This window comes from Rhodnius prolixus, unplaced genomic scaffold (assembly GCF_049639745.1).
Source record: "Rhodnius prolixus isolate KJV_2025 unplaced genomic scaffold, Rpr scaffold_3, whole genome shotgun sequence".
NCBI lineage: Eukaryota > Metazoa > Arthropoda > Insecta > Hemiptera > Reduviidae > Rhodnius > Rhodnius prolixus.
In genome coordinates, this window is record NW_027411603.1 from 33,486,391 (window position 1) to 33,541,939 (window position 55,549).

The window sequence follows — 55,549 nt, forward strand, 5'->3', positions numbered from 1 at the left end:
AATATTGCAAATATTATTTTAAACCATTAAAAGTGAGCCATTTTGAATGGTGGAGTAGGTACAAAATTAATTTTGCATCCAATGAGCCAAAATTTTGTAAGCGTCTAGTTTTTTACGCGATCTCTCTTTAGCCCAAAATTCATTTTCCTTTACAATTCGTGGTAAATAATAATAATAATAATTATTATTATTATTACTATTATTATAATAAGTGATACAAACTGCGAACTTATGCATAACTAACTCCTCTTATGATTAAATTTAAATAATTAAAGACATTTCAATGAAAAATTTTCGAATCAACAGAAAAAATGGCCCCCTCACTTGAGATAACATAAATAACAATAATTTTAATTTTCTAAAAAAATCTGACCAATTTAGAAATCAAACAATTCTGATTCAAATAATAAATAATCTAATAAATCAAATAAATCTAAACTTTTCGAATAAAATGCCTCTTAACGAAATAAATTGTGACCAAATTGATGCATTCGTCTAAATCAAAAAATAAAATTCTAAATTTATGCAATTTGAAACTTTATTTAATACACAAACTATCACAAGCAGTAATGCCAACATTGTTTAACTAATAAACAATTATATCACGGAAAAATCAACTTATAACTTCAAGTAATTGGATTGATTTTCCCATAGTTTAGCTCCATTTTATTACTGATTTAAAAAATATGTAATTATCAGATTAAGATAACCAACAGAAAGGTAGCCAGCCCTTAATCAAGAAACATGATGGAATTTATTCCATGCTTTTAGGATGTGATCTAAAATTTAATTTTTCTCTTTTTCATTACAATTGTATTTGCCCATTTTAAATTTTGTTTTGTTTTTCAAAACTCTTTAAATTCAATAAATTTCTACATTTTCATATTGATTAATCTTTGGACGTCACGAGTCCACTTAGACTCCCTAACATCAAGGGTGAGAGGTGTGGTAACGAAAGTGAAAATCTGAAACTGGGTTAAATTCCTGTAAGCTATGTTTTTAAATTCTTCTAAATTTGTACAGGCAAGATAGGTACCTTTTGAAGTTTAAATTATTGTCACAAATTATTATTTCTTTCATTTCAAAAATAAGTTTCCATTTTTAAAAGGCAGTGGTATAAAAAAAAAAAAAACCTTAAAATTCTTGGGCGACTCGTCAGGGTAGGAATGTGGTTGAAATGGACGCCATTGCGCGTGGCTCTCGCTGTTCAAGCTTCGCTAGAAGTTTCTTCATTTTTTAAAGAATACAGTTAGAATTTCAGTGTTAAAAATCTTAAGAAAACTTAGTGTCCAATTTAATGTGTTCAAGCTGAAATTGCAGTGAATATTCACCAATTCAGACAGTTTTAGTTTTTTAAAAAGATTTTTTTAAAAAAAACATAAGATTCTCTTGCGCAACCTCCATTTTGTACAATTGTCAGACTAGGTTACTAGTTATTGGAGTCACAGAGAAAGTGTTCAAACTGATCGCTACATATGTCACCAAAATCAGTAAGTATTTATCTTGTTTTTTTCTGGAAAAAAATCCAAAAGGCACTTTTCAAAATTATTCTAAAATTTCCCAGCCAAATAGCCTAGCATACACTCTTTAGAATAGTTTTCATAGAGACTCTAAACAGAAGACCTTGAAGCTAAAGTAAATTCGCAGTTTTTCAAGAAAATAGTAAAATTATGTTTAAACTTAACTTTAATTAGTTAAAATTATACCAAAATTAATCATTTTATTATAAATTTATTCTCCCATCTAAACATAAAACTATTATATAAAATTCTCACAATTTAAATTGAAGAATAATAATAATATTCAAATATTAAAAAATTATGAAAAATATTGCAGATTTTATTCAAAACATCCTAACCCCAAAAATATTATTATTTCAACCTTGATAAAATTATCTATAATTTTTGTAATTTAGTTAAAACCTAAAGGCTCACATTTCTAAAATAATGAATTTAAAATCAACAAATTCTCTTTAACAAAATTATTCAAAAAGTGTTGAAAGGTTATCCCCTGAAACAAATTTAAATACATACAAACATTCAAGTGAGAAGTTCGAAATGTAAATCTATACCTGCAAAATTATCAATTTATTAAGAAGACATTTCGTAAGAAAATAAATAGATAAATGGACCTGATAATTCTAATAATAATGATAAAAACAGTGTAACCCAGATTTGATAAATTGGAATGGCATATTAGAAGTGTTTGGCAGAAAATGTTTTATCTAAGAGCATTGCGAAAAACACTGTTTTCCCTGTGATAAGAACAATTTTATTTGAAAATAATTTACCAAAATGCCCACACAACTTTTGTGTTAAAATGTTTAGATTTCTAAATCAAGATGAACTGGTGCAACAATAGACAAAAGTGCATCAATTTATTTAACTATTTATTAAAACTGACATCGAATTAACAAATTAAATGTTTTTGTAATGAAATTGATTTGTTTTTGTGATTTTGTTTCATACAAAAAGATTAATCAATGAAATATATTATGCAGCTTTATTTTCACAATTAAAGGTATTAGATTTGGTTTTAATACTTAATTTGGCTTTCTTAAACAACAGAAAACCCTAAATATTTCTTGAACTAATCTTATAACAAGTAGCAAATTTTGAACCAGTTCCAAGTGGGTCCGTAAATAGTGCATCAAGGGCATACTGATTGCAACAAAATGCACTTTCCTATTATAACGCCTACACTTAAAGTAAGCATATTTTAAAAGTATCAGTTTTTTACTATTATCAAATTATTTTATTTACACAAAATCATAAATAGTGCATCTTAACCAAAAACATTTCACTTCCACCTGTCCAAAATAATGTGCATCTCTGCAATTACATTAATGTAGTTTTTGGCCCACCTGTTTTGCAAGCAATATACATTATAGAATTATGCATTTTAGAATTCTAGCATCATTTTGGCTTACAATTAACCTGTAAATAGATAGATGTGTGGCCTCTGTTTAAGCAAATAATCTATTCAGCAAAAAATACGTATATAAATTGAAGAGGAAAAACAAGTATTTGGAACAAACTTAAAAAAATAGAACGATTGGATTCAATAACATGAAATTGTTTTATATATTGTGACCACATATTTCATACTTAATAAAAATATATTCCAATAAATATATTATCAAAATATAATAGAAAATTCTGCTTGACATTTACCTGCGCGTCATGTGGAATACTCGAAGAAAAGAGAGGGTTCTAATCAAATAATAATTCGTTACTGAAATAAATTTTTTTTAAAAAATATCTGAGTTATCATTTAATTCAACAATAGAAGCAAATGAGTTCAAGAAGAATTTATGTATTTTATAGACATCACAATTTGGCTAAAAATAATAGTAAAAATTGTGTAAAATGTTAACATGGTTGCCCGGTTTAAAAAAAAAAATGCACATTTCTAGAATCTAAAATATAATATATTGCAAAATTATTAATATTTGAATCTAATATGTCAGAAATGGAGTTTAAGGTTTGATTTAATTGGAAGAAAATATAAAACCAATTTCACTCATGATTTTTTCTTCTTATTGAATTAATTAATCAGTCATAAAAACAATGAACGATAGTTTGATTTGGAACACTGGAATTTAAAGTACATCAGAAATAAATCTAGCATGTTCTTACAGTTAAACAGTTTGAAAGATTACAACGTAGACAATCCTCCAGCTGCCAAAAAAAAGGTCCTTATGAAAGGCAACAATGGTGTCCGCAGCGAAGAGAAATAACAATGAGATCTTTAAAAGATTTGTTTGGTTTTAAGGTGGATATGAACTGGTAGATAGTCAGACAAATACACACAAAGACTTACAAAAAATTTTTTTTTTCTAATTCAAATAACCTTAAATCAATTATTTCTGATGTAAAGACAAATTAAAAATTATGCACGATAGTAGGCAAGTGTTGGTACAGCGAGAAAAGTTTACTTTATGAGGAGTGTTGATTCTGAACAAAACATTCTTCCGAGTCTCGTAGTTCTATCTAGATTAGAATTAATTCCAAACGGGCTAGCCAGAAAGCTGATTTGGACTTCACCTTCTACAGGAACACTGTTTTGTAGGATCTCTCTGATTGGTGCAATTCCTCTAAACCTGACTGATTATTGGCTAAGAGTCTAGTGATTAGTCGCAGATACCTGAACAAAGCATCAATTATGTTCTTCTTAGGATTTTTGGTTTGAAATAGAAAAAAAACCATAAAGATACATCAATGTACCAAAAATTTGGCCATAGAGTGTGATACTTTATTCCGCAAAATTAAGAAAAAGAAAAACTATTTGAATAAAAAAATTATTTCATTTTTCTAGTAACAATTTCTTAAGAACGTAGTTCATAAATAATCCATATTATATACGTTCAAAAAACATGCAACACCCCATTTAATTAAAATAAGACAAATTAAGACTAAGAAAAATCATTTCTATTTTTTGAAACTTTAGTGAAAGTAAATTTTTTTTATTTATTTTCATTTTTTTATTTTTATAATTATTGTTATGTTTATTTTTGTGGGCACGTGTGCTCACTTTCCTTGGTGCCCATCCAAATAACTTCATTGCAATATTAGCGCTTGCATGTGGACAAATTTAGCCATCACAACAAGGCCAATGTCTGCCCAGTATACCAAACATCCATTTGGCTCACAATTTAACTTCCGCTATTATTATTTTTATATTTAATATTTAGTTCAATTGTTTTTTTGTTTTGTTTTTTAATCTGGCACATTTGAGCTTAGAAAATTTACATTCATTTAAAGCTTTTTAAAGTATTTTGGTACTTACTTCAATTAAGCCACTGTTTACTTGATATCAAACATGATATCAACAGTTCTGGTTCCAACAGGTTCATTGTACATTTTGTATTTTATTTGAATATTTAAATACCACTAAGTTTTCAGGCTAACAAATCTATTAAAAATTCTATATCTAATGCTGGAATACATTCAAAAGATAGCAGCGGGTTAGTTTGCTTTTGTGGGAATCAAAAGATCTCCATAAGTATACATTTATACATAAATAGGTACATTAGTAGGTTGAGACTAATAAATAATTAAATAATTCATTCTTTTTTTAAACACATTATATACTATCTTTTGTTATAATTGTAAATGGTGCTTCTAATTATATTTCTACGACGAATGCAATTATTCGTGCATCTGAAATTAAGTTAAGTTGGACTAATCCATATTATTAAATAAACAGTAGTTTTTGTAACAAATTTATTTAAGTAAATAATTAAATAATTTATTTATTTATTTTTTTTTTTTTTGCGCATCAACAGCTGAGGTCATTAGCGCCCGGAGCTTTTTCCAGTGCACTGCCGGCCTCCGGACAGTGTTCTCTCGTTACAGACAACACTGTCCATCACCGGACAGTGAGCTGTAAGAAGCTCCTAGGAAGAGAAAATCTAAGGGTCAGCTGCTGGATTCGAACCCGGGACCTCCGCGTGGGAGTCCAGTATGCTAACCTCATAGCTAATCCCTTCCCTAATAATTTATTATTATTACTTAAATTGTTATATATATATTTATATATGTAGAAATTACATGGAACTGAATATTGATCACTTTTCTAAACAAATAATATTTAGAGTGCGAACGGAAGGCCTAAATTTAAATTATAAACCCTGGATCACTCGCAATTATTTGTGTTCAATGTGCAACCTCAGGTCTATTGAATCTACTTTTCATTTCTTGGCTGAATGCCCCATTATGAGAGAGTTCAGGATCCGATATTTTAATAAGCGTGTGCTTAATAAAGAAGAAGTTCTATGCTTACTAAATGGTAGTAATTGGAGAGCTCTGATTAATTTTGTAAAATGTGCGATGCGTTATAGGAGGTATTTAGTTAATGAATTTAACTATTAATTTATATATTGTATATAGTTCTCCTACTCTAATTATTATTACCAAATACTAAAGTAACACTTAAAACTAGTATTCTTATGTAAATATAGTTTTCTTTTCCTCACTTTTCTTTTCATTAAATATGTATTTATCATTAAGTTAATAATTTTTGTTTCAAATGAGACTCTGACAGACGGTAATGTACCACGTCATTGATGTTTATAGAAAGAATATGTATATTTTGTTTTCCCTATTCAAATAAAACATCATTATTATTATATTTATATATGTAGATGGGTTGCAATAGCTAGCGGTTAGCGCAAAGATAAAATGAATTATGGCACATACTAGGTAATATATATCGCCTTGCCTTAGATTTTATTCTATGCATTTTTTAAGAAAAAGTTATGGTAAAATAGGCCTCCATTTAAAACATCTGATGAAGGTTACGCTGCCAAAAAAAAATAAAATTGTACTTACGGTTTCTTTTCTGGACTCAGAAAGTACAGAAAATGTGTGTAAGGCCTTGAAATTGCCAATTTCGAACCAATTTTACCTTGAAATAGCCTGTAATAAAGTTCCTCCCCAAAAACATTGAAGAAACCATTCACAATAGAAACTATGCCTCAGACATGTTCTGAATATTGTAAAAACAACAATCAGAAAGAAATTGTTAAAAATAAAATTAGATCAGTATGCGCAAACATTGCAACGTATTTAACATTGTGCAGTATCAATGTCTTAACCAAAATAAATACAGTAAACTGATCTTATTCGGTTACTAACTCTTAAAATGCATATATTTATAGTACTCAACTATGGTCTTTCAAGAATATAAGACCTTGGACGGCTGACTTGATAGGCAAACCAGCAAGACTTGTCAGTAATGTTGGCATTGCCTACTGCTTGATTTTAACTAGTCCATTCGTCATCTTTTAGGATTGGCTTTTAGTTTCATTTCTTATTTAGACTGTTTTGATGAGTAAAAAATAATCTTTTTCTTTTGTCCTCTAGGTGATCGGCCTGGATAGGCATGGATTTGTGACCGCTGAACCAATCAAAGACTACCTGCTAGCAAAATTTCAATGCATTCAAGGAAATGAAGTATCCCGACAAGATAAGACAAGTTAGTTAACACAGTTATATTTTTTAAAAAAAATAAAAACTAACTTAGATAAACTTAGATTAGGCTTTAAATTTTAAACAGAATCTAATTTATGATAAATAGGATACTTGTTTTAATTAATTGAAGAATTTGATTATGGTTTAAGATATTTGTCCTTCAAAGTAAACTAGAGGACAAAAAATATGTTATAAAGATGAATTATTTGTAAAAAATCTGTTCTGCATATTACATTAAAAAGACAGCTCCTCTAAATGTCTGATTTTACGAGCAATAGATCTACAAAGTAGATTCTAGCAAAAAAATTGAATCAAGCTCAAATATAAGTTAACTATTGATATGAGATAGAATATAAGGTAACATTAGGGTATAACAGCCTTACTTCTGCAGGGTTTTAGAGGTTGTAGCTCACAAAAGTACGAGTATATGCAGCAATGAAAGTTTTTTAATGGTATGCAATTAAAAAATTTAATTGCTAAGTAGACTATGCTCATTATTTATCAAATTGCAGCTCTAAAACAAGATTAAGTGGATTAACTCGTCTACATCCACACATTGTCTACAATATAGCAACATTTTGCCATGCCATCAAGGGGTACAGAAGTCTTTTAGGATATCGTGGAAACGCTCCTAGGACTGGCCTGCTTTCGTTTCCATAACTTTTTTGCGCTAAAAGCTTGGATGCACCTGAATCTCATCTCCTGAATGCACATTCAAACTGTCTTGATTTAATTTTTGTTGGACTTAATAGACCAGTTTCTCAGTAATCTGCTTGCGTGTCTCAGAAAATTAGGACTCTAATACCACTGTTTGAAAGATCCTGCCAGTTTCTCTAGACATACTAAGGCTTGCCTCGAATAAGCACTGTACAGCCTAGCTTCTCCTACTAGGTTTAGGTGACTTCGGAGAACCCCACAGAGGCCTAAGCATCACAAAATAATAACTTTAAAAGATGATACTTATAGTATGCCTTTGTAACTTTCAAAAGATGCCTGAATAACGACTCACACAAGGCCAAAGACTCCTTGGCAGGGGTAAACGGTTGGTGCAAAAAGTTAGGGAAGAACCTTGAAGATCTATACCAGTTTTGTGTTCCTATGAGGCAATAGGATCCCAAAGTGGGATCCTATGGGGCAATAGATTGGAAGCATACTAACTTGAGGCTATGATGCTTTAAGTTACAACTCAGCAGGCGGCATTTAAATCTTACAAGCTTAAGCTTCACAAAAGCCATGATGTCATAATTCTCTTACGCAGTGGAAGTTCTTTGTATTTACCTCCACATAACAGATCAAGAGGTAATTATTGCAATAGTGGTTATCTGCACAGAAACCAAAACTATCAAATCCTACAAACTCATTTTAATACTTGTATTGAATTGCTCTTAATAATAAAATAAATGGTTTGGATGTTTGGAATCTCTCATTAGAACATTAGAGTCGAATCCTATGAAATTATCTATTATACTGAATCCTTGTTTGACAAACTAAAAATTGTCATCAAAGCTAGCAAACTTGGAGATTAATTAGTGCAAATCAAGCGTAGTCTTGGCATTGTTGGCTATATTTCTCAAATCTCTAAATATCAGAGACCATACTAAGAATTATTTAGATTCTCAGAGTGGCAGAGAACAGTTCTTGTTGTTCTCAGAAAAGCTCTAAAGATAATCACTGGCTAGCCCAAATAATTGATCAACCTCATTAATATCACTTCACTAGAATGTGACTTTAATTTCAGAACTTTCCAGTTCTTTCAGTTCTTTTGAGAAGTGGCCGCAACGATTTTCCTAATACTTGGTCGGCTCTCTACCAATCTAAGGATTAAAACTTTTCCAGCAGCATTTCAGAAGCTGATTAGTTTGATGCAAATAAGTTGAATGACGAAAGGGCTACTTTACAGAATATTTTTTTAAAGTTTCTTGGATAGATTTTAACGATTTCTTTTAACTTCATATACCAATTACCCACTTAAATGTCTACGTATATTTAATGAAAAATATTTTTTTACAAAATTTAATTTTAAATCAAACTTTACCATTACTGGTTACAAGCATTATGCAGGAGGTGTTTTATGATGTGAAGTCCATAATTTAAAAGATTATTTTCAGTTTACATTTACAACTTTTACTTAACCTCTTTTTTGGATCCAATCATTTTTCTATTGTCAAGAGTTCTCCATGTCAATAATTTGTCTTCTAAAATTCAAGAAAAATCCTACGTTACCTTAGCTATATTACAATCTATGATTTCTCCATTGGGAATCTCCCTTATTTTTTAATAAACGTTTTAACGATTTCCTTACAATTAACCTCAAATTAATCAAAGTATTCATACAGAAACCTAATACATTTTTAAAAAAATTAAATTAACCCTTTCAGCAGTTTAGCTTGTTTTCTTTTTGAATTATTTTGCATTAGAGTAGCTACCCTTTATAAAATACTACCCTAATTATCTAGCCTAATGCAAAATAATTCAAAGAGAAAATTTGGACAAACGTAGCAAAACGTGTATTTAGTCTTGCAACAAACATTTAGTTAATCAAACTAATGAAAACATATCAGATTTTCAAATTGAGGATTTGAACTACTTCTTGTTAATTAGATTAACTTCTAGTTCCAATATTGGAGTACCTTTTATTAAACCACTTTGAACCAAAAATTGTAGTTTTTTTTTTTTTTATCTCAAAATGAAATCAAGGAGAATACAATGATCATGATCTCAGAAATTCTTATATCTGACTTTACTTATATTCTTTAGAGTTCAGCAAATTTAGAACAGTTCCTTTTTGAGATTAAAAAAACTACAATTTTTGGTTCAAATTGGTTTAATACAAGGTTCTCTAATATTGGAACTAGAAGTTAATCTAATTATGAAGAATTAGTTCAACTCCTCAATTTGAAAATCTGATATGTTTTCATTAGTTAGATTAACTTAATTTTAATTAAATGTTTGTTAAATGTTCTATTTAGTATTCTAAATAGACGTTTAGCTAAAAATATAAATGCTGACAGTTTTATGTCTTCCCAAAATTGATGTTGCAAAAATTTAGTGATAATAATTTTTTAAAACTGTTAAATATCTTTCTCTTACTGCAGTTATTAAAGATCAAATTTTTGTTTAAGTTCTGTAACTGTCATTAGCGCCACCTCAGCAAGAGTGGTAAATTAGCTCAATTAAGATGGTGCTCAACAGAAAAATTTGTGTTGTTCCAATCTAGACATCTTCGTTTTAATCTCTCACTACCTCCCTTGTGGTTTGAACTTATTTCTGATAGAGCGCTCTGCAGTTACTAGATCCTCCATGTTGAGTTCAAATTAAAATTTGCTATTTTTTTAAAATAAACTTATCTCATTCAAAAGTATTTTTCTTCTCAGTTCTCACTCGATTTAAATATAAAATCATTACATTAAAATTATTTAAATAATTCTGGAACTCAATTAAAATAACTTTTAATTTCTTGAGTCAAAAATAAATAGATAAGACTAATGAGCCGACCAAAATCATTGCTCGTTTCAATAAAATCGTGAGCTCTATAATAGCAGAGTAGCGCAATATTTTTGATGTTAACTATGGTTAAGGTACTAACTCATTGATAGGTTTTGTATGACGTAGTAAAGTGAAATTTATTTAGTAAAATTAAATGTTAAGGGAGGTCTAGACTGATCGATATTAAGAGAGGGCGGGCTTAGGACAGACAGCAGTACGTTCCCGCCGTCTTTAAACCGCCCTATTTAGTCACCAGGGGCATCTGTATACTATACCACGACCTACCCTTCTTTATATCATGTTAACCATATTATAAACAAAATAACTGGCCATTCTGCTATTTGTTTGTTTTTAAAATACATGTTTAGAAGTTTTAATTTAAATTACTTCTACTAAATTATCTTTAATCTATTCCTATATAATTGAAATAAAATTTGGAACAAAAAGCTATTTAATTCAGTTCAATTCTCCTGATTTGTTATTCCATCGTTATTTATTAAATTCTGCAAAATTTTGTTTCCTTATTATTTTTAATTTAAATTATGAAAATTTAAATTTCCGCTGTACTTAAAAACGAGCAATTTTGAATTCAATTATTGGAACAATTTCTTGTTTATTTGGCTAAATTGACAAACTCATTGGTATATGTATGCCATATTAATTATTTTGTTAAAATATAACAAAATCCAGAAATAAAAACTTATGTTTACACACACACTAACGCAAATGTCTTTTAAAATAAATTCTAGCGGATAAAATTGAAACCGACTCAAGTTCAGTTTAGTTACAACACCGTGCCAATAGATGTCGCAAGCTGTATTAAAAGTAGGTCAGTAGTATTCTTGGCCAGTGTATTGACAATGTTAAGGTCTTTGCTGCTTTAGCTTGGCTAAAAAGTCTGGCCAAACGTTTGAAGCAATGTTAGTAGAATATGTAGGGGGTCGATATTTGATGTCTACAAAACTTGTACTAACCGTAGACAACTTCGTAGGCGTTGACATATACGGCCTGTTGGGTCACTTCCGTAAAGGGTTATTGCCCTTTAAAATTTTTTAAAATAACAGATATTTTTTATGATATAAAGATAACAAAAAATCTGAATAAGTCTGAAATTATTGTTAATAGGTTCAATTAAATAAGACTTATTAAGAGAATGTCTAACATAATAATTAGAAGAGAAAAAAAAAACAGAATATTTCAAAAAATATTATCACAGCTTTCATTTTAAAGCTGTGCAAATCAAATATGATTTGCTTCCATCAATTTTTGAAAAAGCCGTTTTTGCCCATTTTTGGCAACTTTTTATCTCGAAATCTGTCAGATCTGCGTTGTTACAAAAAATTACAGTTATAAAGGAGGGTTTGCCCTATAATTTAAAGAAAATTTGGGAATTTTATCTTTTATAGAAAAATATTAAAAAATTGTCAAAGTTGAGTGTTTTTCAACGTTACGCTTTTTCGTGCACTTTTTGACGATTAACCCTTATACAACTGTCCTACCGGACAGTTTTAGTTATCAAGAAGCTTGTTGGACTATTACGCCTTTTCTGTACAAACTTCACTAAACTTAAAAGTCAAGTTTTAAGAGGAGTTCAGTAAATTACTCAAAGGAACCTTAAGAGATTCTGATTGATTTGTTTTTCCTCTTTGATTACTTATTGTTTCTTATTAACATAGAATGTGATGTGAACTGTTGCAGGAGCAGGTAGTGATGGTTGAGGAAGGCGGTGGTGGTGTTGAAGGGAGTGCCTGGGACCCAACTACAACTAAAGAAGAAGAATTCGAGAAACACGCTGTCTACATAGTGCCTGACCAAGCTGCACCTCAGGGTTCGAACAATAGAGCAGAAGCGTCCTTACCTAGGAATCTGGTACTTCGACCGTCCCAAGCACTCTCAGATGTAATTATCTCTTAAGTAGTATATTTATATTAGGGTGGGTGTTTGTCTAGTGGTTATCGGCGTGGCTTTGTAAGTGGGAGATACCCAGTTCGTATCCCACTTTTGGCTAGATTTTATTTGTTAGAAAAAATTGTTTATAGTAAAGTATGTGCTTCTGGCCTCATCCACGACACCTAATTGGTAGTTGGACGTTAAGCTCCGCCTGAAAAAATAGGCAATTACTTTACTTTATATTAGTACCTAATATATGTAGTACATGTATCCGTAAAGAAGACGTAGCAAAGTCAAAATATCCTTCAGTAATTTTGTTTTATTTCAGTTTTTTAAACGCATAAACATACGGACAGTGCAAACATTTCAATCAAAACTCTTCCGACAGATAGTTGACGCTGCTTTCCACGGTGACTAACCTCACTCTTCACAACGACCTCAACATCCAGTTCGTACTCGCCAAGACTAAGTACCAAAAGTTCCATACTCTCTAATTGCTCTAATCCATTTATACAGTCTCTCGCTTTCTTTGTCATTTCTAACAATCCTCCTCGAGACATCCTTGAGAACAGAAGATCTTTGTCAACATCAATATCCTGCAGAGAGTGCTGCTACCGCTGAGTAGTTTCTCTTCTACAGCCCTATCACTATTTTCTTATTGTTTATATTTATATAAAGATTGAAACTTCATTATCAAATTCATAAAATAAAACATAACAGCAACTAAAACAAAAATAACAATAGTACTCATAACACATCCCATTAAATAATACATTAGTACATCCCTGGCTAATCTGCACAGACAGGAAGCCAACAAACAAACAAAAAAAAAAAAAAAAAAAAAAATTCATCCTGTGGGTCTATTGTAGTGCCCGTTAATTAGAACACCCCTTCCAGCCCTGTTTGTTTAACTAGACTCAGAATCATGGTGAGAGGGTCCTGGTCAAAGTAAAAAAGCGACGGAGTTTACTTCTCCAAGAAGCCGAACTCTAAGCCAAACCAGGCCCTGAGCAGTGCTATAGTCTGAAAATGGATCGACGGTGATTCAATCGGCTATACATATATTACGGTAAAATTGATTCTAAGAGGCTGCATTTTAGCTTGATTTAATATTTAAAGAATAATACTGGGTATAATCAGCCTTAATCAACAATTACAACTAATTGTATTTTGTAAACGTAATTATATACTCATCTTCGACTATGTGAAGCTGTTACACGGCAACCTTTTGCCACTACTAAAGAATAATCACAAGCAAGTCTAATCTGAAATATAGTCGAAATAGAGAATTTGAAAAAATCTCCTGAACTCTTTATTTTCGTAGACAACCTCAGCCCTGCTTCCTGCACTGATCTGTTCCCTCCAGGAACATATCTCCATGATCTTCTGGATACCACTTTACCAGATTTGATCTATCTTCATTTCTAAGTAAGAGCTGTTTGATGTACGATTGAATAACGCCGTTTTTCTTAACATCCTAGAGTTCTACCCTCTTTCTGACTTTCATGATTGCTTTAGAGCACCACTTCTCCCGTGCTTTCAAATTACCATCCACTTACAGCGCTCGCAAAGCACACGCTCATCATAACATTCTATTTTAAAATAGAATAGATTTTAAACTTATTCGTTCTTGACCAGACGTGCCATTTTATCTTTATCTAAGAAGCAAATAGTTCCTAAATAGATGCGTTCCTTAATTATGGTCCTACCTAAAAAGCGAAGGACAACCTCATTACCTGTTCTTATTGCCGCAATATACGCCATTTTCTTGGAGTTACCGTCGTGCTTTTTCATTATAAGCTAATTTAATGTGTAACTAAAACTAAACTAACATTGTATTACTGATTTAATTTTTTGTTTTTAAATGTACTGATATTGCTTCCAAGAGAGTTAATAATAATTCCTAAAGTAATTTGATGCGATTTCCCCCATTTACAAACATTCCTCTCACTTCTTTGGCCGGCTAATTGATTTTCACAAAGTTCAATTTAAAGTTCCAGATTAAGTATTTGATTCAGACATTGAATTACTGTTAAGTATCAAACTGTATAAAAATGTGCTATTACTTACTAATGGCCAACAGCAAAACTGATTCTAAAAAAAAACACTATGTAAATCTGTGAATATATATGGTAACTATAAAAGGATGAAGGATAACAATGCACTTTTGAAATCTTTTCCCATTGGCCAAGACTGTAAATACCTGGATTAGGAATATTAGTAATAAATAAATAACCTTTTGTTTTTTTTTGCTTTTGTTCATCTTTTCCTTTTTTATAAAGTGTTTACGGATTGATTGTTTCAGGTGATGGGAGTTTGGAGTACCAGTTACATTCCTAGAGGTACCAGGTTTGGACCATTGGTAGGAGAGGTGTACGCCAAAAATGATGTGCCTACCACTGCCAACCGCAAATATTTTTGGCGGGTGAGAAAAAAAAGAAAATATATCGCTTATTCTATTGGATCTATTAGAACATATTTTGATTGTTTTTGTTGTTTTTAATTCTAGGTTTATAAAGAAAATCAACTATTCTATTATATAGACGGTTATGACGTGTCTAAATCAAATTGGATGAGATACGTTAACCCAGCATACTCATCAGAATCTCAAAATCTAATCGCATGCCAGTATAAGGTAAAAATACTTGGAAACGTAAATTGCTTTAATAATTCATATGCCTCTCTCTCCCTATCAAAAAATAAAAAGAAGCACAATTTGCTTTCATCTTTTCAATGAATTTGCGCTCATTTATTACCAAGTTGTCAAGTAATTCTTCTAATGCTTCATAAATTCCATAAATACTAATTTAAAATTTAATACAATAAAACAAGCCTAAAAGTGACTGTTTCTTGTTATAGATGAGTATTTATTTCTACACAATTAGGCCTATATTACCGAACCAGGAATTATTGGTGTGGTACTGCAGAGAATTTGCAGAGAGACTGAATTATCCTTTAACAGGAGAGCTCATGCTGCAAAGGATCAGTAAGTTAAATTTCTAGAATAAAAAAAAAAAATCAATATTTTACGAATATTTCAAATGATGCAACAAACTTGATCGGACAAAGTATTAAGATAGCCAATTTTTGGCTAAATAAAAGTAATATCTAATTTTATATCATACTTTTTTCGAGTAAATTTTGTGTCACCAAGTACTTTGTTTATTCTTTTTTATAAACAATCAGAACAGCATTCGGACCTCAAGGACCAATACAAATTTTGTAATCCTGCGAACCACTGCTAATAATTACAATTAATGTGTTTTTTTTGTTTTTGTTCTTCCTGCATTTTAAGTTATGTGCAACAATAAGTCAAAAGTAGATTAAATCTTAAATGACTAGGAAAACAGCAGAGTAGAACACTTCCTTGCCAATCACTTACATTCTGAATAATACGAGGGTAGTTTGAAAAGTCCGTGCAAAAATAAAAACTACTTAATTTTTTGGGGTAAACCTTTTTTATTTTTCAACATAGTCTCCTTTGAGGCTTATACACTTCGTCCAACGCTGCTCTAGTTTGTTGATCCCTTCCGAATAATAGGATTTGTCCAAGTCTGAAAAATAGCCATTCGTTTCTGCAATCACCTCCTCGTTTGAATAAAATCTTTTTCCCGCCAGCCATTTCTTCATATTGGGGAACAAATAGTAGTCCGAGGGAGCCAAGTCTGGAGAATAGGGGGGATGTGAAACGAGTTGGAACCCTATTTCCATTAATTTTGCGACCACAACCGCTGAGGTGTGAGCTGGTGCGTTGTCGTGATGGAAAAGGACTTTTTTGTGGGCCAATCGTGGGCGTTTTTCTTGCAGCTCGGTTTTCAAATGGTCCAATAACGATGAATAATATGCACCTGTAATAGTTTTACCCTTTTCCAGATAGTCGATGAGGATTATTCCTTGCGAATCCCAAAAGACAGTCGCCATAATCTTTCCGGCCGAAGGAACGGTCTTCGCCTTTTTTGGCGCAGATTCCCCCTTGGTAACCATTTGTTTAGTTTGTTCTTTGGTCTCAGGAGTGTAGTGATGTATCCATGTTTCATCCACAGTGACGAAACGACGCTTAATGTCCTGCGGATTCTTCTGGAACAGCTGCAAACCGTCCTTGCAACACTTCACACGATTTCGTTTTTGGTCAAGCGTGTGCAATCGCGGCACCCATCTTGCGGATAGCTTTGTCATGTCCAAATGTTGATGCAAAATATTATGTACCCGTTCATTCGAGATGCCCACAGCACTAGCAATCTCACGCACCTTCACTCTTCTGTCATCCATCACCATATCATGGATTTTATCAATGATTTCTGGAGTAGTAACCGTCCAGAACGTTCAGCGTCACTTGTGCCCATATGGCCACTCCGAAAATTTTGAAACCACTTATAAACTGTTCTAATCGAAGGTGCAGAGTCACCATAATGTTTATCAAGCTTCTCTTTAGTCTCCTGAGGCGTTTTGCCTTTCATAAAGTAGTGTTTTATCAACACACGAAATTCTTTTTCGTCCATTTTTTGAAAATCACTCGACTTCCTCGATTCAAACGAATGCCAAACACAAAGAAATAGACCGATCTGGCTGAAACTTGGTGTGTGTTCTTCCAAGAGATGCTACTAACTAAACATAACCTCGATACGCGCCAGTAGTGCTATCTCTCTGACTTTACACGGACTTTTCAAACGACCTCGTATTATCTTTTTATTATTATAATTAAAAAGTAGCGCAGTATGATGATATTTTATCTGGATAGGCTGTGGCCGGTTGAAAAGAATAACAGAGATTAGTGTTATTACACTTGATGCGCACATCGACTATCTCACAACGTCCGGAGATAGACTAGTAGATAGCTTCCAGACTCTGTAGCGTCAAGTAATAACTACAAACTGGAGTTAGTGAACAGCGCAAGAGCAGGGGCCGAGAAAAGCAATACCTTTAGTATATAAATTTTTAACGCTTTCGTTTTTATTCAAAATGATTGACTAGACAGAACTGCATTCATAGCTGAAATATAGGTAGTTAACAAAAAAATTAAAAGCAATGTTTTGTTCTTTTCTTAAATATTTTGGATAGAACCAAATTCAACCTTGAAGCCTGATAGCTACGCCATTGTCATTAAAGATCAGTCATACAATTAAACAAATTCCAATTTAAAAACAAAAAATTATAAATTTGTATTTAAAAAATATTTCGAAGCAGAAAGTTACGAAAGTCACTGATTTCAGAACTTACCTTTCCTCTTCGAGTGACTCAGCCTTCTTTCACGGCTAAAGTGACTCTTACATTCTAAACATAATAAACTAAACTTAATTCTAAACCCAAAAAAACTAAAATAATAAACCATACCTAATGTGCTAATAAGCAAAAATTCGTGGAACTGTTGTAAAGGACGCTTTTCTGGCTGTGCACAAATTTTATACAAAGCTGTGGAAGATTTAAGTTAAAGCTTTGACTTTTTTTTGTTCTGTTGTGGTGTCATTGCTTATTATGTCCTAGTTAAGCAATCGTTAAGAAAGCAAAAGGCCCAAAGAAAGATTCGCAATTAGGTATTATCTCTTACCAACTAAAGTTAGGTTTTAAATAAGGTTTATCTTTAGAGATAATGTCTTTGAAGAAATTTTCTTAAGAATCAAAAATTTCGTAAAAGATTGATTGCATTTTTGCCTGAGAAAAATAATGTACAATAAGTTACAACCTATTGACTGGAAGTATTGAGTAAGACAACGGATTTTTGCATAGTCATTGACTTCAAAATGTCAAAGCGTTAATTCTAATACCGAGTGATTGATATAAAGCATCCAGAGTAAGATATTGGGGTTAGTGGATAATACAAAAATAATCTTAAAAAATTCGGTGTTAAATGACTTAAAAGTTGACATTGTAATACCAACAAGAGTCATGTTGCATACGATTTATCAATAAAATAAGTAAATTAAAATAAGAAAAATAAAAACAGATATTATAGAAGTTCAGTAATAAATAGGTTTGCTAATTACTTATTTTAAACAAGGTATGTGAAGTTTAGTGGTTCCCATTACTCCTCAGATACCAGTTAACGATTCCCTGTGATGGCATTCGCATTTTTTAACTATTAAATAAAAATGAACAAAATTTATTCCTATTGCAGGACAACAAGTACAACAGGCAGGGACTGGCGGATTAAAAGTGGAGACTGCAGCACAAGATGTTACATCTTCAACTGTTGTAGTGGTGAATAATGAAAGCAGACAACAACAGCCAGAAAAATCTGAACTACATTACGATAGGCTAAACAATAACTATACACCACCCGAATACCCGCATACAACGGAAAGGCCGGCAAGGCCGGAAGAAACACCTCCACATCATCAGGAAGAAGAAGAAGAGCATAATAAAGAAGACGTTCATGAAAAAGAGACGTGCGGCGATGGATCTGTACGATCGGATGAAGGTTATCACTCACATGGTTATCACGACGAAGTGTTGACGCCGCCAGAACATTCCAGTGATTCGGATGATGGTGACAACAATTATGTTCTGGATTTTAGGTATTCAACAAAGACATATATAATTAATCTTGTTTTATAAATTAATTGATAATAAGAGGTGACTCTAATTACATTTATAGAGAGGGCCTCCAAAAATAAGAAGATGCTCTTAAGCCACAAATGGTTCAATAGTGCCCACCGATAATTTTTCTTGATGGTTCTCCTAAAAATAACATAATTAGCCCATTTCATCAACATCAGACCGCTAGATGACGCCATCACATTATTTATTCAGTACAACCAATCAAAAAGAGCTTCGTTTTCTCGTTCTAACATTCTATTTCAAGACAAGGGTTTGATCATACATAAAAGTTCGTCTAGCTTTGGAAGTAGAAGTTCATAAAAAAAAAGGAAAAACGGAAAATCATCCCTAGTTACATAAGGAATTCCTCATTTTCAGGCCAGGGTTGGTTCGTACACATTAGGTCGACTAGTTTTTGAAGCAGCAGTGCATAAAAATGGGAAGAAGTGGAAAATCTTTGTTAGTTTTCATAGAAATTCCTCATTTTCTCGTTCTAACATTCTATTTTTAGGCCAGGGTTGGTTCGTACACATTAGGTCGACTAGTTTTTGAAGCAGCAGTGCATAAAAATGGGAAGAAGTGGAAAATCTTTGTTAGTTTTCATAGAAATTCCTCATTTTCTCGTTCTAACATTCTATTTTTAGGCCAGGGTTGGTTCGTACACATTAGGTCGACTAGTTTTTGAAGCAGCAGTGCATAAAAATGGGAAGAAGTGGAAAATCTTTGTTAGTTTTCATAGAAATTCCTCATTTTCTCGTTCTAACATTCTATTTTTAGGCCAGGGTTGGTTCGTACACATTAGGTCGACTAGTTTTTGAAGCAGCAGTGCATAAAAATGGGAAGAAGTGGAAAATCTTTGTTAGTTTTCATAGAAATTCCTCATTTTCTCGTTCTAACATTCTATTTTTAGGCCAGGGTTGGTTCGTACACATTAGGTCGACTAGTTTTTGAAGCAGCAGTGCATAAAAATGGGAAGAAGTGGAAAATCTTTGTTAGTTTTCATAGAAATTCCTCATTTTCTCGTTCTAACATTCTATTTTTAGGCCAGGGTTGGTTCGTACACATTAGGTCGACTAGTTTTTGAAGCAGCAGTGCATAAAAATGGGAAGAAGTGGAAAATCTTTGTTAGTTTTCATAGAAATTCCTCATTTTCTCGTTCTAACATTCTATTTTTAGGCCAGGGTTGGTTCGTACACATTAGGTCGACTAGTTTTTGAAGCAGCAGTGCATAAAAATGGGAAGAAGTGGAAAATCTTTGTTAGTTTTCATAGAAATTCCTCATTTTCTCGTTCTAACATTCTATTTTTAGGCCAGGGTTGGTTCGTACACATTAGGTCGACTAGTTTTTGAAGCAGCAGTGCATAAAAATGGGAAGAAGTGGAAAATCTTTGTTAGTTTTCATAGAAATTCCTCATTTTCTCGTTCTAACATTCTATTTTTAGGCCAGGGTTGGTTCATACACATTAGGTCGACTAGTTTTTGAAGCAGCAGTGCATAAAAATGGGAAGAAGTGGAAAATCTTTGTTAGTTTTCATGGAAATTCCTCATTTTCTCGTTCTAACATTCTATTTTTATCCCGTTAGCATAAACAATGCACAGAATTGGAGAACACGGAGAACAGGGTAGCGACACCACTTCAATATACATTTAGTTCTGTAATGGCTAAAATTTGCTCTTCTAAGATGTAAAAAAATTTTCATTCTTCTTGAATTTTTTTTTAAAATTGGATTTTGTAACATCGTTTTGCGGCGTCACTAGATAGTAGTTCTTCTTAGTATACTTGCAATGTAAGAAGTAATATTTCGGGCATTCCAAGAAGAATGTTATGCCGCTATACCCTAACATTCCTATAATAATGTATGGAGTAGTACCAAGGTTAGGGCTGGAAGTATATCTTTTATATACCCAGGCTTCTTTAGCCGGAAAAATATCGGAAAAAAGCAATTTTTAATAAGTTATTATCATTTTATATTTATTAACGTAATTTTGTTTCAGCAAAAAGAATCCGGGAGAAACAATGGAAACCATTCAGGAAGAGGTGGTCTGTTCAGAAGCGGCTCCTGTTCAACAGCAACCCAGTGCGCAAACGGAACCTCCAGTAGCTGATAGAAATGAATATCGTAAAGTCAAAATTAAGATGAGCAAGGCTTACAGTGGTAATGGAGTTAGTGGAAAGGATTCTGCAAAAGAAGATAGTCCTTCTCCGCCACCGGCTCCGCAATTGGCAGAACCAACTGGACCAGAACAAAGGCCATATTTTGAAGCTCCGCAGACGTCTATTCTTGAAAATATACTGTTAAGATCTAGAGAAAGAAGAAATTCTACAACTCCCCCTCCAACATCTCCAACAGAAATGGCGTACTCTTATAAAAAGTCGCAAAGGTAAATTTTCCGCTAAATGTCATTTAAACCAAGAACACAAAATTTGAATCAATTGTTAAGGTGATACTGGGATAAGTTTGATGGACGAACTGAATAGGTTATATTATTAAATTGGGTGAATTCGCTATCACTATTATTATTAATAGACAAATGGTTCGATGGTAAAATAGTAGAAAAGTATTTATTTTTTGTGCTAAAACCTGCATCGCGAATTCTAACCTCTAGCAACAAGATCCGGTAGTTTACTAAATTTAGTTCAATCTGTTATTAGGTCACTTTAATGAGTGTTCATCGGGTTATTTCAGCATTGCTCAGATATTCTGTCGTACAGTTTTCCTCACTAATCTGTCCTTCTCACAAGGCTAGTTCAGCAAAGCCAAATTTGGAAAATTTCACATTATCAGGCGGTTTGTAGGGATCTTTCATCTATGGATAATAACTTCATCACAGTAACGTCTTCATTGCTCTTTTACCTGCTAAAAACTAGCTTATGTTCTTGGTGTCTAACATTGTGAAGTTTATTGCAAGGTTATTATAACGCCCTTACACGTCATTTATTATTCTACATTTTGATTTAGTCGACTGATTCTTAATAAGATCTTTATCTCAAGTAAATATGTAAAAATCTAATGCTTTTAATTTTATTTTTCATGAAATATAAATTCCAACTTTTTCTGTATAGGCGGGTAGAGTTCCTATAATAATTCACATAGTATTATAAAATAAGGGTTCGAAAACTTTGCAGGACATTAAATATCAATTTAGTACATTACAAAATATAAAATAAATTGTCCTTGAAGTATTTTGAGAATTATAGAAAAGAAAGACACGTTGTTCTTCGATTCTGAATTGTTAGATCTGAAGAGTCTACCATAAATAAGCATTAAAAAGGTAATAAACAAGGACGTGAGAAGGAAAGACCTTTCTAATATTTACATGAAGAATTTGTCTCAATGAAAATTCAGAGTATTCATTTTAATAGTTGAATTATCAGAGGCTGAAATTGGTTTGCAATGTGCCTTGCCAAACGTGCAAAATCTTTTTAATTTTTCAGGTACGGAAATCTACCCAGTGTAAGCCCTGATTCAACATTGAGTCCTCCAGTGAGGCGATACACGCCCCCGCCGACCTCACAGCTACAAGCTGCACCGCCACAGGCAGCAACCCATCACCAAGCTGCGCCTCCTCAACCATCTCAATACGAGTACCAATATTATCCTCCACATTATACAGTTCCAAGTTCACAATATTCGCCTCCAAGCAGCTCTACAACATATTTACATAACTCTCAGCCTGCAGCTCTTTCTAATGAAGATTATAGAGGACCACTTTCGCCAAATGGAACTTCTCGAGGGTACCGCTCACTACCATATCCTCTGAAGAAGAAAGATGGCAAAATGCATTATGAATGTAATGTTTGTTACAAAACGTTTGGACAGCTTTCAAATTTAAAAGTTCATTTGAGGACACACTCTGGAGAAAGGCCTTTCAAATGTAATGTTTGTACGAAGAGCTTTACCCAGCTGGCACATCTGCAGAAACATCACTTGGTCCATACAGGTATAAATCCATACTGTTAACTAATTTTATTTGTATTTATTTTATTTTCACAATAAGCAGGTAATAAAATATGAAATTTATAATCTTTTAAAATGAAAAAGTAACTAAGAATTAGTGAGTGAAAAATTCAATTTCTAATTTACACATTGCACTCAGAATGTAAAGGGGAACATGAAATCTTCTATTTTGATTAATAACTAATTTTTATTTAAACTATTTGCGAATTGAATAGACATAGTTGTATTGTAAAGTGCCTTTGCAATGGCAAGGACTCTCAAATTAGTTGAACTACTTTTAATGTAAACTCATCAAAACCGGGCTTACTGAAATTATAGAAACTACCTACATTCTTAAAGTCTGGTAGGTTCGAGCACAAAATTTTCCATATCAAACATTACAAGTTATAATACAACTATTGCTTCTACAGATGAGGTGATCCTTCGGTGATCGAATCTTATCATAAAACGTTAGACATACTTCATAATAAAAGAAAGAAATTTGTAATAACAATGTAGAGTAGTCAATTATTGTTTAGTTTGTGTTTGTTACAAGTACAATTGAAGGTGTTTTCTGAAATTGATTATTCTTAGCTCACAAAACTTGTGCCAATTATTCACAAATAAACTCCATGCTTACAACGTTGCCATTTTTTTGCTCTCATTAATGTGCTGTAGTTCAAAGGTTTATTTGTTCTAAAAAAGAAATTATTACAACTTTTCCAGGAGAGAAACCTCACCAGTGTGAAATATGTAAGAAAAGGTTCAGTTCAACATCCAATCTAAAAACACATCTGAGACTTCACTCAGGACAGAAGCCTTATGCCTGCGATCTTTGTCCGGCCAAATTTACACAATTTGTTCATTTGAAATTGCATAAGAGGCTACACACAAATGAAAGACCCTATACTTGCCAAGGTTGCAACAAGAAATATATAAGCGCTTCTGGGCTAAGGTTAGTTATCAATTTTTGTATAAATCAAAAAATAATTAACTAAGACAATAACCTAAATAATCTAATAACGCGAAATAAACAAATGTAGTAGTATTGTTAAGTGCCTTTGCAATGGCAAGGACTCCTGAATTAGTAGAGCTACTTTCAATGTAAGTAACTGTGTCTGCTAATGTTTAGTGCATTTTGTTATAATGTTTAGTTAATTATTTTGAACACAAATCAATATCTAGCGCATTTTATCTTTACAAAAAATGAATACCTGTTTTAGAATTGTCTTAATTAGTTGCAAAGTGAAACTAATTGTAAACTTGAAAACAAATACTTTATTGCTCTAAATGAAGCTTAAAACCTTCGACCACCATCTTTAACTATTTCAAGGTATCCTCAACTCTCCACAATTTTTGGCCGATTTAACTATTACTTTTGACAGCCCTTTTTACTGTCTAGTTAACGTGGGTGAGCTAACAAAATTACTCTTATCTAAAGACACCCAACAATTAAATAATCAACTGTAATTACCTAAAAATGTTAAGTATTTGATGGCCAAGTATTCAAATTAAATACTTGTCATTATTAAAGCCTCTGTTACCGGATGAATTGTTTATATATCTTTTTGTAATCTTGTAATTTATTGAGGATAAGTTTTTGTCTTTCCACTTGCGCCATTTGCATACAGTGTTTGCATTGCTCGTGTTATTTTTAAGTCTAATCAGTATAAATTTGAAAATGCAATGCTTAATTTCAAGGAAAAACTTCACAACTGTTTATAATCTACTAGCTTTTATACTAGTAAAGCAATCCAGCGATGCCATGAAATTCTGGAAATACGGTTGTTACGCGTAGCGTTTAGGCTTGGCTTTCTTGTCTATTCTTAAAAATAACATAAAAATTCGAAAAAAAAACTTGCAGCGAACTGAGAAGTGAGGACAGCTCCAGAAAATTTGAGTACTTCTAAAGAAATATTTACTTATCCATTATTTTATAATATTCCTTAGTATTGCAAGCATCGTGTCTTTTGAAACGAATATCTAGAAGGTAATAAAATAAATCTTGAAAACTAAGCGCAAATTACTTGAATGGAAGCCTAGGAGAAGGATATTGAGTATAATCCAAAATGGTGGTCGAAAAGTTAACTTGGCTCTTTTTACTAGACCCTCATTCTGTACTTTACTGTTATTATGTTATACTTTAGAACTCATTGGAAGACTACAAGTTGTCGACCTAAACACATGGACGAAGAGGTGTTGGAACAAGCAATCGCAGCAGCTGCTGGTTCCCCACCGCCTGGCTATTACTATGATTATGCGAACGCAGACATTAATATGGGTTAGCGAAATACAATCTTACTTTAGATATCTAAGTAGTGGGAACCAAACCATTGAAAAGACAATTTTATGTGCATCTAATTCCCTTGCTATCCCCTTAACAGTGTAAAAGATCTTAATGAGTAACATATACATGTATTGTATATATGAAACTGTCTGTCCCAAATTTAAAAATTATATAAGCATGAAATTATATAATTCAAAATCTACGAGTGGAGGTTTTGTTTGCTAGAATTTTAAACATTATGTTGTAATAGACTTCATCCGGATTGTTAGTGTTGAAAGGTCAGAAACAGCAGAGCAAAAGGTCAAGTGCTGGTTGATAGCGATACCTAGGGGACGTAGAAACTATGAAGAAACCTTGCCTTGAGGTGTTTTCAGCTAAAGGTACCCAAAAAGTTAACTGGCTTGAGACCAACAAGCTTCAATAGTGATGGGTTTGGCCTTCTGATGTCGGATAGTCTGAATGTCCACTCACCAAGAGTGAATCTGAATTCTTTTGGACCAGGCTAGTTTTAGCCCAATGATTGCAGCTCAAGTGCGATTAATGCCAGCTACCAAATTTAGTAAATTATAAGTGCGTTATTTATCAGAATTAAAAAGCAGTTACTAAAAATAGGCAACTAAGAATTACAAACAAGACTAAGCCGAAATTGAATGACTGTGAGTGAGACTTCACTTTAGAGACTTACTCGAAAGCTTGTTACTTCATTGCTTAGAAGTAGTTCTTTTAAGGAAAATAATAAGTTAAAAATTAGTTTTATTAAATAACTTGATAAATGCGATGCAACTTGGGATAAACAATTACATTTTGTCCAGCAAATTAGAAATAACAACCGATCTTCTCAACAACTAAATTACTACTGCCTATATTCCTCACTCAAAACAAAACAATAGCTTTCTTTCATATTAATTCAAGACCTGAAAAATCAGTGATGTCCTTCTTTTAAGCTGCACACCTTCAGACTCGCTTAAAGAGCAATGTCGTTCCAGTAAACAATTTCGGGGTTGCCTGCAACTGCTACAATATTATTTAAGCTGCAATTCAATCTTATATTAACAATTTAGACGCTTAAATAAATTAAATTTTCATTAGCTAAATTAATTAAATAAACTTTCCAGGTCCATATGAAAAGGAGAATCATGATGATTCTAGAGAACCATTTGAAGTTGGCCAAAGAAGTGTGACGCAACTTTCCCAAGGCATGGATCGTCCGACTGTCATTGAATCATCACAACCGCACATAATAGAATCATCACAACCGCATATTATTGAGTGTACTTAAAAGGTAGCTCCTTCAGCCAGAGTCGATTTTTGGGGGGGCCCCCTTAAAAGCTAGTCGGCTAAATATTTGGCCAACCCCCCTTCATCGGAAACCCCCCCATCGGCCGCAGCTCAAACAGTCCCTGCCACCCCCATTCTTCGTAATATCGAGCGATTTCTGTGATAAGTTAATAAGAATTTATATTTATTGTCCTTATTTATATATATAAAAAAAATAATTATAAGATATAAATAATTTGTAAGTGGATTATAAAGCCTTTAAACCTGAATGCTCAAACAACAACAAGTAATAATAATTCAAAAAAAAAAGCAAAAAGAACTTTCAAAAATTAAAAATTAATATTAAATTGCTTTTTAAGGAGCGCAATGTTTCAAGACTTGTACAATTCTCTCACAACTTTCTTTATTTTTGATTTATATTATTATATATCTTAAATTGTTGACATATAAAATATTTATATTTTTTATGTTGTGTACCTGTTATTTAGTTAATAGAAATATGTATTTTAATTTAAACAAATTTATACAGTGCTCTGCTAAGCCTGTAAACATTATTTTCTTAGTTAACTAGAGATCAGAAACTTTTGTTTAAATAATGTAACAGTTTTTTTTTTTAACATAATTGTGTTCTTTGGATAAAGATGGATTAATATATGAAAGCTACATTTATAAGAATTAAACAAAAATGAAAAGGCATTTTAATGTCATATTTTATACCAAATTCAATTTTTAAACTTACTTATTAAATGTTTAAGCAATAAAGATCTCTATGTCCATTTTTTAAAATATATAGTTGATCAGTGGACAAAATTTTAATTTATGGAAAAAATAAATTCAAAATTTTTATATCTAAAGAAAAGAACTTATTAAATGTGTTTCTCGATTTAACTTCTAAGTGTTAAGTGTTGATGGAGATCTAATTTTATGTTTTACTTGTTCTGTTGATTGTATTTGAAGGCTTGCTATTAAACTTTCAACTTATTATTAAATATATTTTTAGTACAAAGACTGTGTTGACGGTAAAGCTTAGGGCATATCAACTGTATGTGAAAGCTTTTATTTACTTTTTAGCTTTTTGAGTGGACAAAAATATTAAATAATTCCATAGATCAGTGGTTCTTGCCGGTGTTCGCTTAACTGATCTTTTGTAGTAGGCTGCTAAGTGTTCACTTAAAAGTGAAATGGATCCACAATTACTTGTATACTTGATTAAACTTTAAAGCTATTGTGACACAGAGATTTCGATTTCATCTTTGGAATAGACTGCCTGTAAATACGCTTCTCATCAAAAAAAGTTTGTTTGGCCGGAAGTGTAAAAGGGAATTTTATTTGGTTTCTTAGGAGGTAGTGCCTCGTATAGATCAAGAAAATGGTTAAATCTTTGCAAAAAGGGTAATCAATGAATTTTTCGCCTTATTCTTGAGAGAGTGCTCCTAATTAAACACTAACAGTTCTGAGCAGGTGCTGCAGATTCAGGCCTATCAGATATGCCAGACTTAGAGCCTAACATTCAATCATTGTCCGGCTTGTTTGACAAGATCCTAAGCCTTGTATATTTTATATGTGCAGACCAATTTAAGTAGAAATATGGCGATTTTCTTTCGAAACTTGATTTTAACTACTTAGAAGTTTCAATAAATATTGACGTAAACCCTCTAGGAAGAACATAGAGTGCCTTTTTACTGAACATTTTTGTAATAATTCGTGCAAAACAAAAAACAGTGGCCTAAGTTTTACATATTGTTTATATTTATGGGAAAATTGAAACTTCGCCCGCCTAGTAAGTTTCTAGTAAATTTTGCTATTACGGACTGCTCTATATTCTATATTACGGATTTTTCATGAGGACGCTGAGGGCCCGAATTGTGGTCGTGCTCCATAATTTTTATCTTAAGAACTTTCCATTTCTAAGAATATTCTTAGTCAATGATTTGAAGCTTTTAAAACTTTCCCTAATTATGAAAGAGCTTTTGGAATTGTTTTTGATGCGGTTTGAAAAGAAACAAATTGACATGTCTCAGTCCTTACTCTAACTAGCCAGCGGCCATCTTGCCTCTAGCTACCAATCCAACGTCCCTGGGGCGTCCAGTAGCCATGCGAGTTTCTTGGGACTAACAGCCAACAAGTGTTTTATCAAGAAAAGCCTGTCTTGTCAAAGTCATGTGGTACAAGGAAACTGTAGTTATACATTCAACTAATTACACCATGTGGAAAATTTTAAGGACCACTGTAAATAGATTAACACTTCAGTTTTGAAGACTCGCAAGGACTTGCAGAATGATCTCATTTGTCCTGTTTACTAATTTTAAATACAAACAAAGTTGACTTGTTCAAATTTCCCACAATCCTTTCTTTTTAAATAAGTTGGGCTTTATATTTATTCTTAATTTGTAGTAATCTATTAATTAAAAGATCTTTAGGATTTGGCAATTTGTGCCGTGTTGATAATTTTTGTTTTTAATTTTCCATCAGTATTAAGATTTGTAAATGTAATTCTGATTTGCTCGCGGCGTTACGCTCTATACAGTGTTGTGTTTTTCATTCAATGTAGTAAATATTCCCCTACCAAATTTTTTAAATAGCACTCCAATTTACTCTTATCTAAACAGTCTTATTCTCTTTATCGCTATCTCTTTCTAAATATATTACGTGTATATAATAAATATATGCAGAAAGTAACATTTCTAATAAATGCTGTAATTGAATAAGCACAAAAATGTACCAGTGTTATTATTACATTTGTTCAAAGAAATGTATTAAAACTATAAATATAGATATTATGTTAAACTTGTAAATTATCTAATTTATACATTTTCATAATTATAATTTTTTTAAATTATTCTTATAAAAGAAGTTTGCATAGATTACGTGTTTCTATTGAAATAAACACACGAGCAATTGGAATTGTTGTATGCGGCCTCTAAAAAGAATCGTTCATGCATGTTGTAGGACTGTACAGTAATGTTATATTTCCTATATTTATTATTTTTTTAAGACAGTTCTCCTCCAATTTTTGGCCCTTCCCAAATATTTTTTTACTTTAGTTTGTAAATCACAGATTTTGTAGATATTTTTTTAAAAAAACTTATTTTCTATACAAATTTTGCTAAAAAAAAAGAATTTGTTTTTTAAACTCTTGTAAAATATTAAGCTGGTTGTATATGTGTGTGAATACATGTTCAAATTAAATACAATGTTCTATTTTTTCATTGATTCTTTTTTTTTAATTTTAATATTTTGTTCATTTTAATGTATATAATATTTATGAAGGGATTGTAATTTTTGTTTGTGTACAGTTTAGTTGTTAAAATGAGTCCAGGGTGGTTATATAACTAGAAAATAAATATATATTTAAGAATTATTTAAAAATAATAATTAAAAAAAAAAGGAAAAAATGTTTATGGTCGTCTGTTGTGTAATATTATTTTTCTGGACATATTTTCCACGACTGAGCCAATCTTGTATAATTATATTATGGTAATTATAAAGTTTGGAAAAGGACGAAGGATCTTCTTTTCTTTGAATGTCCTAAATTATAAATTTCCTTTTTATGAAAAGAACTCTTTGGTCTAGATACCCAAATTTGATATTATTATTTATTTTACTAAGAAAACAAACTTGTCTTAGAGATGTAGCAGTTTTAATAACAGGAATTACAACACTTTATTACAAGGAAAAGTAATACAATTATAAAAATAGTAAACACAATTCTTTACAGCGTCGATTTCCGCCTACAATAGATTGATGTTAAAGGAATCAATCTACGGTCACTTCAAAATTATAAAATTAAAAAATAAAATGAATGGAACTTAATTTAGATTTCATAAATTGTTGAAGAGAAAAAAATTCTTTAATGAGCCACTGGATATATCTCTACGCATGAAGAGAATTGACTATTAGCATTTTCACAGAATTCAGCAAATTTCTGAGTTGAGGTTTTGTAAAAGAATGATCAATAAAAGAACTAGAATCTCCGACAGAATTGAGCATTCTGCCATAAAATGATAAATGATAATAATATTTAACTATTGGAAGTAACTCCAAAATATTTGAAGTTATTAATTATTATTACCTTCCATGTAATCTAAACACCATCATCATTTAGCCACATCTTTCCATCAAACTTCAAGAATCCTAATTTTCTGCAAAACCATTTACATAAGCTGCCCTGCAGGCCCTCTCAATCTTCTAAACACCAGTTATTCGGATTCATGACCATGTCTAATCTTGCGTGTCGGGTGAAAACTATTTAGAATTTCTGAGGAAGACGTTAACAGTATTTCAGCCATTAATGTTGATTTTAGTTATTGATAAGTGTATAATTATTATTTATTTTAACTTTTTTATGTGTAGTTTTATCGTGATTGAATTCACATATTGCTTCCATTTTTTGTTTTTCATTCCTTCACACTGGTTCTAATTTTTCAAGGATTTCTTCTTCGTTTTGGTTATTTAAATTTATTTATATTCATCATTGAAATATTTAGTTCTCTTTTGGTGACAGATAAATAAAAATAGATGAAATTTTGTGCCGGAATCTCTTTTATTTCCTTAAATATATTACAAAATGTTTATAAAGTTATAAATATATAAATAAAACTTAGTCTTAAAAATGTAAGCTAAATGTAGTCTGCAGAGCTGGATAATATCCAGATTTTATCTGTTGTAGTGTTCTCCAGTTTTCTTTACAGTTTTGGATTTTCACCAATTATTTAACTTCTGATGATACATAAAAATACAAAACAGGACAAAAAACAGAATAATGCGTGATATAGTAAAACACGTGATCGCAAAAATGATTTGAAATCATACAAATTCATTAATTTATCAATTAAACATCTATTTTATTCATTTAATCTGAATCTTCCTTTACGAGCAAAAACATAATAATAATAATAAAATGCTGACTTAAAGCGTCCAATTTGTCCGATGCTGCTGTGATAATTAGAAATTCGCATTAAAGTTGCTTCACTTGTAAATGTTACAAACTAACAGATTTTGAATTTATAGACCTTACCTAGTAAAAAATAATACAGTTACAAACTGAAATAGTTGGCAGGAGCTAAATTTTGTTTAGCCCCTGCCAACTAGGGCAGTTTGTTGTGTAAAAATGGCCAAACTTCTAATTTATTCGTCTGATAGTAGAGAACAGGTATGTTCGCTCCACTTAAAATTTTAAAGTGGGGCCCTGGATTGGGGTTCATTCATGTTTTACAATCAAAAGTCAAACTGGTTGGTCCAAAAATGAATAAAACAGATTTTAGCTTATTTATTCAATGCACAGCTATGATTATAGGTCCTGTCTTGGTTTTCAAAAAAAAAAATTATTATTTCTTTTGTTTATAAATACAATTATGAATTTTACAACTGTCGAACATGTCATCAAGAAGCTATCATGAATCCTGATTGTCGTAAAACTCTTTTATATTGTCTTTACAAGTTGTCTCTTTTATTTGGCGTTACTTTTATCATGTTGAATTTAAGAATCTCCATTACCTTGAATTCATTCTCTTATTTAAATTCTCTTAAATTCCTTAAAAATTCTCTTATTAGGTGCCAGATTTTGTTTCCATTTATTAATAATATCTTTCTTTTTATAATCACAGTACACTAAATTTGATAACTCGCCTCCCTGAGGTTGATCTTCATACAATGGTGGAGTGATTGTTTCTTTAGATTCTGCGCACATTTTTTCTAGACTTGTTATTTTCAAAGCTCCTGGAATTGGATTGAAGGTAACATCAAAGGCAGTGCGCTGTAGGCCGAGTATACCGACTCTTAGGTTGCACGCTTCCAAACAGGATTCAGAGCATAAATACATTATTTGTAAGAGTTTCGTTTGTTGGTCTCTACAACAGAAACAACAAATCTTGACTGAATTATAAAATTAGACATATTCCTATTGTTAAAGTATATTTTCTTCTAGATATGTGGAAAGGAAAAAAAAAAATAACAAATAAGTTAATTGAACCAAAATTTCATCATGTTGATCATAAATGGCGGCTACTCATTGAGCATTTCTATTTCTCACCATTAACACACACTTAAAAGTTCTCAATTCCTAAATTTTCTTAAGTTAGAGGAAGAATTGTGTTCTTGGCCAAATTTCGACATGTAATTGTTACCATAAATATCCAATTGATATTACCACAGCTCTTGTCTGTACAGTGGCGCTGAATGTTGGCCTTCTTATGAACTTTACACTCTTTTCATTTATAATTGTATTAATCAAAATATCTGGACATATTTTTACGTTGTGATCATCACGAAATAAATATTTTCCAAAGAAACGAATATTTTATTCGTTACTAATTTCACGCAAAATTAATTAAATGCAAAAAAATAAATACAATGGAGCACAGTGAATGGCCTTGCTTTCATCCAAAATACACCTACGCTGAAGGCATTTATGGGAAAATCACAAAACTAAAATATCGCATCATAAAGTCGAACTAAACGTCGAAATGAATACCAGGTTTGAGTTTGCTGCAACTTATTTGTTTATGGAGATATTCCGGACAGAAACTTATGTAATTTAATGCACACATTAACCTTGTGATATATATAAATATTTTTTTTTTGTTCTGTCTATGCAGAGAATCACTAAAACTTCAACTAAAAAAAAATGTAATGACTCTCTTATGTGTAAGATAAACAAAATTTAAGAATATGTAACTTCGAGCTATCAGTTTCTGTAACCATCAATGTCAATTGGACCTTTATGGGAATGCTATCCAGTAAGCTAGCATTATTTTGCCTAGATAGATTGTAGTTTAACTGAATCTTAAATTTTACATCAGTAATCATTCAAAAAACCTCTCCGATTGCCTGGATTACCTGCATCGAGGATATAAAATAAAGGTAGAGAGTACTTTTGCAAGATGCCACGCAGTAGTGCAATTCCCTGTAAAATTTTTACTTTACCGAGAGAAATCTAAATAAATTCTTCCAGTTTCCAAACGAAAATACTTGAGCCACTGCCCAGGATTACCTTCGAACCCTTAAGACTACAAGCAGTAATAACAACTAGAACGGAGAATTGTGGAAGTACAGTCAACAGCAAAAAGTACCAGCCTTTGGTAAAATAAATACTTATTATTTGTCGTTCAGGCTTCGTTTATTCGTAGTGAACGTTGATCGTAATGATTCCCTTATTAAAGCTGCATTTTTATGTCGGAAGTTATAAAAGACTAATGACTATTTTCTGTTTTTGAAAATCATTTTGTTTAGAACTCAGGTTACCCAGCTGAGTCAAAGACTTTAAGGAGTTTCCTCATTTGTTTACTATCCAAATCGTTCTTTTTTGTTAGGATTGTTACCTTTTATAAACTATTTATAGTTCAATTACTTATTTTCTGAAATGATATCTATTATTTTCTAAATCTATTGTGATCACTATATCGAATGAACATCTAGATCAGATGTACGAAACTGTGGCCCTCCAATATTATGCAAACATAAGTTTAAATTATATTTCAATCGAGAGATATCTTATCAATCATCCTCGTAAGAGTAGGTATTGTAATTGTTACAAGTTCAATTAAGATTACACCAAAAATAGCATGTTTTGAGTTCATTAAAAAACTTCTTCTTTTTTCTATTTTTAATTTATTGGCAAGGGATTGTATGTTTGGGTCAGTCCAGCTCGAAAACTATAAAGTAAACGAAAATCAACGTAATCCGTTCAGAACATTTCAGATGCGATTTTTTTCGACAATAGCTCCAAAAATGTTTACCCATCTTTAAAACAAAATTAATTAAATAAGAATCTCAGGAAATGGCGGTGAATAGATCCCCTCTAATGTACCTTTATGTGTAATGTTCAGTCCTATTTCTAATGTGAACATGTGTCAAATATGATTGGTTAAGTTCCGAGTTTAATAAAATTTATAATTCCTCAAAGGTGGGGTAACTCTTTTAATTCACTTTTCACTAAATACTTTTTTACAATTTTCACTAAAGTGGCTCCGAGGAATTTTTCATTCATTTTTGATTATATGTAACATATATTTTGATTTTACCCACATTTTTTACTGTTTTAAACGTAACCAAAATTTAACTCTAAATATCTCGTTTCCTACTCGACAGATTTTTATGAAATTTTATACAATTATAGACAAAAGTTGTCTCCATACAGAGGTAAAATATAAACAAAATCTATATAGTAGTTTATGAGATAATTGATGTTAAAGATTTCACTGTTTCAAACGTAGCCAAAATTTAACTCAAAATATCTCGTTTCCTACTCGACGGATTTTTACGAAATTTTATACAATTATAGACAAAAGTTGTCCCACATACATATAAAAGGAAAAGTGAATTTGAATTGTACAACGATACAAATATTTACTATCTAATGACCAATAAGTCTAGTTACACAATAAATAAAGTTAATTAATTATAATTAATTGAACTAACCTTGTTTTGAGGATATTATAAGGTTCATGTCCTAAAATTTTCAATGCTGGTTTTCTGTCAGATCGATAGAGTTCTCTGGCAATCGGTGCGCTCACTGTTATTACTCTGATTCTAATTGGATCTTCCAAGCACTGTAGATCTACGTCACTGATTCCATTGCGAAAATTTTTAATACGATAAATTTCACTTGGCAAGAATAGTCTAGCCATTTCATCCTGAAAATAAAATATTCAAATGAAATTTTTTTTTCAAAAACAAATATTTTAATAGGGAGATATATAGATTCTGTGTTCTGTATGTATTTATAAACAATGCAATATTATTTATTAAAAATGAACCTTATAATTACTATTAATATACCCAGAGTAATGAAGGACTAGAGGTGAAAACACTATCCCACTGTTTTTAAAGTGCAGTTCATTGCATCTTACTATACATAGCAATAGTATAAGTTTCATTCATTTTTCCATTAAAATTACTCCCTTTTTGCTAGAGCTAATTTGCTAGTTCTTCCTTAAATTCACTTTCTTAAATTACTCTTATCTACTGGTCCGATACAATTAGATAAAGAAGCCTCGAGAAGGGTATCGCTCTAAAGGGATTGTGCCGAAATTTTTACAAAATAATGAAACCTCATCTAAATATTTCTTTAAAGATCCCTGGATGTAGCTTATGATTTGGCTAGACCGCACTGTGATGATCGGTTGGAATAATTAGCACCATAAAGTTGTGATCTATAATTAGTATTAATTTGTTGAACATATGTCAATTAGTGATTCGAAATGAAGTAAGCTCAAGTCACTTGTTGAAAAAAAAAAAGTATCTTAAATTAATAAAAATAATCATTTATTGAATTATTTAAGTTTGTTCAAGTACGGTCGTGCTGCCTAGCGGCTTGCTTGTGAAGCACAGCTGACTGTCCGCTCAGCATGGAGCGCGCCTAGCGGCTCCATTAATAAGTTCGACCGAACATCCCGTCCGCCATGATGTTCGGCTACTTTGTAGCCACTGAAATTTGGAGCTAGATGTAGCTGGAAAGAGATCGCCTGATGGTGGGCGTGAGATCACAGGTGTCGAGTATAATCGAGTATAACAAGAAGTATCTGGAAGACGAGAGGAGTAGAGCAGCTAGCAGAATAGGTTTAGCACCGGTAGCAGTGCACAACAATACGATTAAGTGGGCTTTGGGTTAGTGTTGTTCAAGAGCTGAGGTTCGAGCCTTGAGCTCTCGAGCTCTCAGGGCTCAGCGGGTGGGTGGCTCGAGTCAGAGCTCGAGCTGAAGCCTCACAGAGAGCTCGGCTCAAAAGGCTCGAGCTTTATTTTTTATATGAAGTATTTTGTACTAATTAATAAATTCATTTCTTAAAATAAAATGAACTTACAGCAGCTAATGAATCTTTCAACATATTTTTGTATAAATGAATACAATAATTTTTAAAACGTTAGTTGTTCATTGATTACTCGTCATTCCTTAAGAATTTAAAAAAGGCTCGCACTTTGTGAGCCTCCAACTTGAGCTTCGCGGCTCGAGCTTCGAGAGCTATAAAGCTTGAGCTCTGAAGGCTCGAGTCGAAGCTCGACTCGGTTGAGCCTTCAGCTCGAACCTCAACTGAACAACACTACTCCTGGGTACACTTTTGCAGTTAGCGCTAATGGAGGGCTGCCTGAATATCAATATCGATTAAGAAATGTTCCTTCAAGTTAGTGGTCGATCGGAGACGATAGTTCAATTTTTTATTTTCGTTTTGAAAAAAATTATGTTTTACTTTTTAAAAGAAACATTTCATATTTATTAATTAAATTACTCTAACTAAATTCTTTGAATTAATCTTAGGCTCCATATTTTGTTTCACATCTAAAACTCCAAAATTACGTTACTCCTTTTCATTGTGCTAACTACTTCTAACCAGAAACTCACTGACTACATTCCGGACTATCCAAGTTTGCAACCTCATAACCGTGAATAAATAGCATTTTGGTTTTTTATCCTTCAACCCGACAATTCATTTATTATTCGTTCCTTCTTTGGTTTTAAATTAAAGCAGGTGTGTGTATTGGTGCTCGACTTGTCAGTGCTACTACTTTTTTTTTTTTTTTTTTTTTTTTTTTTTTTTTTTTTTTTTTTTTTTTTTTTTTTTTTTTTTTTTTTTTGGCGCATCAACAGCTGAGGTCATTAGCGCCCGGAGCTTTTTCCAGTGCACTGCCGGCCTCCGGACAGTGTTCTCTCGTTACAGACAACACTGTCCATCACCGGACAGTGAGCTGTAAGAAGCTCCTAGGAAGAGAAAATCTAAGGGTCAGCTGCTGGATTCGAACCCGGGACCTCCGCGTGGGAGTCCAGTATGCTAACCTCATAGCTAATCCCTTCCCTCAGTGCTACTACTGTTCTAGATAATATGCCCTGCTTCCGAAAATGTAGCCCATCGCCAGATGTGAAATCTGTGAAGCTTCAGAGAATAGAATATAGAACAAAAACAATACCAGGCTAGAATAGGACCCTGGAGTTACAAAATTTAAAAACTATTAGATAACACTTACATATATAGCGGGGTGTTTGCTTTTACACAATGCAACTTCTACCACTCTTCTTGCATATCTGCAACATTTGTACAAATATATGACATTATTCATTTGTTGTGATGTAACTTAGCGGTCAGAGATATTGACTGCAATTCATGGGGCGTATAAATGCCAAAGTTTCGATGTATTTTATATATTTTTAAAGGCCTAAAATAAAAATGACGTTTTGATCCTCTACGTATGTCATCTCCTGCCTTCTTTAACAGCAATCCTCTTTCTTGCATCGCCTCACTTTGGCCTCCACACAAGACTTAAAAGAAAAGCAATCATAAAACTTGCCAAACTTCTTTACATACCACTAGGACGACTTTCCACATTGCTTATAGAACTCAAACCTATCTGGACTTATGGACTACACCAGGGATGAGCAACACGCGGCCCGCCAAGCATTTCTAAAATTGAATTTATTTTATCGACTTTCTCCCATCAATATATTGTTATAAAATTAATTATAATAAAATGGTAGTACATACTGAACCGAAATATTTTTTTATGGCGAGTTACTTGTCGATGACGTTTTTAAACATGCAATACTAACGCGCCGCGTCTGCGCGATTTTTTGTGACGAGATACACACTTGTCGGTGACTTGTTCAAACATGCAATACGGACGAGATGCGTTTCGTACGAAGTTTTGTAAATTAATAATAAGAGTTAATCTATGTGCGGCCCGCCAAAAAAAATTTAAATTTAAATTGGCCCATTGATTAAAAAGGTTGCTCACCCCTGGACTACACTGTACAGACATTTCAATTAAAACTTCTCTAACAGATAGCTGACGCTCCTGTCTAAGTAACTAACCTCACTGTTCACAGCGACCTCAACATTCCCTTCGTACACCAACTCGCCAAGACCAAATATCGCAAGTTCCATACTGTTCTCCCTGATTGCTCTAATCCATTTGCACAGTTCCTCGCCTCTAATGTTATTCCTAACAATGCACCATACCGACTGAATTGCCAGAGGACCTTTGATCTGAATATCATCGCCATCATCATCAACGATATCCTATAGTGCTTTCTAGTACTACCGTAATTTCTCACATCTTCCTCTTCTCAAATCTCAAATATGTTTCGTTTTGTCCCATTTTCTTCAAATTTTAAGGTTGGTAAAAAAGTAAAAGTAAAGTAATCGCCTATTTTTTGAGGCGGGGCAAACATACCTTACTGTAAATTTCTTTTATTAACTATTAAATAAAATCCAAGGCCTAAGACCGGGAATCGAACCCAGTACCACAATACATATTAGCTTCGCAGGTCTCGCCTCTAACCGCTCGGCTACCGTGGCGCCTACGTAAATACATTTCAGTCAATATAATTTATATATTGTGCCGAGCTTTCGACCTAGGGACTAGGTCATCTTCAGGGTTTATTGTCTATGTAATATTTTTGAACATGGTTATAGAACTGAATTGAGTTCATAAGCAGACATGACAGAGGATACACCAACTTAACAATAATCATATAAAAATATCACTTAGATAATAAGCCCTGAATATGACCTAGTCCCTTAGTCAAAAGCTCGGCACAATAAATAATTTATTATGACTGAAATTGGCATTTATTTTTTTCATCCTATTGAAACAATGAATCAGTCACCAAAAATAATGAAGAATTCTAAATGATGTTTAGTTAATGCATATTTGTTTTATCTTTTTAAATTTGCAGACGTATTCAAATTGGTACAGGCGTTGTTTAAGAAATTGCTAAGTTCGGCCTGAAAATGTTGCAGAGCATTGTTGGAAGTCAATTTTGAATAATCAACTTGAATCGTAGAGCCTTAAACATAATTCAACTTTTATAATTATGATCCAAAAATTCTGGTTTTTAAGTTGAGAATAGTAGATCTCATCTTTATCAATATTTTCAATATTTTGATGAACATCTTACTGATGGTTGTAAAGTAACGAAGCTTGCTGCGGAGGTAAGGTCAGGTTTATGTATAATTGTATATTAATTATACAATTTTGAAGATGGAATAACTAATCATAGAAGTAACATAAATGCAACAGACATATTTATATGTATATGTGTGTGAAACACGAATTTAGAAAGTACATATTACAGATTTTAATAAAAACGTATTTGGCACTTCTCTAAATCTACAGTCGCATAATTTAAAACTATTCTTCTCGATTAAAAATTAAAAATGGCTAATTATATTTATTTACCTGTGCAATAATTCATATAACAACTTATCAACTTTTACAGAAGATTTAATGCGTTGCCGAAATCTCCCCATGTGATGGAAAGGAGCCGAATCATCTTGACCATCCAAGATTGCAAAATACTCTCTAGCTACTATGTATCGTAAATCATTCAATCCTTGACGCCATTTTCTTTCACGAATCAACGAATTGCGATGTCTAAACAGTCTGTGCTTGTTCTTGGTACGATACTGTACAAGATCCCATACCTAGAACAAACAAGTGCTAACTGATTAAATAATTAATAATAATTTTTCTTTTAATATTTTTTTTATTTATTGATTTATTACTATCGATTCTTTAATATTTTTTTAGTTAAGAAATAAAAACCTTCTAGTTTCGAGCCCCAATAACAAAATTTTTTGTTTTGTTTTTTTGAATACTTGGTCTCTGTTTTATGAATATTGCTATATCTATCCTGCTATTTATATTTATCGACCCTTGCCTAAAGGTCAAACTATGCTATCTCTAAAAATAAAGAAACTATATCCTAAAATAGTAATTAAATTAAGACATACTTAACCTGTAAGTAAAATTGGAAATAAATGATGAGAGCTCTAAGAAATCTATCGACGGCCAACGTCCAAAAGAACTCCACAAAAGTTGGCGATAAATCATTCATAACATTAAATAGAACATAGTCTTTAATATCTCTAAGATAGATGAAATTGCCACCGTCTGTTTTATTTCTTGCAAACTTTTTTACAAAAAAGGCTTGGGAACTTTCAGACATATATTCTGACCAGGTGGCGTGCATAAGTACGTCAAATTTTGTAGGGTGTTGGTAACTTGATAAACAACAAAATGGACGATCAACTCGATCGCCACAACTAGAAAAATAAAACAATTTATTTTGGTTCGAAAATATTATTAAGTAATATTAATTATAAGAAAAATTCCTTATAAATATTTTTTACACCTATATTTGATAACAACATGTCCTCAACAACGTAGCAAAGTTATTTTATCTGATTAGTCTATGGCATGGGTGTAACTTCAATGTTATATAGCTAAAAATTTCTAAGAATATCGGACAAAATACATTTCATGAGAACATATCTAGAGGAACTTCATAAAATTTTAATTTAGCAGAGAAAACTGAATAACAGACCTTCAGATAAATATAGGAAATTGCACATAGGTAACTAATTTTGGTAGTGACGTGTGATTTTTCCAATAAAGCATCTTTAAACAGAAAATTAGGAGTGGTTCTTTTAGTTCGATTTACAGTGATTAAAGTTAGATTAGATTATCTAATAATCAAGTTAAAGCAAAGATCTCTGTCGCACACAAAATACTATAATTCTATGAGAATTCATTTCCATATTTTCTCTGATCATTTCTCTTTCAGCTTGCTGAAACAGCTCTGGACTAATAACAAGAGCGTGTAAAGTCATTTTAAATCTGATAAGAAAGCAATGAGGAATGGATTGAGAGGATAAGAAGCTGGAGGTTCGACACCTTTGCAAAGTCAGATTTCTGATTACTGTATGAAGGAAGTTATCTTGGTTTGACAACGCTTACATTGTACAATAATGACGGTTTTGGTTTTTGACCGTTTGTTATTAGATTATCGTGGAAAAATTATTGAGGTACGGTCAATAAGTGAATGGCTTCACTTGCCAAATCGATTTAACTTCATAAAACAAAAAGATGAGAAAAATGAGAAACTAGTACATACTGTTTTTTAAAATTCCTGTCAAACAATAGATTCAAATAAACGATGTAGACTGTATTGCTGCAGATGTATCTTTCTGTCTAACGACATATTAAAAGTATAAGATTTGGCAAGTGAAAGAAAATGATTAATTCAAATTCAGTCTTAGGCCTTGGGCACACAGAAAGCGGTCTGTCGCGGCGGGCAGCAATCCAGCGGTCGTCGCGGCGATCTGCGATATGGGGACGTCACACAGGACGCGAAATCTTTGTTTGAGCGGTCCAGTTTGGAGGCTTTCTTCTTGAGAAGTAGTAGTACGTTTTCTTGTTCTTTGATTTAATTTTTATATATTGAGTCTGAGCTCGGACGAAGAGCAACAACTCCTTCTGTTACTAGCTTTGCAAAGCGAAAAGAAGAAAAGACGAAGTTGGGTGCGTAAGAAAGAGAACAATTAGGGGAATACCACCGCTTATGTATCGAACTGGAGTCACATGAAGATAGGTTCTTCTGGTATTATCGTATGTCGCGAGAATGAAATAAAAAATGAGTAATAAAGTTTCTTAACATTGGAATCTTTATTTTGTACTTACTAGGTGGCAAGGCGGTCACGATGAAATCTGTAATGTTGTACTACCAGATCGCTTGTCGTCGCGACAAAGACTAGCCCGCTGCGGTAGACCGCGTTCTTTTTGACAGAGATGATACAACTTTGTGTAATACAACTAGACCTCCTGACCGTCTCGGTCGGAGATCGTTGCCCGCTGCGACAGACCGCTTTCTGGGTGCCCAAGTTTAAATTTATATTTTTATTGAAGGAAAACTTCATTTTATACAATTTTTATTAAAGATTTTAGCAAAAAAAATGAGTAATAACTGTTCTGTTACAAATACTACAAGTATTATTACTTAGAGTTTAAATTGATTCTCCAGCAATATAAATGATATCTCCTTCGTTAGATGTATTTGAGCTCCCGTCACGTCGATTTATCCTTAAATTTTTATATTAATCGTGTTTAATAGATGTTTAGGAAGTCGTCAATTGTGTTGTGTAAAGTGATTTAATTAAATTTTTATTACAATTTACGAGATTAGAGTATGGAGTCAATCAGATTGGCTTCTGAAATAAATTATTCATTATTCAATGGCTAAAACATTTTTTTGTCATTTAGTAGTGTTAATACTTATTATCAGCGAAATTTGTTTTGATTATTATACAGTTAGGGAGTCAATAAAGTGTTCAGACATTAAAATTTAATAAAATTCAGAAAGTGTATTTAGCAAGTAAAGCATTCAAATATTGAAACAAATTTCTTTATTTTTTACAAACTAACGTTTCGTTTAATATATTACCTTCTGCAGGGCATTGTAAAATTTGTGAAGTTTAATTTTGAACTGTTGTTATGAATATGTAGTTCAACATGAAACTTCACAAATTTGATACCTTGAAGAAGGTTATATTTATTGACCGCACCTCAATAATTTTCTTATGATAATTGCTTATGAAGTTCTTCAATGTTGAAATTCCTTTAATATCTCTTTAACAAAAACTTAAGTATAAGGGTTGATTGGACGCCAAAAGGAAGTAAATATTAGCTACAAAGTTTGGTCAATCCCACCCAACAGTTATAATTATAAACAATGTAATAAATGATAATTGATTTACTTGTACTTTTAATAATAAAATATTTTATAGTTATTTATTACGAAGTTAAATCATATACATACGATTGTAAAAATGATAAATATTTTTTCTGAGTTCGCCGTTTGTAACAACCTTTACGACCAGAACTTGTCATTATTAGTTTCTTTAAATACCTGTTAACTCTGTCCCCAAATACTGGAACAATATACCTAATTGCGTGGATATCTTCTAGTTCATGTATCTATTAACTAAATAGTTTTACTAACCAAAACCTTAAAAAAACATGTGAATATAAAATACTAACAAAAAAGAAAGGAATACAGCTGTGATTTATTGAATAAATCTTTATTTTAGACAAACCTGATCCACGATTATCATTCATATCTTTTTTATTTTATCCATTAACGCTCACAATATTTACATTAAAGTTATTGAAAAACAATATCGAAAAGAATCCTTAATTCGATCATGTTTAATTGGAAGAAAGGAGGATAATTTAGAATGACTATCTAAAACATTTTGGTAAAAACGCGTATCTACGCTTAAAGTTTTGTTTTAAGTTTTCCTAAAAGGAGAATATTTGAAAGAGCTGGTATAAAGTAAGTGCCATCGCGAGGGTAAAAGTGCGTCTGTGTGCGAAAATACAGGGTGCCCAGAGTTATTTGCTCCACCCACTTTTTTTTTTAACGGCGGGAAATTTCGAAAAAATAAAAGACACATATTTAATCATTTTTAGTCTAGTTTATTTTCAGTGATTGACCCATTTTTTTAAACCCCTGTATCTCGAGATACAGCATTCAACTTTTGTTTTTCAAATGGAACGTTATATTTTTTGTTGGATATTTTTATAGTATTTGAGCTCCTAAAAAAAAAACAAAACAAAAATTTTGAAAACGGTTAGGTTTTTCAAAAGTTATGGTAATTTAAAATATGTGAAACAAATTTCAGTTTATTGTCAAAATTACGTTATTTTTTTAAAAAAATCTGATCAAACTGGGCACCATCAACGGATAGGAAAGCCAAAACTCTGGGCTCCCACGCTTTGCTTGTAGCAGCACTTATGGTGGCGAAGTCAAGATCTAGGCAGGCTAGAGTTATTCGACGTTTCAGATCATCGACTGAAGCCACGGGATCAAGGACACTTTACACTTTATTTTTTTAGGTATCCCCACAAAAAATAGTCCATTTGGGTTAAGTCCGGAGATCGAGGTGGCCATTGGATGGGACAATGAGTCCTTAAGCACTTTTCATGGAAATTTCTGTCCAGGTAACCTCAAACCACTCTCGCATTATGTGCCGGGGAACCATCTTGTTGAAAAACATATCTAGCAGACGTTGTAGAGGAACATCTTCAAGCAGAACTGGCAAAATGTCTCTTAAAAAAAAGTTGGATACCCTTCACCAGTTAAGTTCTCTCTGTAGAAGTATGGGCCGATTAGTTGATTTCCTAAAACTCCACACCAAACGTTTGTAGAAAAAACAACCTGAACGTCGAATAACTCTAGCCTGCCTAGATCTTGACTTCGCCACCATAAGTGCTGCTACAAGCAAAGTGTGGGAGTTCAGAGTTTTGGCTTGCCTACCCGTTGATTGTGCCCAGTTTGAACAGATTCTTTAAAAAAAATTACGTAATTTTGACAATAAACTGAAATTTGTTTTTCATATTTTAAATTACCATAACTTTTGAAAAACCTAACCGATTTCAAAAATTTTTTTTTTGTTTTTTTTAGAAGCTCAAATACTATAAAAATATGCAACAAAAAATATAATGTTCTATTTGAAAAACAAAAGTTGGATGCTGTATCTCGAGATAGAGGGGTTTAAAAAAATGGGTCAATCACTGAAAATAAACTAGACTAAAAATAATTAGATACGTGTTTTTTATTTTTTCGAAATTTCCCGCCCTTAAAAAAAAAGAGCATATAACTCTGGTCACCCTGTATATGTTTTAGCGATATTCCAATGATAAAATTTAAATTAAGGAATAAATTTTATTATAATGAAATTTGAAAGGTAACATTTGCCCTTGTAATTGTGGTTAAATCCGCAATGGTCGATAATGTCTTTGGTTTTATCATCTTTATTACACTCCTGAAGATTTAAAAACTTCGTTAAAAGAGGAAAAAAATCCCTTATTCTATTTGCCATTACAATAGATCTACTCTAATGTTAATAAAGTCTGTCGTAGCGAGATTTACTTCATCAATTCTAACCTTATTATTTTTAATTTCAAATTATTTTTATACAGATTGCTAGCCCGAGATTTGGACTTCTGGAGGAGGAGTTGTGGTTTATCTAGAAGGCAGCTTACCCCCGAGTATGTGATTAGAGATAAAGTAGAGCGTCAAGAGAACTGCAGTGTATACTACAGAATCTAAACGCCTAAAATGGTACGGCTATCTAATAAAAAGAGCTTCTAACAGCGAAAATCGCTGGCCAAAAATAGTTCAAAGGAAAAACGCAAACGAGACAGGCCTAGGAAGCGCTGGATAGAGGATTGTTGAGCCTAGCACGAAGGGCTCAAAGAAAAAGATTGGCTGGTCCGGAATTTATGGATTTTGGGTATCGGGTATATGATTGTTACAATGAAATGAAATGAGGAAGATTCTATAAAACTATGGCAGATCAGTTCCCTAGACAACCATTGTTTTTAAGGGAACTGTCACTAATAAATGGGTTGTTACGGCAATAAGCAGGCTGAGAGCGAACCACGCTGTGTGCGGATCGTATCTTCACAGGATCAACAAAGGTCCACTCTTCTCTTTGCGTAGATTGCAATGAGGAGGACGATTTCAAACATATAATAATGATATGTCCACGTTATGTAGTAGAAAGGAAACGAATGTTTGACAACATGTACAGGTATTTAGATGCACCATTTCGCTACGAAGACATAATATTCTCCACCAACATCTATGTGCTTAAATCTATAGCAGAGCTAGCAATGAAATATGAATGTATTTAAAAGTTATACGAGTGAATTGCAAGAAAATGATAAGAGAAGGATTACGTGATTTTAATTTCGGTTAAGCTATAAGGATGGCAGGAATATAGAGAACTTATCCATCCATTAGCTGTAGTTTATGTAAATAGTTGTATATAGTAGATAGATGAATGTGTGAAGCGAATGTATTTATAGGTAAGAATGGAGAGTGAGTGATATTCTAGTGATAAGCACCTAGACGATGCTGGCTGTATGGCGAAAGCCAATGCCCCCCCCCCAAAAAAAACAAAATGAAAAGAATGAAATGAAATCTTTATTGCTTAAAGAGATATAGCTAATAGCAGAGTTGACCTGTTTAACCCATAAATACAACATTTTCACTACAACAATTAATTAGAATAAATTATACAAGCAAAATTATATAAAGAAAAAAATATCAGGCATCATTTAAATCAACTAAGGAGTACAATCTTTTGAACATAAGCAAAAAACAAAATTAGAACAAGATATAGAAAAAATAAATCATAAAGACAATCAACTGAATAGTTCTCTGCAACAACGAAGTTAATGTACTCAAAAATAAAATAAAGATTAATATAATAAGGATTTTTGCTGACGAGTCTTCTTTTTATTTTTTATTTTATTTATTTATTTATTTATTTATTTAATTGTTTTAAATTATTATTATGGCTACATTATATAGTTAGTTTGGAAATAGATAAGTTAAGCTAAAGATTGTTACAACCACTAAAAAAAAACAAAAAGATTATCTCTATGCCAAAATATTTTTTTATATTACAATTTCATTGGCTAATACGAGGGTCGTTTGAAAAGTCCGTGCAAAGTCAGAGAGATAGCACTACTGGCGCGTATCGAGGTTATGTTTAGTTAGTAGCATCTCTTGGAAGAACACACACCAAGTTTCAGCCAGATCGGTCTATTTCTTTGTGTTTGGCATTCGTTTGAATCGAGGAAGTCGAGTGATTTTCAAAAAATGGACGAAAAAGAATTTCGTGTGTTGATTAAACACTACTTTATGAAAGGCAAAACGCCTCAGGAGACTAAAGAGAAGCTTGATAAACATTATGGTGACTCTGCACCTTCCATTAGAACAGTTTATAAGTGGTTTCAAAATTTTCGGAGTGGCCATATGGGCACAAGTGACGCTGAACGTTCTGGACGCCCTGTTGAGGTTACTACTCCAGAAATCATTGATAAAATCCATGATATGGTGATGGATGACAGAAGAGTGAAGGTGCGTGAGATTGCTAGTGCTGTGGGCATCTCGAATGAACGGGTACATAATATTTTGCATCAACATTTGGACATGACAAAGCTATCCGCAAGATGGGTGCCGCGATTGCTCACGCTTGACCAAAAACGAAATCGTGTGAAGTGTTGCAAGGACGGTTTGCAGCTGTTCCAGAAGAATCCGCAGGACTTTAAGCGTCGTTTCGTCACTGTGGATGAAACATGGTTACATCACTACACTCCTGAGACCAAAGAACAATCTAAACAATTGGTTACCTAGGGGGAATCTGCGCCAAAAAAGGCGAAGACCGTTCCTTCGTCCGGAAAGATTATGGCGACTGTCTTTTGGGATTCGCAAGGAATAATCCTCATCGACTATCTGGAAAAGGGTAAAACTATTAAAGGTGCATATTATTCATCGTTATTGGACCGTTTGAAAACCGAGCTGCAAGAAAAACGCCCACGATTGGCCCACAAAAAAGTCCTTTTCCATCATGACAACGCACCAGCTCACACCTCAGCAGTTGTGGTCGCAAAATTAATGGAAATAGGGTTCCAACTCGTTTCATATCCCCCCTATTCTCCAGACTTGGCTCCCTCGGACTACTATTTGTTCCCCAATATGAAGAAATGGCTGGCGGGAAAAAGATTTTATTCAAACGAGGAGGTGATCGCAGAAACGAATGGCTATTTTTCAGACTTGGACAAATCCTATTATTCGGAAGGGATCAACAAACTAGAGCAGCGTTGGACGAAGTGTATAAGCCTAAAAGGAGTTATGTTGAAAAATAAAAAAGGTTTACCCCAAAAAATTAAGTAGTTTTTATTTTTGCCCGGACTTTTCAAACGACCCTCGTATTTTTGCAGTTCTATGATTTTCTGAATTAACAATTTTGGGAATGCAATTCAGATATTAAATAATGTATATTTTTTTTTTTTTTTTTTTTTTTTTTTTGGCGCATTAACAGCTGAGGTCATTAGCGCCCGGAGCTTTTTCCAGTGCACTGCCGGCCTCCGGACAGTGTTCTCTCGTTACAGACAACACTGTCCATCACCGGACAGTGAGCTGTAAGAAGCTCCTAGGAAGAGACAATCTAAGGGTCAGCAGCTGGATTCGAACCCGGGACCTCCGCGTGGGAGTCCAGTACGCTAACCGCATAGCTAATCCCTTCCCAAATGTATATTTACGAACAATTTCGGCTTCCAAACAGATGATGAAGTAATTGGTGGAGTTTCTTGGCCGTTATTAAAATGCAGGAAATTATTACTTTGCAAAAAACTTGATGCCAGTAGAAAATGGATTACAGACTAGAACTTTACAAGACACGGATACTTTATTTTTATTTTGATTGTTGATTATATTATGGCAAATATTGTGGATTATAAGGCAAATTTCGACAAACCCAGGCACTCCAGCTATTGGTCCAGTGCAAACTTCTCATTTTCCACTAACTTCACTCCCTCAACAGTAATAGACACTGTCCACTCTCCCCAAAGAAATCACAAATTCCACAATCTATTTAGGAATAGAGATATTATAACATCATTAGAAGCAGTTCAGTATAATAGGTTAAGTAATTAAGTGTGTCCTAGGGGAGTTTTGTTTTATGGCCAGTCTTGTGATACTAAAAATTCACACCTCCTCGCGAAGAACGGAGAACCCCACTGCTCTCGGAATTCAATATATATACGGTGGAAAAAACTGACATTCTAACAAAACTCAGTTCAGCATTCACCAGCTTGCTACTTTAAACGCAACGAAAACATGAATCAACTTGTAAGTAAACTTTCGCTTTAGCTTTGAGAAAATTATTGTAAATGTGAATTCAAACTAATTCATATTAGAATGAATGATTAATGAACAGTAAATGTTCAAGAAAGCTACAAATATTTAACATTTAGAATGATCAATAAGTTTCCATATTTTCTAGATCTTGCTCTGTCTGATCGGTGCAGCTTGGGCAACGCACACAGGAAATACGTAAGAAAGATCTTTTTTAATTACTTAACATAAATATTCATTAATAATCTAAAATCCAGCCCAGTGCTACCCACTGCTACAGTAAAAATTATATATATATATACAGGGTGTTCAAGACGGCTCAAATGCAATTCAAGCTTAAACGGTTAATCTGAGCAAAAAATGGTAGAGGTAAAATTTGTTGCCTGTCACCTCTAGTTTTAGAATATGTGACTTGATTTTAGATTCCTGCCCGCATACGCGGCTGACGCGCGACCAAAAGTGAGTTAGCAGTTGACCCCCATTTTCATATACACAGTTTTAAAGAATATAAAAAGTAATGAAAGAAACCGGAAACCACAATTCGATATTTTCAAAATTAAAGTTGCTAGGCCATTTCAAAATCTGGTATTTTTAATCATATTTCAATTTTTTAACTTGTTATCAAAGAGAAAGAAGAGCATGCGACAGGTCATTTTAGATGTACTCAAGCATACACAAGATGGCTAAATATTAATTTTACATCTGTTACAAACAAGAAGGTTTAATAATTATTTGGTAATTTTGGGAGAGTTGCGTTTAATTACCAAACATATTGGAAACCCCCTGCCACATATTTAAGTGATCAATATCTTTCATGTAAAGGATCAAACTTATGCCTTAATTTATCAAATAATGCACTTTACTCAACTTGTGAAGCATGTACAGTGGCTTCAAAGGTGCCTCCTCAGACTCGCAAGCCAGGTTAGCCAGGAGGTTATCAACTGCTCTCTGTATCTGAGGAGGCACCTTTGAAGCCACCGTACATGCTTCATGCCGTGCAGTCCTGATTTGGCACCAAATGACTTCTTTTTGTTTCCGAACGTCAAGAATAAATTACGTGGACAACGATTTTCGTCGGCATTCAAAAACCATGTTTTGGAGGTGTCTCAAGCGGAATGGAGAAAATGCTTTGACAAGTGGTTCGAACGCATGCAGAAGTGTATTTATTGTTTTTCAAAATATTCTCCTTTATGATCTATACACTTCTCCATGCGTTCGAACCACATTACCAGTTATATGACAAATAACTGTTTTTTTATTACTAGGCTCAAAATATAAATAGTGCCCCTCGTTTCTAAAAGGCAGCAGCTAGATTCGAACTCAAGATCTCCGCGTGGGGGATCCAATAGCTGAGTAGTTAGCTAATCCCTTCCCTTTGTAAATGTTTGTTACATTTTTTCTTACTTTTATTTACTTCTATATTATCTAGTTTTTCCTAATCTTAGTTTGAAAATTTTTGATTCCTCATCCTTTATTCTTTACCTCTCTAAAATGAAAGATGTTTCTCTGCAATCTGAAGACATTTTTTCCGACCAACTACAAGCTGCAAGCATGATTCGATTAAGGTTTTTTTCCCCAAAACAAAATGCTCAAAAATTAGGTACTTTATGGTTTAAGAATATTCTACAATCTTCAAATAATCGAACATATTAAAGTCCATTTTATAGTATGCAACTCGCTGAATTACTCTGAAATGGAACTTAATAAAGAAGAATATCCTCCCTCATCTTTCAAAAGTCTTCTCAGTCACATTCTCTTCCCAATTCATTCTCAAATTTAAGTTGTAGCCATAATTGCCATTTGTAACCCAAAGTTTAAGGTAAATCGTAGGAGTGATCTTTCATAAAATCTCAGAGGTGAATACATTACTTATACATTAAAATAGTCAGTATAGTTTCAAATTTTGGCACAATTCTATATTTAGTTTAAAGAAAGAGAGAATCTTTCTCTAATGAATCTTCAAATTGTAGCTTACTAATCATATCTGATTCTAGGGAATACCCCGGAGTGCAGCCATCTACAGCAAGTTTCCCACCCGGATACAAACCCGTTTATGATCTAGTGTAAGCATATGGCAAAGGTTTCTAATATCATAAGATTAATAAGTAATAGTTCTTCCAACATATGCAAATGTAACATTGCAACAATTCAAATCTTATTAGAATTTTGTTTAACAGGTTGTCCAGGTCAGTACCAACATTTGGATCAGGATATAAGGTGGCTGGAACCTCTGGTCCCTTCTACCCTTATGTAGTCACTTCAGTACCTGTAGCAGGCGTCGCCGTCACTGGGTCTTATCCGCTATTTCTAACTCCACATCCCTTTAATGACAATTCTTCACAATAATCGACTGAAAAGTTTTATGTGGGTGGCTCCAACTTGATATAGGATACTTAGCGAGCCGTGTACATCAAGATTTGATTTTTTGGGACTGAGGAAGGAATAAGCGATTCTTGTGAAATTGACTTACAAAAGCCTTCTAGAAAGAAATATCTAAAAGGCAGCAGCTAGATTCGAACTCAAGATCTCCGCGTGGGGGATCCAATAGCTGAGTAGTTAGCTAATCCCTTCCCTTTGTAAATGTTTGTTACATTTTTTCTTACTTTTATTTACTTCTATATTATCTAGTTTTTCCTAATCTTAGTTTGAAAATTTTTGATTCCTCATCCTTTATTCTTTACCTCTCTAAAATGAAAGATGTTTCTCTGCAATCTGAAGACATTTTGTCCGACCAACTACAAGCTGCAAGCATGATTCGATTAAGGTTTTTTTCCCCAAAACAAAATGCTCAAAAATTAGGTACTTTATGGTTTAAGAATATTCTACAATCTTCAAATAATCGAACATATTAAAGTCCCTTTTATAGTATGCAACTCGCTGAATTACTCTGAAATGGAACTTAATAAAGAAGAATATCCTCCCTCATCTTTCAAAAGTCTGCTCAGTCACATTCTCTTCCCCAATTCATTCTCAAATTTAAGTTGTAGGCATAATTGCCATTTGTAACCCAAGGTTTAAGGTAAATCGTAGGAATGATTTTTCATAAAATCACAGAGGTGAATAACTTATACATTAAAATAGTCAGTATAGTTTCAAATTTTGGCACAATTCTATATTTAGTTTAAAGAAAGAGAGAATCTTTCTCTAATGAATCTTCAAATTGTAGCTTACTAATCATATCTGATTCTAGGGAATACCCCGGAGTGCAGCCCTCTACAGCAAGTTTTCCACCCGGATACAAACCCGTTTATGATCTAGTGTAAGCACATGGCAAAGGTTTCTAATATCATAAGATTAATAAGTAATAGTTCTTGCAACATATGCAAACGTAACATTGCAACAATTCAAATCTTATTAGAATTTTGTTTAACAGGTTGTCCAGGTCAGTACCAACATTTGGATCAGGATATAAGGTGGCTGGAACCTCTGGTCCCTTCTACCCTTATGTAGTCACTTCAGTACCTGTAGCAGGCGTCGCCGACACTGGGTCTTATCCGTATTTTCCATTTCCTCCTGGACCATATCAAGCCGCCACTAGGTCTTATCCGTATTTTCCATTTCCAATTCCCACTAGAACAAATCAAGCCGCCACTTCTGCAGCTGCCGACTGCCCTTTCTGGCCATTATGCTAATCGATGTCCTTCTAATTAAAAGTTATTGATTGTTTATGAAATTGTTATCTTTCTAAAATACAATCGCTACGATAGAATACTTTTTTTTCATATAAATCCTATAAATAATTTAATAGTTGTTCTTCTGATTCCAAAATGCGCAATACAAGAAACACTTACAACAGCGAAACATAAAAAAAAAATAATAATAATACAATTATTTAAAACAGAATCATAACATCAAATTAACAGTAATTGCTAAAGTAATTTGGTAGTACACAAAACTTAAATTTTATACGTTTAATTTGAAATATCTCGTTTATTTAAAATAAGTATTAAAAAAACAAGTAACTGCTTCAGTGCAACCATTATTTTCTTCATGAAACAAAGCGGGGCCCACGCGCTGCGAACGTAACCAATAGTTTGTATTTTTTAGTCGTTAATTTTAGTTATTTAGGGTTTTTTGATTATCTTGAAGAAGAATTTGGTACTACGTAATAAGGCATATTGAGCTCAGGAAAAAGGTCAGACCCCTCTTTACAGTATATTAATAATGAAGATGCGCAGCGATTTCAGATACTGGTGTATAGGCTTAGTATAAGGCTAGAAACAGCCTTTTGTGTGTACACCCAAGTTCATCGGCAAACTAATTACAGCCACTAATCCTGATATTGCACTTAATATGGAAGCAATCATAGGTGGTAAAGGATTAGGTTGAATGTAAAAAAAGTGGTAAGAGCGAATAAACTACACAATCGATAAAAGAGGAAGAATTGAAAGCGTATTTTGCTGGGACCGTTTGCTTCAATGAAGAAGGATATTTATAGACACCGATCTATCCGAAGAAGTGAAGAGAAAGGTTATAGTTATCCCATAATGGGCTGCAACAGAAATAATAGGGAAGTATTGGAATAGAAACAGAAAAGATAGGATGCAGTTCGTGACAACACAGTTACTTTGTAGATGGGAAAGATTGCTGCAATATCTAGTTATCCTTCACGAGAATGGCGAAGTCCATCAATTGAAGTCCAGTTCAATAGTTGCCTACGATACAGTTATTTTCAAAACCAGTGTAAAGGATCGGCCAGGTGCGATAAGAGTGGTTGGCTCGCATGAGTTTACCATCTGTCAAAACACAGAACCTAACTTTATAAAGTGTAAATAAGTAAGTATAGTTTTATTTGTTTTCAGGGTATACCCTGTACAAATGGAATATTGGTACAAATGAAACAAATTAAAGTACAATTTAATTACATATCATAAAATTGAACTGACGTCTAAAAATATATTGTTTCTTATATAAAAGATAACTTAACTAATAACAAAATACACAAAATAAAAGACTACTAATAGAACTAAAATTTATAAAGAAAAATAACAAAATGCTCTTTAATTTTCAATATTTATAATAAATTCTCTAATTATTAATGCAGAGACCACAAAGTAGTACAAGTTATTAAATTTATTGAGACTGTTAATAATTAATAAATTATGTAACTTTTCCTCGTTATCGTGCTCAACATTAATGAATTCTGCTAAATATTCGTTCCTGGCAGATCTAAATGATGGTCATACCAACAGAAAGTGATATAAAGTGTCTGGGGCACCTAAATTGCAGTAGATACAGTGATTATCCACATTCAATCTGAAGAGACTGCCTTTAGAGATCCACGACAGTTATCAGGATGCCCTAGCCTCAGTTGACTTACAATCCTATGCTCCAAAATACTACCTCTATATATTCTAAGTACCATTCTCTTTGACCCAAGTTACTGAGTTTCCTACATAGAGGATGAAAACTAGAGTTTAAAGCAGAAGATATGTCAACTGAGAGATTATGATATCTAACTTCTTCCAAAACATTAGAAATTTCTTTAATCAAAAAGGAGTTACTACCAGGTTCAAGAAAATGTTGAGCACCAAAACGAGTCAAATTATATTTCAACTGGGAGTACCAATTGTATTTGAAATTGTTACTTGGGTGGCGATCTAAAGAAATTAACCTCTACATACATATCAATCTTTTGTCATCCATCTGAACAATCCTGGGGACCACCAGTTTAACATTCTCTTAATGACTTCATATTCAATGAGATCTATACCGGTCTCCAAGCGTACCAGGTAATTGGGAGTATTACGCTGCCAGGTGAACACAAATTTAAAAAATTGAGTGCTGATTACATTAATTCTCGAACAGCACCATGGAGCCCATACTTCACAGGCGTATAGTAATATGGCGTACATTATAAGCTCAACTTTTGTGTTCCAGGTGTCAGATTTAGATTTAACAAGTATTCCTCTTACTCTGGAAGTGGCCATTTTAGCTTTTTTAACAAACTCGTCAGCCGCTTCTGAAAAAACACCTGGCAAGTAAAAAATTACACCCGAATTCGGAACAGAGTTCTATCATTATTGTAAAGTACAGGTCTTATATTTCTCTGCCTGCTTCCTCTTCTAAATTGAACAATCTTACTTCTAGCGATGTTAACTGTTAGGGAATTACTAGAACAATAATCAGACAGTAACTTTAATTTTTTAACAGTACCCTGAACGCTACAATCGACCGCCTACAAAATATCTGTATCCATACTAATATTGATTCCCTCGCACCCATTATTTCTGAAAAAGGCAATTAGATCGCTAACTAATAGCGAAAATAGTAAGGCACTGATAGTCTCCCTGAAGAACGCCATTGGTAACTTTATACTCATTATTAGAATCTTTTAAAATATTTGTCTTCAGAGAAATACCTTTCTTTTAAACCGGTAAAGAATAAGGAAGTAAAATGAAATGCATTCAAAACTAAGATCTAGAATAACTAGATAATTTAGTTGTAAAAAAAAGGTTACAAACTTATACGAAGGAAAAAGATTTTTGTTATGCTTGATAATTGAAATAGATCTTTGTTACGTATTTCCTCATTGTAAATATCAATTAAAACATTGAGAATTTTATTTTAATTATTGATTATATTCTTGTAAATAGATTATAGTGCAAATTTCGCCAAACCCAGGCGCTCTAGGGTAAGGCCTAGGTTTTGGTCCAATTTTATTAGAATACTGCCTAGGGTA

General features: G+C 32.7%; 2 protein-coding genes across 3 annotated transcripts; one reads left to right on the forward strand and one right to left on the reverse strand.

Moving 5' to 3' along the window:
• The first annotated feature begins 796 nt into the window (after nucleotides 1-796).
• Blimp-1 (PR domain zinc finger protein 1) lies at nucleotides 797-29,888 on the forward strand. The gene is made up of 12 exons (XM_074124114.1): nucleotides 797-1,490; nucleotides 6,867-6,978; nucleotides 12,159-12,359; nucleotides 14,656-14,775; nucleotides 14,860-14,985; nucleotides 15,210-15,336; nucleotides 18,463-18,862; nucleotides 20,880-21,266; nucleotides 22,321-22,826; nucleotides 23,549-23,777; nucleotides 24,970-25,103; nucleotides 26,225-29,888. The coding sequence occupies exons 2-12, from the start codon at nucleotides 6,952-6,954 to the stop codon at nucleotides 26,386-26,388; spliced, it is 2,421 nt and encodes an 806-aa protein (XP_073980215.1). The 5' UTR covers nucleotides 797-1,490; nucleotides 6,867-6,951; the 3' UTR covers nucleotides 26,389-29,888.
• Nucleotides 29,889-30,028: 140 nt separating this feature from the next.
• Nucleotides 30,029-43,184, reverse strand: LOC141452196 (uncharacterized). 2 transcript variants are annotated; one of them, XM_074124116.1, is made up of 7 exons: nucleotides 42,973-43,184; nucleotides 40,114-40,420; nucleotides 39,555-39,799; nucleotides 37,344-37,401; nucleotides 34,806-35,020; nucleotides 31,884-32,236; nucleotides 30,029-30,937 (listed from the first exon to the last, which is right to left on the reverse strand). In XM_074124116.1, exons 1-6 carry the CDS (start codon nucleotides 43,041-43,043, stop codon nucleotides 31,903-31,905), a joined length of 1,230 nt encoding a protein of 409 aa, XP_073980217.1. In that variant the 5' UTR covers nucleotides 43,044-43,184; the 3' UTR covers nucleotides 30,029-30,937; nucleotides 31,884-31,902. The 2 variants fall into 2 exon arrangements, with proteins under 2 accessions (XP_073980217.1, XP_073980216.1); XM_074124115.1 differs by lacking the exon at nucleotides 30,029-30,937 and having other exon boundaries at nucleotides 31,642-32,236.
• Nucleotides 43,185-55,549: the final 12,365 nt, after the last annotated feature.

Excerpts from the sequence above, each read along its gene's own strand:
- Blimp-1 (XM_074124114.1), top strand. The coding sequence starts at position 6,952 with ATGAAGTATCCCGACAAGATAAGACAA. Across the intron at positions 14,986-15,209 it reads TAATCGCATGCCAGTATAAG|ATGAGTATTTATTTCTACAC; the intron begins GTAAAAATACTT and ends TTCTTGTTATAG. Across the intron at positions 23,778-24,969 it reads ATAAGCGCTTCTGGGCTAAG|AACTCATTGGAAGACTACAA; the intron begins GTTAGTTATCAA and ends GTTATACTTTAG.
- LOC141452196 (XM_074124116.1), bottom strand. The coding sequence starts at position 43,043 with ATGACAAGTTCTGGTCGTAAAGGTTGTTACAAACGGCGAACTCAGAAA. Across the intron at positions 39,800-40,113 it reads ATTTCCAATTTTACTTACAG|GTATGGGATCTTGTACAGTA; the intron begins GTTAAGTATGTC and ends TGTTTGTTCTAG. Across the intron at positions 37,402-39,554 it reads TTATATGAATTATTGCACAG|ATATGCAAGAAGAGTGGTAG; the intron begins GTAAATAAATAT and ends CAAATGTTGCAG.